Source organism: Beta vulgaris, chromosome 7 (genome assembly GCF_026745355.1).
Source record: "Beta vulgaris subsp. vulgaris cultivar EL10 chromosome 7, EL10.2, whole genome shotgun sequence".
In the NCBI taxonomy this organism is placed as follows: Eukaryota; Viridiplantae; Streptophyta; class Magnoliopsida; order Caryophyllales; family Amaranthaceae; genus Beta; species Beta vulgaris.
In genome coordinates, this window is record NC_079208.1 from 35,615,176 (window position 1) to 35,687,264 (window position 72,089).

At 36.0% G+C, this 72,089-nt stretch overlaps 2 protein-coding genes across 2 annotated transcripts; one reads left to right on the forward strand and one right to left on the reverse strand.

Annotated features, from left to right (window-relative positions):
- The first annotated feature begins 16,256 nt into the window (after positions 1-16,256).
- On the forward strand, positions 16,257-27,184 carry LOC104899214 (ethanolamine-phosphate cytidylyltransferase). The gene is made up of 10 exons (XM_010686365.4): positions 16,257-16,825; positions 17,543-17,778; positions 17,991-18,172; positions 19,955-20,026; positions 21,171-21,238; positions 23,223-23,343; positions 25,853-25,918; positions 25,987-26,109; positions 26,501-26,596; positions 26,701-27,184. Exons 1-9 carry the CDS (start codon positions 16,497-16,499, stop codon positions 26,570-26,572), a joined length of 1,269 nt encoding a protein of 422 aa, XP_010684667.1. The 5' UTR covers positions 16,257-16,496; the 3' UTR covers positions 26,573-26,596; positions 26,701-27,184.
- Positions 27,185-41,066: 13,882 nt separating this feature from the next.
- LOC104899215 (multiple organellar RNA editing factor 2, chloroplastic) lies at positions 41,067-49,653 on the reverse strand. Its single transcript, XM_010686366.3, has 4 exons — positions 49,126-49,653; positions 48,100-48,197; positions 47,949-48,014; positions 41,067-41,558 (listed from the first exon to the last, which is right to left on the reverse strand). The coding sequence occupies exons 1-4, from the start codon at positions 49,554-49,556 to the stop codon at positions 41,416-41,418; spliced, it is 738 nt and encodes a 245-aa protein (XP_010684668.1). The 5' UTR covers positions 49,557-49,653; the 3' UTR covers positions 41,067-41,415.
- Between the last annotated feature and the right edge of the window lie 22,436 nt (positions 49,654-72,089).

The following is a 72,089-nucleotide window of genomic DNA, read 5'->3' on the forward strand; positions in this document are numbered from 1 at the left end:
AGGGAAAAACATGTGTGTAAAGTAAAATATAGTAAAAAAACAGTCGCAAACAATCAATCATCTTTTGTACAAGGGACAACCACATTTAGCCATCCGGAAGTCTACCCACCCTTTTCTTCCATCCTCTACTCCCGACCAAATTTAATCATTACAAAAATAATGAAACCAAATCAGCCGAGGGTAAAGGTGAAAGACAAGAGAAAGAACAAACTGGAACACCAAAACAACTATGGCTCTTAGGTAAAAACTTAACCTCATTGTCAAGCACTCGACTCTTATTGACAACACAACTTCACAACACAAGAAAGACAACAAAAGTGACACTAGCATCAACAATACCAAAGCCAATCTTATTAATCAAGTGCATATCATGTTCAATTAGACAAAATAAATGTAGAGATGCATCGTGACACTTAGGGCAAAACATGTGTCTAAAGTAAATGTAGCCAAAAAGTGTCGCAAACAAGTCAATAATAAATGATTTTTGCGCATAGGGAATTTATTAAGCAAAAGAATATAAAACAACTAAACTAAATCCAATAATTCTATTTATGGTTTAGGGTTTAGGGTTTAGAGTTTAGGGTTGAACCCTAAACACTAACATTAAATAGTAACCCTAAACGAAAACCTTAAGCCCTAAACCCAAACCACAAACCCATAACACAAGCCCTAAACATAAACCCATAACACAAACCTAGAACACCAGCCCATAAACACAAACCCAGTTTTAAAACCCAAAAACACAAACCCAAATACAAATCCAAATACAACAAATTAAACCCTAACAACAAATATAACTCGAACACAAACCCCAAAAAAAACCCAGATGCAAAACCCGAATACCGACCTAGACACAAAACCCTAACACAAATCCAGAAATTTAGACACAAACATGAACAAACAGCAAAATAAACATAAATAATTACGATGAGTATAATTTTAGATCTCAAAATAAACATAAATAATCAAGACATAATTTCAGATCTAATAATTATTGTCTACCTTACTGGCTTAGTTTCATAATTAAATTATTAAAAAATAATATACAAGATAATTATATACAAGATATTTAAAACGAACACATAATTTCATATCGCAAAATAAACATAACTATAACGAACACATAATTTCATATCGCAAAATAAACATATATTAAAATCAAAAAATAAACAAATCATGCATATAATTTTTAGCATAAACTTAAAAATTCCAGATCTGACATATGACAGAAAAAATTTTAAAAATGAAGTTCCAGCAGGTCTGTAAAACTGGACCAACACATAACCCACAATCACAATCAAGTAAATCTTCACTTATCTCTAAAAAAAATGAAAATTAGAAGACTTACCGGGTAGTGATATTGCATTTTTAAAAATTAAATATTTGCTTTTTTCCCCCAAATCCGCAATTTATTATCTTTTTTGTTCAAATCCACGCCTATTTTCTTTAGATTGTCGCCTCTTTCGTCAGTTTTTTGCCTTTTTCCTCTAATGTTCACCACAAACCTCAACTTTCTTCAGATCTTCGTAAAAAATATCGTTTTCTAACACTACAATTCGTAAATGAGAGAAACCTAAAAAAAATTAGCGTTTTCTTCAGATTTTAAGTTTTTTGAGAGAGAAAGTGAGAATTTCACAGAGAGGGGCTGAAAATATCAGGGTTTTGACGTTTAGACCGGAAAAAATGAGAGAGAAATTGAGAGTTTAAGGGTTTTGATCGGAAAATTTGAAAGAGAAACTGAGAATCTTAGGGTTTCGATCGGAAAAATTGAGAGAAGGGTTGAGAATTTTAGGGGTTTTTTAGGGTTTTGATCGGAAAATGAGAGAGATGATAGGAGTGACTATTGAGGAGTGAGGTGAAGACTGGGAGAGAATGATAGAATAAGAGAAGAGTGATTAGGGTTCAGTTCAGAAAAAGGTGAAATGAGAGGAGTGATTAAAAAGGGGGTTTATATAGTAGGGAATTTTAGGGTTAGATTTTAGGGTTAATCTTAATAACTTAATCTCAACCGTTGGATTCTAGAGTGAATGGCTGAGATTTTAAAGTGAAGACTCTAGAGAATTCTGATATTTTAGATTTTAGAGAGTAAAGAAATGAAGGGCTCGGATATGATATTGGCTAATCAATGATCTTAATTCATGATCCTTGATTTATTTTTTTGACCAATAAACATTAAGAGTGACCAAGCACATAGATTTCTAAATATCAATGGTTGGATTTTTCTCTTTCTCAAATCAATGGTTAAGGTTATGTTATGTATTCTATAATTCTAGACTTCTAATATTAATTTGCTTAGTACTTAGTAAGCTACTTTGTTAGTCTTGGACGAACACTTAAGCAACTACAAGAGGGGGGATGAATTGTAGTTGGAGAGATTTTCAAACTTTTTGCGGAAATAGAAGAATGAATAAGTAAGAAAGAAATAATTGCATGAACTTAGAAAGAACTAGGAACGCGAGATTTTTACAAGGAAAACTTCCTAGGCCCAATAGGAAGAAAAACCTTGACCACGGGGGATTTTGACTCAATTCTCTTTAATAACTTTTAGGCCAAAAAGACTCTCTTTTGTACAACCTAAACTCGGACCAACTTTGTTCCTCTAGGAACTGGTTCCCTGTCAGCCTGTTCCCCCTGAACAGTTGACTTCTCCCTTGACTTCACTCAAAGCCTTTTCTCTTTCTCTCTTCTCTTTCTCTTTTTCTCTCAAATTGATTACAGACTTAGATTCACTCAACCCAATCTATAATACATCAATTTCTAAGAAGAAGAAAACCGAATGTACTTTCTCTAAGAATATTACATAAAATTCTGAAAGTATTACTAAAAGATCCGTTACAAATGCCTATCTGTAGAGACCTAATTTCTCAAGCACTTCTCCACGATTTTCTTTAAAAACCTCTCCATGATCACGCGTAGCTTCAGCTACTTCTCCATGATCTTTTCCGTTGCAGTATTACCGTTGATAGTTTGTTCATTTTGGCTTCCACGATCTCAGCCACTTCTCCATGTTCACACGCCTCACAAATAGCTAGGTTGTTGCGGTTCCTAAATTATAGGAACTACCACAACGTTCACTTTGTAAGCGCCTCCTTAGGTTAGTGTTTTGCGGCTCCTAGATTTTAGGTAACCATAGATGCTGCACAAGCACTTAACTAAAAACAATATTATGGAATCTTAATAATTTTCATTTGTTACATCCATAATATTAATCGGATAACACAAATAAATTATAAATAACTTTAAACTTGATTAAACACCTAATCAAATCTTCATAACGTATTTATCATTTTATTTGTGAAACATAAAGATAATTACACTAATTAAAACTAGAAAAATAAAATAAACGTAACAAAATAAACTGGAGAAATAGATCTAAGACATAAACAAATTACTTCTAACAAGAAAACTAAAAATCGAATTAATAAACTAAAAATATGTAAACTTTAATTATATGTCATTCTCAAAATAGGGAAATAACATACTTGAATTCCTAAACTATTAATAAAATTATATATTAATAAAACTTATAAGTTCAATTAGTATTTTTTATTTTAAACAAGTTGATTCATGTAAAGATGATTATGAATGAAGTTTAAATAGCGTAACTACCGTAATATCGATACAACAATACGTATAGCAACTGAAAGAGACGGAACATCAAATAGACTCAAGACTCATAAGTCCTATGTTACTATCTTAATATCTTTTAAGTTCCACAACTAAAACATCAACGATCTTAGTCAATCAATCTAATGATGCTTCGATTATTGTTAACCGTGTAATAACATCGATGATCGGTTCCTATCTTGTATAAAGAACCCCGTAACACGAAGGATGAAAGACGATCAATCTTTTGATGGTTTTCAATTTTGATTAATGTCAATTGTCAAAGACAATCAATCTTATTATCATTTGATTCATGTAAATCTTAACTTAACGAAAGTCGATCAATCTAATAATGATGCTTTTCGATTATTGTGGATCGTGTAATAACATCGAGCCGTATTTTGTAAGATAAATAACCGTAATGGCGCAACGTGGTTTTTCAAATATGGGCCGTTTTATAAGATTGACTCCTATTTTACTATCTTTTAATATCAACAACCGGAACATCAACTATCTTGATCCCCCACTGATATGATTGGTATTAACTATGATCTTCTTTCATAGTTTCATCCTCTACTGATATGATTATGTATCATCTTGATCACAATTATCATCTTCAAATTCGAGTAACGTTGATCATTTTTACTTGTTCCATGAACGATGAAAGTCGAATAATTTTATAATAACTACGTTTCATAGTTTTATTAATATCAACCTAATAACATATTAATGACAACATAATAACTTCTCGTTCTCCATCTTCGTACGATCATAATTTAGTCTTCAAATTTACATTTTAATATTATTAACTTATTATATCTAATATTCTAATCTCATATTTTTATGTCTTAATTTTTAATTCTTTAATTTAACTCATCTTTTAACTATTTTTGTTGCAATATAGTGACTCAGTGAGAGTAAGTCACTAATTAACTAAATGTTTAATTTTAATAGTTTATTGACTCTAATCAATAATCGGTATGGACTTATGCGGTATGTTTTATCCTTTATGGTTGTTACTTGAATACTTGTTAGACATGTTAGTTGTCACAAATGACAAATTCAAATTCCAAACTAGTAGTAGTACCAACTCTAAGTATTAATCATGTGATCATTCATTCATTTGATGATTGATATTTGAATATTTGATATTTGATGATTGATATTTGAATATTTGATATTTTGATCATTTTTCTTTAATTATTTAATTCAATGACTTTAAATCTTTAATGTGTATGTAATAATTCAATTATGCAAATGCAATCATGAATAACTCGATGGGCAATAGCCAATGATATAATTATATAAATTATAAGTCTTAGTTTAGTCTCTTTTAAATTTAGTAATATAACTATATAAGTATCAATGTATTATCACAAAATACACAATGACTCAATGTCTCAATCACAATATCAGTATATCACTATATCACATGTTAATTTCTTATAACTTTTGACTTCATAACTTTTTTTATATATATATATATATATAATATAATATATATATTATATATATATATTATATATATATATATATATATATATATATATATATATATATATATATATATATATATATATATATATACTTTAATACATGAAAACCCAAAACGACAATTGTGAACATTAGGCTCTCCAGTAGTCCAAGTCGCCCGAAAGTTGGGCAAAGCCAAACAACTCCATGTCTCCACCTAAGTTATTCTGAAAGCCAGTTTAAGCCGACCCAATCACACCCGATGTCACCTTATTCCGAGTAACGATTCATTCCGACCCAAGTCATTATGACCCAAGTCATTACGAAAGTCGATTTGTTCCGGCCAAAGACAATACGCTGCCGGTTTGAGGCTTCAACCGACTCAAGTCCTATAAAGAGCCGATTTATTCTGACCCAAGTCATTCCGAAAGCCGATTAATTCCGACCCAAGTCATCCGGATACCGATTTCTTCCAACCCAAGTCATTCCGAAAGCCGATTTCTTCCGACCCAAGTCATTCTAAAAGCCGATTTCTTCCGACCCAAGTTATTCTGATAACGATTGTAAGGCTTATAAGTGGAACCTCTGATCGTCTGTAGGCTTAAACTTTTGTAAGTCCGAAGCTGAAAACTCTTGAGGAAGTTTTGATGTTATCTTAGAATCAAATTTTGGCTCGTTAACAAAGCCCTTGTTGTCATTAGCTTTTTTGGATGTTCGAACCTGATTCAAGTGAGTCGATCATGATGGATAGGTTTTGAAGTATTTATGTCACTTTGCTGAGAGTTTCTTTAAGTTTATCAATCGCATTGCTTGACATTGTTGATGGTGTAGTAAATCAAAACAAAGAACTCTTTGAACTAGCTGAACTTAGGCTTCTAAGCTTGTCTAGCTCTGACTCTTTGTGAGTGGCCCGAGAGAAGATGTTAAGGGTGTTGGGCTTTAGCTAGATGTTCACCTTTGTTTACTATCTACTGACTTATCCTGCCAAAATAAATTGAGTTGATGCTTAGGCCCAAACGCTTTCACAAAAGATGGATTTGCTACCTTAATCAACGAATCGACATGACGTAATGCATAGACCCTAGACATAATTTTCTTTCAATACACTTTCCGTTGCTCAGTACTTCAGATCGTTGAAAGAGGAACTCCTACTGAAAACAGTACTTACTGCTGTACTTGTTAAAAGTGAATCAGCTTCGAGACGTCATTCCAGGACGGACTGGAAAGCCAGAAAGCAAAGAAACGAAGGAGTAGCACGTTTGGGATCTAGTTCCTGTCTTGCCTTCTAGTTCTCCAGGTCGAGTTGCCAATCCCAAGCCGGTTTCAACAAGGAGTTCCTCGAATCTCAACTTCTCACACATACTTAATTTCTTTAGTATATTATATTTGATGAGATCAACTAAGTAAAATCTCCTAACCTGATTTTAGTTGAATTGGTGTTTATCATAAGGATTTGACGAATTTATGCCTTCTTTCTTCTTATTATATATAAGGCGCGAAGATGTTTCTAGGAGTACCTGAGTGGGACAATACTAAAGTAGCACGAACCATAACTAAGACTTTTTGTTATTTAAAATATAGGAGGAAAGACAAGCTACGGGATCAAAGGAGATTTTCAAGTTGATTTTTTTTCTCATTTAGTAATTTGATATTTTTCTGGGAGCGAATAAAAAAGGAAAGGGTTGGCCCTTTTGACAATTTTTTTTACGGGAATTATTATCGTCTTATTTGGTAATGTTTTAATAAAAAAACATATGGAATACACATGTTATTAATGATGTAATATTTTATGTCTACAGTGAACAGATAAATACGGCTTTGTATCTTTGCCGCCCAAGATTCAACATTTCATTGCGTATTGCAGTGATATGTTGTATCACCGGGTGAATTATTCACCCGACACTATATATGCCGCAAGTCACGGAAGAAAATGATATACATAACTACAATAACATTCTCTCTCAATATTGCTTAAAATCTCTCTAAATTACAACACGTTATTAGCACCAATTCGCTCTACTATCAAAAGGTACGTAGTTCTTCTCAACTACTAATTTTTTTTTTTAAAAAAAATGGATCACCAATGTAATGGGATCAATACTATTTTAAACAATGTATCTATTTGTAGTTATATTTTATTATAGAATGTAATAGTGTACCTTGCACCACAAACCTGGCACGAGGAATTGGTAGTAGACCCCCAACGCTACAATACTCACGTTAATAGCCATGTCGGCGAACGCCGACAAACCACCGTCCCAAACCTCAATGATAACCCTCCTCCAGAACCACCAACTAAAAATTCGGCAAACTCCTAATAATAATAAAAGGAGTAGGGACGAGGCAGGTCCTTCCTTCAGCAGCAAGCGACGACAAAGTAATTAACTGGTAATATCGGCTCGACCGCTGCCAAGCAAGTCGCGCCACCTTCATGGAGGGCAAAGACCTTGCATTTTAAAGCCACCTATATGGTCGAAATATATGGAGGGGCTATTATGTTGAACTTGCCGCCTAAATGGACGGGTTCCGCCGCCTGGATGGACGGCTAATACTACAAAGAGGAGGAATTTTTGGCCGAAAATAGCGATAATGGTGGAACTACCTGCTATTTATTTTCTTTGCTATTTTTTCCATGGAAACCATGTCTTGTGTAAAAAAAATAAAGGGGGGGGGGGGAGCTTTTGAGACTACGTACAAGAAAATGATAGAAGAAGTAGCTAAACTTCTTTATTGCACCGAAAACAGCTTATAAGTAGCAGATTTTGATTTGTTTAAAATTGTAGAAGCTACTGGTTCCAATGCTAAATTGAAGAAACATCATTTTGATGACATTTCTCATGTCCTTTATTGTTTGTCAACAACTATTTTCAATGTTAACTTGAACCCTTATCCTCTAGCAACCAAGTGAAATGCATCAGGTGGTCTAGACTTACGCCAGAGGCATAATGACTGCTTTTTCTTTGTCTTCTACTACAATACACATACTGATGCAATATATTCAAGCTACTTTAAGTTTTTTATGAAAACAAGAAAAAAAAAACCATAAACCAAGAACAAATTAAAAAGGGGAGTAATAATGTGACTAGCTTTATATATCTCAAACCATTAGTTATAACGTATAATTGTAGTTCTTATGATAAATTATTACATATATTCTATTTTTTATTTTTTATTTTTTTGTCGGAATTTTACGTATTACTTTCTAGTATATATTTTACATGTTAAATACGTATAGTGTTTTTACATCACTATAAAAGCGACTTTAACTCTTTCCATTTTTTCATCTGCCTCCCTTACTCACTTCTACAACATAAAATTTTCTCTCTCATAAAATTTCACAACTTCATCTCCATCTTTTTCGACCACCATGTACAATGCCAGAGACCGCTGCCCGAAAAACAACACACCAGATCTTCTAGAATCTTTCAAACAGTTGAAGGTCATGTTTTATTGGGGAATGATACTTATAAAAGTTTTAGTAGGGATTATTATAATTTTATTTTTGCATATTTTGAAAGGCAATTATAATGCTTAATCATGTGCTAATGAATGTGATCCTTTTTTTTTTTGACATGATAGTCACATTCTAATTAAACGTTGTCATAATCTTTAGAAAAAATTTGCAGCCTTTTATTTATATTTATTGTTCACCTTTCATGTTATTATCATGTTTCGAACCCCTAACCTCTTGAATGCTTAAGGATTTTCGAACCGCTATGCCTTGCATTCCGGTGTGATTTTTTTCTATTAATGCTGTTAAAACATCACATGAACTCAGAAATGGCTAGAGATGCAAACCGAGATTTTGAGATCTTTGAAGCCTCAAGCCAAAGGTATCTAGAATGGAGGGTGGATGCAAAAGCTTATCGAAAGTCACTTAGCCTTGACCATACCATTGTCCTGCCCCTACCTTGTTGGAGCATGCAAAAGCACTGGTGTATCTTAAATACCATATACATAAAGAGCTTAAATCTGAATATATCCTTGTGGAAGATCCCAAAGATTTATGGGATAACCTAAAGGATCTATTTGAGCATTTATAAAGAATTATGGCTCTAAGGGCCCAGCATGAATGGTCTGTGCTCGAGTTCCAGGACTTTGCATCAGTATGCGAGTACAACTCTGCGGTACTTCGCATCACCTCACAGCTGAAGCTGTGTGGAGAACCTATATCTGAACGAGCCATGATTGAGAAAACCCTCTCCACTATGCACGCAAATAATGTTGTCCAACAAGAACAATACCGTGAAAGACGCTACGAAAAATTCTGTAACTTAATTGACATCCTTTTGGTCGCAAAACAGAACAACCCAAATCCTGCTCGCAATTCATAATCAAAGGCCGGCGGTACCAGCGCACCAGTAGTTGAAACAAATGTCACTAGAGGTGGCAAACACTGGAATAAGCGGGGAGGTAACTCAAATCATAATGGCCAGTTAAAAAAAATAGGGGTAATGGAGAAAGACATGGAAATGGAAGTGGCAGAGGAAGAGGACGCTAAAACTGGCGCCCCAATAGAGGACGTGGAGGAAGAAACTCCTAATAAAGGCCACAAGAGAAATTTTTTGGCACCGGACATTGGGCAAATGAATGTCGCACAGCCAAACCTCTTGTGGATCTATAGTGACCTCTAGGGGTCAAGGGAGACGTGGTGAAACAAATTTCATCACTGAAACTAGGGGTGATAATGAGCCTGACAAGCTCGCGAACAGCTCGGGCTCGGCTCGGTCAGAGCTCGGTCAAAGCTCGGCTCGTTGAAGCTCGGCTCGAGCTCGGGCTCGGCTCGAGACTTAAACGAGCCGAGCCGAGCTAGGCAAAGCTCGGCTCGTAAAGCTCGTGAGCAGCTCGTTTATTATTTTATATTAAAAAAATATTCTTATTAAAAAATATTTTATATTAAAAAAATTTAATACTAATTTATATTTAATTTAGATTACAAATTATATATTTTAATTTGTGATCCAACTTCACCTCTACTCCACTAGGCACTAAAGTCCCACATTGGTTAAGAAAACAAGATCAACCTTATTTCTTTATAAATAGCTACTATTCCTTACTTCAACTTAAAGTTTAATTTTGTATCTCCTTGGTTGGAAACAAAAACTATACATTTATTTTCTTCATAGAGGGAATGAAGTATAATTTTAAATAGATTGATTATTTAATCCTTAAAATATTTGATATTTTTTCTTTAGCAAAACATGGAGTCCCACATTGAAATTTTAACAATGCTAGGAGGGATTCCAAGTTATAAAAGCATATGTAAACAAAACAAGGGTATAATGAGTTTTTTTTTAACAAAACATGGAGTCCCACATTGAAATTTTAGCAATGCTAAGAGGGATTCCAAGTTATATAAGCATATGTAGAATGAGTTTGTTTATCTTAAACAAAACATAAATTTCACATTGAAATGGGGATAGTGAGTTTGTTTTTCATTAACAAACCATGAAGTCCCACATTGAAATCTTAGCAATGCTAAGAGGGAAATCAAGTTATAAAAGCATATGATGGGTGAGAACAAGCTCACCTACTTCGAGCCAAGCCGAGCTCATTAGTCGAGCCTAAACGAGCTCGCGAGCCGAGCCTAAGCGAGCTTGCGAGGCGAGCCTAAACGAGCTCGCGAGCCGAGCCTAAACGAGCTCGCGAGCCGAGCTCGAGCCCCAAATTCCATCACGAGCCGAGCTCGAGCCCCAAATTTCATCACGAGCCGAGCTCGAGCTCGGCTCGCTCCTCGCAGCTCACGAGCCGAGCCGAGCCTGGGAAATTATAAACGAGCTCGAGCCGAGCCCAGTGCTATTCGGGCTCGGCTCGCTCGATAAGCACCCCTAACTGAAACTACTTCACTCCCTGACCTCGATGTAGTTGATTACCTCATGGAAGATGTTTCTAATGTCTAGCCTTCATATTCTCCCTAGACCAACTTAAGATGTTATTTTATCACTTTATTTCATGTAATCTTGTCTTAATTTTCTTGAATGTCCCTTGTATTTCTTTTATGATTTCATGATATCATACCATGTAATGCACCTCTTTATATGAATAAATTTGTGTGTCATGTTTTGACAAAGTTGTGTTTTAATGAAGATAATGACAAACAAAGGCTGATTGATAGTGCCACTACATACACCATCCTGAGTAACAGTCATACTTTACTCAACTCAAGCAAAGAAAAGGCGACCTCAACACCATTGCAGGCATTGCAAAGATGGTTGAGGGCTCAGGAAAGGCATATATAGTGTTATCAAAGGGAACACACATCACTATAAACAACGCATTGTATTCGGGTAAAAGTCAAATAAATCTATTGAGTTTCAAAGATATGCGTACAAATGGTTACCACGTGGAAACCATTAACGAAAACATAAAGGAATACATGTACATCACTAAATCTGACGCTGGCAAGAAACTGGCCCTTGAAAGGATGCCAGCATACTCCTTAGGGCTATATTTTACTTATATCAGTCCAGTTGGAACAAATTTGGTGTCTCTTCATAAGGACGATCAAGCAATATTCACTTTGTGACATGATCGCTTAGGTCACCCAAGATCAATCGTGATGACAAAAATTGTCCGAAGCTCAAATGGGCATCCGTTGAAAAATAAACGGGCCCTGCAATAAAATGAACATAATTGCAAAGCTTGTTCATTTGCCAAATTGATCATAAGACCTTCTAAAAATAAACTTGATGGTGAGAATCTTGCATTCCTGGAAAGAATCCAAGGAGATATTTGTGGACGAATACACCCCTCATGTGGACCATTCAGATATTTCCTGGTGTTAATCGATGCACCAACACATTGGTCTCACGTTAGTCCTTTATCAACAAGGAATGTTGCTTTTGTAAAACTGCTTGCACAAATTACATGTCTAAGGGCTCAATTTCCACACCATCCTATCAAGAAAATCCGACTTGATAATGTCGGAGAATTCACATCCCACACTTTTAATGACTATTGTATGTCAATTGGGATAAATGTAGAGCATCCAGTAGCCCACGTTCAAACACACAAATGGTCTACCAGAAGCATTCATAAAGCGATTACAATTAGTCGCAAGGCCATTGATAATGAAATCAAAACTCCCATCCTCGACATGGGGACATGATATACTACATGCTACAACTTTACTACAACTAAGGCCGAGCTCTAAGCATGATCTTTCCCCACTACAGCTAGTGGTTGGAAAGGAACCAAGCCTTGCTCACCTACGAATTTTTGGGTGTGCAATCTACGTTCCCATTGCACCACCACAACATACTAAGATGGACCCACAGAGAAGTTTGGGAATCTATGTTGGATTTGAATCACCGTCTATCATAAGATATCTAGAACCATCAACTGATGACCTCTTCACTGCTCGGTTTGTCGATTGTCACTTTGATGAGACAATTTTCCCAACCTTAGGGGGAGATAAAGTAAGCCCATGTTGGAATGAAATTTCATGGAATGTCAAAAATTTATCATATCTTGATCAAAGATCAAATATGTGTGAGCAAGAAGTACATAAAATCAAACACTTGCAAAACATTGCTAATCAATTGCCATTTGCATTCACTGATTCAAGAGAAGTGATAAAATCACATATACCGGTTGTGAATGCTCCTGCACGCATTGAAATCCCAAGAGAAAAAACTAGAAAATTCATTTGCAAACGAATCTACAACACGCAAAAGGCGTGGACGACCACTCGGAGCCAAAGATTTGAGATCGAGGAAGTCTAGAAGAAAAGAAACAAATAATGAGAAAACTAATGATTCTCCTAAAGTGGAACAATTTTCAAATGACGAAAACGTCATTAACCCCAAAATGAACTCAAAGAATCAGATGCTACATCTGAGGGGAGCATGAAAATGCTAGTCGACAATCACGAAATTTCAATAAATTTTGTCCATTCTAGAAAGCAATGGAATAGGGTAAAAACCCCGATTGATGAAATATTTGCATATTCAATAGCCACAGAAATCACCACTGTATTGAGGACACGAACCAAGATCAATGGATGAATGTCGACGAAGGAGTGATTGGCGTAAATGGAAAGAGGTCATTCAAGTACAATTGAAATCTCTAAAAAAACGAGAAGTGTTTGGCCCTATAGCCCAAACCCCAAGGGAAGTAAAACCCGTTGAGTATAAATGGGTGTTTCGTGCGAAAGCGAAAGAGAAAAATGAAATCGTACGATACAAGGCCAGGCTTGTACCCAAGGTTTCTCCAGAGACCTGGAATTGACTATGAGGAAACATACTCTCCAGTGGTAGATGCCACGACACTAAGATTCCTTATAAGTCTATCTGCATGCAAAGGACTACAAATGCGCCTTATGGATGTCGTGACAGCATATCTCTATGGGTCATTGACACTGATATCACATGAGAGTCCCAGAAGGACTTGAACTACCTGAATCCTTGAGGTCAAAACCTCGGAAGCTACATTCCATAAAATTGAAAAAATCACTTTACGGTTTAAAACAATCTGGAAGGATGTGTGTAAACCGTCTTAGTGAATACCTCATGAATCGAGGCTACAAGAATGACCAAATTTCTCCATGTGTCTTCATCAAACAAACCGAAAATGGGTTTGTATAATTGCGGTATATGTTGATGACTTAAATATCATCGGGACACCCGATGAAATTGAAGAAACCGCTAAATGCATGATGAAGGAATTCGAGATTAAAGATCTTGGATAGACCAAATTTTGTCTTGGTTACAAATTGAACACCTAAAGGATGGAATCCTTGTTCACCAATCCAATTATGCCGAGAAAGTGCTAAAAAGGTTCTATATGGACAAATCACATCCTTGAGTTCACCTATGGTTGTTCGTCGCTTAAAAATTGATGAAGATCCTTTGCCCTCAGGAAGAAGCGAGGATATACTCGATCCCGAAGTATGATACTTAAGTGCCATTGGAGCCTTAATGTACTTAGCCATCAATACTAGACCATACATTGCATTCTCGGTCAATTTATTAGTTAGATACAACTTCGAATTTACAAAGGCACTAGAGTGGAGTGAAGCACTTACTCCGCTATATACGCGGGACAACGTATCACGAGACTGAAATCCTACCCTTGTAGGATATGCTGAGCAGGTTACCTGTCAGATCCAGTCAAGGAAAATCGCAAACGGTTATTTTTAGCTATGGAAATACAACAATCTCTTGGAAGTCAACAAAACAGACTCTAACATCTACTTCATCAAATCAAGCTGAATTAATCGCACTTTATGAAGCTGGTAGAGAATGTGTATGGTTGAGATCTTTGACCATCACATACGAAGGGAAAGTGGTATAAAAGAAACACAAGAAGGCCAACTATAATCCATGAAGATAATACGCTTGCATTGCACAAATTAAAGAAGGTATATCAAAGGTGACAGAACAAAGCATATCGATCCTAAATTCTTTTCCACTCACGATTGGAGAAGGAAGGAACAATAATGTACACAAGTTCAATCATGTGAAATTTAGCGACCTACTCACAAGGCATTACCAGCAAAGCAATTCCAAGAGCTTGTACACCAACTGGTTTGCGTCGCCTTCGAGATATACTTAAATTGAGGGGGAGCCTATATGTCTTACTCTTTTTCCTTCGTCCAAGGTTTTATCCCACAATTTTTTTTTTCTTGGCAATGTTCTAATGAGGCAGAAAAGCATATAGGGATATCAAGCCCAACAATACTCTTTTTCCTTTATGTTTGTTTTTATCCCATTAGGGTTTTTCAAACGGTTTTTTCACCAAGTACTCCTGAGATTTCACGAAATGCACCAGGTACCCTCTTTGTTTCGAGAATGCACCAGATGCCCTTGTGATTTGTACAAAATGCACCAAATAACCTTAATGACTAACGGTGTTAAGTGTTCGTTAGCTTTTAGGGCTAATTAACTTCTTTAACCCTAATTAAACCCTAATTATTCCTAATTAACTAACTAAACCATTAAAACTAACCCTACCCTAACACTAACCCCATTAACTTCAAACCCTTACCTAACCTTAACCCCTAACTTCAAACCCTAATCCCACCACCACCACCTCCCCTCCCCTCCCCTTGCCCCACCCCCGCAACAGTCCACCCCCCCATACCACCTTCCTCCCCTTTCCCCACCCCCGTTGATTTCCGTCAAATTCCCCCTACCCGTGTTGATTCTCGTCGAATTCCCCCCACCCCCGTTAATTTCCCGTTGAATTCTCCCCACCCCTGTTCCCCCACCCTCATCGATTTCTGTCGAATTCCCCTACCCCTGTTTCCCACCCCCGTCAATTTCCATCGAAACCCCCCACCCGTGTCGATTTCCATTGAATCCCCCCCCACTTCGCGTTCAACCAACCGACCCCACCGCTGCGGGGGGAATGGGGGTTATGTTGTGTCGTGTGTGTTTTTGACGGAGGAGGGGGGAATTTGACGAGGGTGGGAGGAGGTGGGGGCTGCTGCGGGGGTTGGGGAGGAGGGGTGGTGGGGGAGGGTTAATCTTAGGGTTAGGGTTTAGGGTTAGAGTTAAGGGTTAGGGTTTAGGTTGGAGTTAAGGGTTAAGGTTTAGGGTTAGGGGTTAATAATGGCAAAATAGTAAATAAAGCTAACGGAAACTTAACACCGTTAGTCATTAAGGGTATTTGGTGCATTTTGCAAATCACAAGGACATCTGGTGCATTTTTGAAACAACGAGGGTACTTGGTGCATTTCGTGAAACCTCCAGGGGTACCTGGTGAAAAAATCGTTTTTCAAATGTAAAGTTTTTAATGAGGCAGTTGTCACCCATAATTACATTTGAGGGTCCGTTTAAGGGGGAGTGTTGTAATATTTTATGTAAACAGTAAACAGATAAATATGACGCTGTATCTTTGCCGCCCAAGATTAGACGTTTCACTGCATATTGCAGTGATATGTTGTATCATCGGGTGAATTATTCACCCGACACTATATATACCGCAATTTGCGGGAGAAAATGAGATACATAACTATAATATCATTCTCTCAATCTTGCTCAAAATCGCTCTAAATTACAACAATTGAAATTTATTTTTATAAAACCATTGCTTTTTAAGAAAACTCGATTGGAGTGGTAATTTTTTTTTAAAAGTCCAAAAAGAAAAATAAAATAAAGCAAAGTTAAGGTTGATCACTAAAAGAATAAAGCAAAGTTGAGGTTGATCACTAAAAAAATAAAGCAAAGGTGTGGTCCTTTTTCCTATGATTGAAAGTGGTAACTGCTCCAAAGGCTCAACAAAATGCAGATATTACTAAAGAGAGAACGTAAACAAAAGAGAACAAAAGAGAGAACGTAAACAAAATCACAACTTTTCTCCAGAACACCCCAGAAAACTCCATTTTTAGAGATCTTCCCCATTTTCTATCAACCCTCAATAATATATGCAGCTGAAAAAATCAACGAGATAAACCGTATCGTAATTCGTAGTGAATGATGGTGTCTGATTTGGCTGCAGAAGAAAATGCAGAGAAGAAATTAAAGTTTATAGCAAAATGCGTGATAACAGGGGTTGCGTTAGGGTTATCAATTTGGGGAATTCATGCGGTGGGATTATCGGAAACCCTAGAATTGTGGGTGAGGAATAAGAAGAAGAAGCCAATTCGTGTTTATATGGATGGATGTTTCGATATGATGCATTACGGCCATTGTAATGCTCTTCGCCAAGCTCGTGCGCTTGGCGATCAGTTAGTTGTTGGTGTTGTTAGTGATAAAGAGATCACTGCTAATAAAGGACCTCCTGTTACTCCGCTTCATGAAAGGTCTTTTCGATTCGATTTCGTTCTTCGACTTCGTGTTGATTTGTTGTTTGTTTTGTGGTGATTTTTAGCTGATTTTTGTGTGTTGTGTTGAAGGTTGGATAGTGGTAATTGTTTTACTTGATCTTATGAACTGATAGACTGAAATGCCATATATTACTATGTGTATGAATGAAAAGGTAAAAGAGTTTGGATTTTCTTGTTTATTGTAAGTTTGATGATTATATGAGAACTTAATTGATAATTCCCGAATGGCAATGTAGAAAAGGAGTCAAATTGAAGTAGTAGAAGCAGTGAATCGAGGCTTTTTTCCCGTATTTTTTTGCTGTGTATGGGGTTTGAGTGATTATCCATTTGAATTATGGCAATGGAGATTTGTTGTTCAGCTAGTTGATGTTTCTTATGTAGATGCTGTAAGGAACACTTAGAGATTGGTATTTTGCTATCTTAGGTTGTGGGAATTTTAGGGCTTTCAGATATGATGTTCTTGGGGTTTGATGTTCTTAGGATGATACTAGACTATAGCAGTTACTGTTAGAAATTTTATAGTCTTCCTTACTGTTTATTTTGTTCTCTTTCAAGAAAGGAAGGCTTCTTTTTGTAGTTGTGACTTGTGAGGTATTCTATGGTTGATGGCATGAGGGATATAGCTAACTGTTGCATATTTATTTTCTTGAAGTATATTTTTTAAATTAACTGTTTAATTTGAACTTTTGACAGGATGACAATGGTCCAGGCTGTAAAATGGGTGGATGAGGTCATTCCTGATGCACCTTATGCAATTACTGAAGATTTTATGAAGAAACTATTTGATGAATATAATATCGACTACATTATTCATGGAGATGACCCCTGTCTTCTTCCTGACGGAAGTGATGCTTATGCTCTAGCCAAAAGAGCTGGTCGATTTAAGCAGATCAAACGGACAGAAGGAGTTTCCAGTACAGACATTGTTGGTAGTAGCACTTCTAAGATTTGAATTTGTTATCACATTTTGCTACTAAATAATATTTTGGTATTTGGTTTGATAGAATGTTCAACTACTGTACTTTTGGTTGTATGAAATTTTTAAATGTGTGTGTCAATAGCTTCGGACTTATCTATGTGCTCTTCATTTGATTCTATTGGTAGTGTATGCTTTGTTGACACATTTAGTGTCGCTGTGCAGGCCGTATGCTTCTTTGCGTCAGAGAAAGGTCTCTTAATGAAAATACCAATCATTCTTCCCTTCAGAGACAGTTCAGCCATGGTCATAGCCAAAAGTTTGATGATGGTGTATCAGCCGGCGGGACTCGTATCTCACACTTTCTCCCAACATCTCGCAGAATTGTTCAATTTTCAAATGGAAAGGTACACACAGTTCTCCATAAACTACCCTGAATTTTGGAGATGTGATTATTTTCCTGAATCTAATCTTCAGTTTTGCATTTGCGGACTATCACTTTTGTACAGTCGAGTCCTCATATTTTCTAAATGAGGTTGTTCCATAAGGGTTTGAGACAGCTATATTGCACAAGTAGGTTATACACTTACGGCCCGTTTGGTAGTTGTTAATAAATTGCGGTAATGGGAATGAATTTTAAGTGTAATTTCATTAGGGAAGCACCCTTAAAATCTCCATGGGGAGGCATTTTTTCTGCATGGGCAAGCAATCTTACTCCTAAACTTGTGTTTTTGTCTCCAAAAGGAAGCAATTTTCATTACCACTCATTACCACTTATTACTACCTACAAGGTGGTATTGGATGAGAATGAAAATTCAAGAATGAAAGTGAACACTTTAGGATAAATTAGCATTACCATGGGAATGGACAATGATATTCTTCACAAATTTACATACAAATTCATTCCTATTACCACCATTTATAACCAACTACCAAACTGGCCGTTAGTGCTTATGGTGTTTCTATGGACACGGTGATCATTTCATCATCATCAAGTGTAACGTAATACCTTGATTGTGAGGTGATGTCTCTCTAAGTCAATATAGCCTTGGAAAAGTTTCGTCACATTTTAACTGTATTTGAAGGATCTTTTTTGTCCTATCATTAGGAAAACCCCCCAATTCCATTTACTCCAGCATTACTATTAAATACAAGCCTGCAAGCAAAGTTCTAACTTACAGTCATCTACATTTTCAGTAAGAGCTTCTACAAGAAAATTAAGTATATAGGACAGCTTGGCATTTTAAGAAATAAATGTCCATTGCATGGTGAATAATTCATCTATAAAAATGAGGATTATAAGATAGATATATTCTTGAGTTGCACAATGACAGACAATTAGAAATGAATTATTTTAAGAGAAGTGGCCATAGCAGTGTGGAGGAGAGAATATGAGAAAGGCATGTAAAATGATTTGGGAAAGATGTGAATTTCTCTCGAATAGTTGATGTGCAGAGCACAAGGGATTGAAGAGGTTCATTGTGAAATGAGAAACAGACAGCCTGAAGTGTGGATAGACTGTGAGGTATATGAGCTTTTAGATTCTGATTTTTAATGAAAATTGGCAAATGCTGATGACAGAAGAAATTAGTATACTATCTGCATGTGATCCAGCTTTACATTGGGTAAGGATTGGTTTAGTTGGTTAAAGGAGCTTCGTGAATGCAGATGAGTATGCTTATGTCTTGTTCGATTAGACATCTCAGTTCTGGAGATAAGTTAACTCAAGGCTAATGAGTTCGATATGGCTCATCAGTTTTGATAAGTTAAAGTTTAGTTCAGGGCTTATGAAAATATGCTTAAATAATTTCATTTTAGTAGTTCATTTGGTTAAGACCAAGGCCTTTAGATGCAAATTACGATGCCTTAAGGAATGTAATAGAAGACAACAAGGGAGAGGGGAACAAAAGGAGAATTTTATACCCATATTGGAATTTACTTACATCCTGCATAAGCATCGTTACATTTACGTATGCAGATTTGCTTAGACTTATTAATCTTACTTCTGTAAGCAGACAGAAAGACTGAAGCTTTTTGCACTTCTTGCAAAGTAAAAATTTTATTTCTGTTGACAATGCATGAATTCAATAGAAAGCCTGAATTCGAGCATGGACGCTTTCGTTGAGTTTTCACACATGAATTGCGTGGTTGTTATGGTACGTCTCATTTAATTTTTCCTTACAATACAGGGTCCCAAACCAGATTCACGCATAGTTTATATTGATGGTGCTTTTGATCTTTTCCATGCAGGGCATGTAGAGGTATGCTTCTATTCTCTTCTTAAGTTAATTTTTGTAGCCAATTCTTTTGGTAGTCTTTTCCATTTTTCCACCTTCTGTTCACTTACTTGCAATTATCTTTCTATGAGGGAATTAATGTATTACTTTTGGAAGGGATGCATACTCGCATTTACGTCCTTCTGGGTCGTTCATTATAGATGTGCAGAATCTCTTTACTTGAGCTGTATACTGTTAGATGAAGTAGACAACTTTATGTTTTCCGAAATTTGGCCTTTTCTGTTACCTGCTATCAGTTATTACTACTTATGAAGTTGGCTCGCTTGTTGCACTATATCACAACATGCTTCTTAAATCCGTTTTAAATTCTTGCCCAATCCATGTATACACTTCCATCTTTGCTCATAAATGCTCATTTATCTAATGCCAAGCGTTCATTACAGTCTTATATGTTGGGTTCTGTGTGGTTGGCTCGCTTCTCAGTCTATATCACCCCATGCTTCTTAAAAGCTGTTTAAGGTGGTACATAGAGGAAATACAGCACAACTTTGAATTACCCATTTATCGAGCGTCAAAAATTTGTTGAGTCATATATGTGGGTTCTGTGTGGTGTGGTACAGATTGAAGTTTCAAATATTTGTAAGAGGTTCATTATAGACTTGATTTGATATTTAAAAGAAGACATTATTATAACCTTTTGAAAGTTATACTGTCTCTAGTCAATGTTGTGAATCGTCAGTTAATTTACATTTGCTTTACTTGAAATTTTTTGTTCAATTGTCTTCTGAAAATTTTTATTGTCTAGGTGTCCCATTCAATTTGTGGATAATAAATTTTACTTTGATAATTCTACTCCATTAAAACAAGAATAATAGTAATTATGAGAATTTAATATTTGTTATAATTAATCTTGTGTGAATTTGAAATTTCTTTATCCTTTATGAACTGAGTTGATTGAACTTGTAAAGTAGAAAAGTAGAATCCAACATCTGAACTTGTATAGTAATAAAGTAGAATTCAAGATCTGAACTGAAAAGATCTGAAATAAGCAAATTTAAGTTGAAAAGAGCACAACCTTTTTTTACAGTTTCTTTAGCTTATTGTTGTATACCTAATACCTATGGATTTCATTTGCTAACTTGAATAGTGATGATCCTTTGACTTGTAGATATTACGACTTGCTCGGGAACTAGGAGACTTTCTTCTCGTTGGAATTCATACGGACCAGACTGTCAGGTTATTATCCATGCCCTTCTCATGTCTTTCTGAACAAGCTTTCACCTTACTATTGATTTCATTGTTGAAAATACATTGAAATATGTCATTAGTTTGATGTTACGTTTTTAAACAGTATTAATCTCTTTGCCCTAGAACTTTAATCTCTTTTTCTTTCATTGCATGTCATATCATGTTGTTTGTAACTCTGTAACCATGAATTAATATATAAGACTCTTACAATTTCCTTGGTTGCTCTTGTTTAATTGAATGATATAAATCAATACCTCAGTTGAGGGAGAATTTAGTTCTGGGATAATTTAGAAGAACCAGGTGCCGTGAATTCTACGTGAACTCATTTCATGATATGTTCCTTAAAAGTTTCTCAAAGGGACTGAAATTCTAGGATAGATGTAGTGAAGTGATTATCCTCTTTTACCTTCCTTTGGGAGTTATGTTAGCCAATAAAGAAAAGTTAAAATTTTGGTTTTCTGGTTGATTGCGTATTTTTATTTGATTTACTTTCTTGAAATGCTTTATCAAGTTGTAACAACCTGAATTTGCCTGACTAAAATTGTCATACCAAGGCATAGTGTAACAACTCTGATGGACCTTCTAGACTATTATCATGCCACTTACCAAAATAAGTGTGTTGAATATGAAGCCTGAAGTTACTTCAATTTGCTCAGTAACAGTGACAAAACCAAACTTTATAAATCTAACTTCACATAAGTCTTTGTACATGTCCTCGAGCCAAGTCAGGTAACCCTCTGCAAATGAATGAGGGTTGTGACCCTATAGTGCTTGCAAGTGTTAAGCAGACACATCTTATCTACAACGTTAAAATTTAAGTATCAGACAAAGTCACTATTATGCTGTCCGTATTTCCGAACAATTATTTAAAAAATTATGAAATTAATATTTATAACATGATATAATACACTAAGGTCTATGTAAAGCATTTAAAATCTCAACCATTCTGTGTATCTATAACTTCGCTTAGAGAATCAAACTAGAACATGATCATTTTGATCAAATTAGTCTTCATACGATTTTTTTATTTTATAACTTTCTAATCATGAATCATAATAAGTATACTACTTATACTAAAACGTGCTCGTCAGTGGTCAGTAAGTTCAAGATTGTAATTTTTGATCAACAAAATACATTTTGTACCATTAACTCATAAAAGCATGATCTAGGTGAATTTTACCATTAAAAGGTAAATAAATTAACTTAATATATTCTAAACTTAACATATGGTAATAGGTGACAAAAATTAGCATAATTACTCTGGTTTTTCAGATCCCAAGACCTAGTAGGTTACAAGGGTATAAACTTCTAAATAATGACTTTTGCTCTTGATAAACTATTCTAAGTACAAATGTTATTCTAAACAACAATTTGAATTTACATGTCACATTTAAACATCATAAACATGATTAAAAGCAATAGACATTCTACGAAAAATAACTTGTACACAAATGGAAAATATTAAGCTTGATTTCACAATGTATATTCTCTTGAACAGTTATCGAACCTTACACGCAGTCCAAGATAATTAGTATACACTTAAGAAACATAGTATCAGATCTATTAGTGTGGATAGAAACAATTGCCTGTAAGGTCTAAACACATTTAGATACTTAAAACTTCACTTGAAAGAGAAAATGAAGTCCCTAGTTTTCACTTTGATAATCCTAGCTAAGACTTTGATATATGACATATAACACCTCCATAACCTTTACCACCATGAGTACCAATCCGACTGTTGTCATCCATGATAAGTAAACCAAGAAAAAGACATGCAAGAAAAATAAAGCATCAATACAGTTGAACCAGTCTCCGACATCACCAATAATATACATCCAACTTCAAGAAATGGAGGCTTGTTGCTATCATTTTCTAATACTTGATTTCCCTCCCTCATGAAAGTCTTGTAATTCTGAATTGATTTAGGTTGTTTGTTTTAATTTTTTTTTTTTTTTGTTTTTAATGTTTGCAGTGCTAAAAGAGGAAGTCACCGTCCTATCATGAATCTTCATGAAAGAAGCCTGAGTGTCTTGGCCTGCCGTTACGTAGATGAGGTGATCATAGGTGCTCCTTGGGAAGTTTCCAAAGACACGGTTAGTTCGCTTTTTTGTTTGATAGCTTGTGGCTTCTCTCTTTCCTTCTCATGATATTACCCCTTCGATTAAGCAAAGTTAAAAGAGAGAGAGAGAGAGAGAGCACAATAGGCAATAAAGGTTGGGTTTGTGGTTGATTTTTCTGTTTGCTTAGATGTGTACAAGAACATAAAATGTACTTTACATACCAAGGAAAACACTGGCAGTAGATAGAGGCAAGAAAGTGGGGGATGTATACCGTGGTATGACATAACTTTATGTTACACACCTCTTTTTTTTGTTTTTTTTCCCCTTTCCCCTCTCCTCCAGACTCCTCCATTTTGCACAACCCCATACTCGTACATACTGTTTCCGAATTGAAAGATGATACTTCATAGAACAATGCTCCGTCCTTCCTACTCCTTTTTTTACAATTGGGTATGAAGGGTATGCTTGGATCATAAACGTGGAGGCTGTATATTGTGGTATGGCATCAGTTTATGTTATAAATGTCTTTTCCTTGCACGTCTCGTACCTTTCTACTTGCTCCCCTCCCCCAGTGTCCTCCCTTGTGACAAACCCCTTTCAGATATTGTGACCCACTTGAATGATGCAACCTAGAGAACGTGTATACTCCCTTCAGTCATAATATACCAATTGAGTAAGATATTATTATTAAGGGTATACTTGTATTGAGGTAATGCCTTAAGGAAGTGATGAAGACAAAATAAAGAGAGTGAAGGTGGTGTAGGTAGTGCTAGATGAGATGATGTAGAAAACGCAAAGAGCAAGGGAGGAAAGGGGGAATTTACCCTCATTTTGGTAGTAATTACCCCTCCTAGAACAATTAGGATATGTTATCTCCAACTTATATTTACTTATATTCAGAAGAATTAAGAAAAGTTCAGAAAAAATAGGAAAAGTATAAAATGTCAAAGAAATTATGAAAATTTAGAAAAGTTCAGGATGATTCAGAATCGTTATACTTCATGGTAGTTAAGAGAACATTAATACAAGTTAGAGGAAAAATAAGTCGAAGAGCACATATACTTAATACCTTATCATCTAACACCACCTCCATCCACCTTAAATCTCTTTATTTTTTCTTATATTACCCCCTTGATACATTACCTACAATCAAATAATATCCTCAGGGTAAAGTATTTCGTATAGGATGTGGTGGGTATATTTGGAAAGTACAGAGACTAGTAAGTAGAAATTAAAGAAAATGGAAGTGGGAAGAGAGAAGAAAAATAAGAGACAGAAATTATATTGATAAAAAGTGAAAAGGGGTGGATGTGATAGACAAAGAAGATTTGCTTTTAAAATTAAGGGACGTCCATTTAAGGCAAGTGTGAAAGTTCTGGGATGGAGGGAGTGCATCCATGCTGGATTTGCTGGAAAAGAAGTGAATTTGGAAATCTGCTGCTGAAGTTGTTTTTATTTTGGCTTGCTGATTTGCTTTCAGCCACATTAAATAATACTTATGTAATTATTTGTAATTATGAGCTGATTACAAATTGAAACATAATGTAGAAGAGTACAATGAAATCATATTTGTAGGTGAGAAATGAAAATGGACGGGAATATAATATTAGCCTCATTAATCATAATTTCACTTTAAAATCATGTGTACGAACATGAGTAGGTGCTATTGCCTACTCTATTAATGAGCGTCTTGTTAGGGCTTAAAGTATTAGATTTAGAGCATGTGTTGTTTGATGTTTTTAAGGTCTAGAAACGGATTCAAGAAAGGAATTCTGCTAGGTGTTGTTTGGTTTGTTGGCTTTGATAACCCTTACCGTTCCGTGGAGGGAACCTATTCCACACATCTGTTACTGCTTCCCATACAGCGCTAACACATTGTTACTCTCCGCAATATCCAAATTTGAAAACGGTTTTACTGCACTCTTCCTTCTTTCTTTCTTTCTTTCTTTCTTTCTTTCTTTCTTTATTTCGTTCTTTCTTTCTTTCTTTCTTTGTTTCTTTCTCCTCTTCAACTCTCTTCAAAATCCTTCTCTGAGATGATCTGAATATTTGAATTAGATTGTTTTTCAACTTCATGCAAATTATTTGGATCCTATTATTTCTAATCTCCTGTGGTTAATAACAATGAAGAAGCTGTATGAAAGTCAATACTTACAACTCCCAAGTGATTTTTTTTATCTTTTGGGATTTGGGGGTTAAAATTCTTGAGATTTGGTAAGCAAAAAGTTATTCCATTTTTCTCAAAGCAGTAATATTATTATTGCTTTTATTCACAAAAGTGATGCATTATCAAGTAATTTTGCTATCTATCTAAAAAGTTGCATGAAAAATGAAGTTACTGGTGATTTCATTCCATTGTTTGGACTTTGGACCAAACATAAATGTAATTGTTATTGTTACCTTTCCTCCCTCTTATTCGATTCCTTTCCATTCCGTTTCTTACAATCGAACCAAAGTTCAATGAGGCTATTTTATCTTATTGTCTTTGGAATTGATTTGTGAAGGAGAGTTTCTATTTATAACCTTTGTTTGTCGGGTGCAGATTACAACTTTCAATATCTCATTGGTGGTTCATGGAACTGTAGCTGAGAGTGATGACTTCCAGCAGGTAAATATTTGGCCACTTTCCATGTATCATCTGATCTCGTTGGTTGTTACTCATATTGTATTTTGCAGGAAAATGACAACCCATATGCTGTCCCGATTAGTATGGGCATCTTCAAAGTTATAGACAGTCCGTTGGACATAACTACCACGACAATAATTAGGAGAATTGTTGCAAATCATGAAGCTTATCAGGTCTGCCCTTCTCTTACCTATGAGCTCTTTCTCCATTGCATTATCATCTCAAAGTTTATTTAAACTTTTCTTAACTTAAACTCCTATATCCATCCATCTAAATGTGCCAAGAGATTTTCTCCATCTTCTTCCATGAAGGGGGTTAGGGGCCGAAATTTAACCCACTCTTAGTGGCATATATATGTAACTTCAAACACGTTTAAGGGTGTTCTTTGGTGTTCCTGAGAAATTAGAGGGGGTTTATTGTGAGAACGCGAGACTGTTTAAGATTAGGTCAATCCTCCTCCCACTCGTGGGCGCAGGATTCATGTTACTGGTGGTGATGTTTCTGCTTTTACGTGTTGTGGTGCTGTCTGATCACTCTGATGTATGATTCCTGACATTTCTGCAGAAACGGAATGAGAAGAAAGCAACGAGTGAGAGGAAGTATTATGAGGAAAAGACTTACGTGTCTGGTGATTGAAAACTATAAACAGATTACGGTTAGGTAAAAAGCTGTGGTTTGTTTTATCTTCTTCATTACAAGTTGTAATGGTTAGTATGCAGCGTGTAATTAATCACATCTTGTTGGCTGACTGAAAACTTCTGTAGGCTGCCAAATCCATTCAGCTTCATTCTTGAGCATTTAGTAGTGTAGGTGCCCATAAAATCTACCAGCGAAAGGAGCAGTACTGAAATTATGTTGGAAACGGAAATAAGATGATGGAAATTGCAACATGAGGAGTTGCAACATAACGAAATGCATAAAAGCTCTTGGATTGGATTTAGTTGCATTTTGGAGGCTTTGCAGATACAAAAGAAGAGTAGGGAATAGATAATGGTTTAGTGCTTCTTTATGATAGGCAAGATTCATTTGACATAGTTGTAATATTTTTAATTATAATTCTTTAGTTTTTCCCCCCTTCAATTTGCAGCATTTTAGGAACCAATATTTTTTTTTTTTTATTCTCTTGTATTTCTTTGTCCTTTGATTTTTTCAATATAAGGGTTAATAGCTTTTTTGGTTATTCCTGATAAGATTGACCTGACGAAAACACAATTTATATATGAAATCAAGTAACTTAATTTGGTCTCAGATTGATATAAATATTCAACTTGATTATGAAATTAATATGATTGAAAATGAAATTGATACATTATGCTTATAAACTAGCTAATATAATCTAAGGTGGTCAAACTTGATATTGATTTGATTCTCTTTTTGAAGGACTCATTGATTGAATATGATCTGAATCGAATGAGTCATATAACAAGAATACAAATTGAAGCTTAACTCCTAAACATCTTAAATCTGATCTTTTTGGATGGTTATTCTACTTTGAAGTTTGAAGGAGTACTTTGGGTCATTTAGCTCATCCACTTTCCTCTGCTGCCTTCTCAAAGAGGCAGTGAGGAAAACCCAAATTATTAAATCTCGTTCTTCAGTGTGGTATTTTTATCCCCAATATTATTAACCCCGATATTCATCTTGTACATAATAAACGTTATTGAAAAACCCGTTAGAAATTATATTAAAACATGGCTCGACTTGATTTACTCCCTCTGTTTCATTTTAATCTACACACTTACACTTTTCATGCATGTCAATGCAAAATTTAAGGACATATATCTTTGGTTTTGTATTTGTAAAAATTATAAAACATATATATTAATCAAAATATATGTTATGATGAATTTAACAAGATCTCACATGATTATATTTTCATCCACGTATAAATCACAACTGATGGTCAAAGTGAAATTTGTGAATAGTGTAAAGTATCAAAGTGTAACAATTAAAATGAAACAGAGGAAGTACAATTTTTAGCAAGTCACAAATTTATAATAAATTGCTATAATTCCAAGTCAAAGATTATTGCAAAGCCTATTAGAAATTATATTAAAATATGCCATAACTTAACTCACCATTTTAAGCACGTCACAAATTTGTAATAAATTGCTACAATTCTATGTTATCATAAGCAGTGACCTTATCATTTTGGTACTTGAGAAATCAAAATGTTATCATCCATATGCCGCCCCGATACGAAGGCATTTTGGTATTCATCTATTAGTCCTTTACCCCCACAATGTGGATTAAGGCAGTGAGATCCACTGTCGCCATATCTATTTCTCTTTTGCATGGATATTCTCTCTCGAATGACTACGTTGGCAACGGATTTAAGACTATTACATGTTACAAAGATTGGAAAACGAGGTCCGACAGTATCCCACCTCTTTTTTGCAGATGATGCCCTATTCTTCTTTTGTGCATCTGAAGAAGCCTGCAATGCAGTTAATACAATAGTAACACGATTTTGTGATGTCTCAGGACAGATGATTAATCAGCATAAATCATTTGTAAAGTTCAGGCCTAATATTAGCTCGGATCAAAGACACGTCTATAGAAATGCTCTTCAGATGATGGACAAACCATCGCTCGGTACGTGTCTGGGATCATCAATTGACATTCAGGGTCCGAAGGTTCAGCACTTCACACCTCTACTAGACATAATCTCAAACAAGATAGCTATCTGGAACCACAGTCCACTTTCGCAGTCGACGAAGCTCATAATCATCCATTCTATTTTGGTGGCTTCCATTGTGAACCATCTGTCCATTTTCCGATTCCAGTAACTATAACAAACAAGTTGGATGCTATACTGGCGCGTTTCTTCTGGAAAAACAATCTACAGAAAGGTATTCATTGGAAAAGAAAGGAGGTGTTACATCAACTGCGTGGTCAGGGTGGTCTTGGAATCTGTAACATTGGCTGCTTTAATAAAGCGCTACTTATGAAAAAGGTGTGGCGCATTATCCAGCACCCCAATTGTTGCTCGCTAAGGTGTTCCAATCACATCACCAACAGAAATCATGGATCCGAACATCTCAGTACAATATGTCTTTGGGGCGTCATAACCTTATTAAGGCTAGCCAAACTTTGCAGGGATCCTGTGCATGGAAAGTGGGGAATGGTATCTCTATCAAAGCTGCCACAAAAGCTTGCGTTAATGGTAAAATTCCAATTTTTCGGGATGGGATTACACTCTGTGAAGGGGCCAACATAAAATTTTCACCCCTTGACAGATTCATAAAATTTTCACCCCAGATGATGCCAGACTCATTCAGGGGATTGAACTGCCATCTCGAACTATTGAAAACGATAGGATTTACTAGCCTTTGGCCCGGTCCGGGAATTATTCCATGAAGTCTGAGTATGGGTTACTGTTACAACACCAGCAAAGAGAAATCAGCAGCATGACAATTCCAGAGACCTCGAATTTCTTTTGTCAACTCTGGGGATTGAACATCATGCCAAAGTGGAAAATATTCGTATTGAAATTATGGCACAACTGTTTGGCCACGTCTTCTAATCTCCACCAGCGAGGGATTACGACTACTAACCAATGTCAAACTTGTTTGCATGATAAAGAGGATGACCAACACATCTTCAGGAACTGCCCCCCTCGCTACTGAGGCTTGGGAAGGAAATGATCTCCAAATCCATTCCCACTATCATCTGGAGTTATCGCTGGCACAATGGCTAGAATTTTGGTTTGGAAAATATCTTAAGGAAGATGGCTATGGAGGTTTACGTCTACCACAGTTTATTGGTACCGTGTGGGCTATCTGGAAGACAAGGAACGCGCAAATATTCCACCAGGTGAGGGCCACAACAGAGGTTTTAAGGACATATATAAGAGAAGGCGAACAACACCATTCACGTTTCATCGCGAATGACTCTCTGACGATAATCCCTCCTCCGGCGCCCAACTATGATTCTCCACCGTGATTTATATTCACCAATCATGAGCAATCGGAAAACGGCACTCCGGACATCATTATCCAGACAGATGGCTCTTGGGAGACAAACTCTGGGTTTGGAGGAGCCGCTTGGGTAGCACTACAGCATGGGCAACCCCTTCGTTGTCAAGGATCGTTTTTGTATGTGCTTCAGCTCTACAAACAGAAGCAGCGGCATGTCTCTCTGCTATCCGATGGGCTCGCACAACAAATTTTTAAAAAATTCTCGTTATCACGGACTCAGTGGCCCTGGTCCAATTCTTAAGATCTCAAACGAAGGCTGATATAACTATTCACCACACACTAAAGGATATTCGGGAAGAAGCGGGCACTTTCCAATGGTGCCGCATTTTGAAGGTCCATCGGGCTCAAGTCCAGCAGGCTCATACGATAGCATTAAATAGCCGGAATATATAATAGATTTACTACTGATTAATTCCCTATGTACGTTGATTAGATGTCAAAAAAAAAAAACTTATCGCTTGAGGCTCAAATACGCTTCTATAAGCATGTAATTATGGATTAGAATGTGTATTTTTTTTTTTTGGACTTTCCTAGTTCCATTGTACAATACAACCCTGTGCACAGGAAAGCGAAATCCCCTTTATGGCCCGTTTGGTAATTGGTTATTAATGGTGGTAATGGAAATAAATTCGTATGTAAATTTGCAAAGAAATTTTTTGTTCATTCTCATGGTAATGTTAATTTATCCTAAAGTGCATATATTTCTTCTTGAATTTTCATTCACATCCAATACCACTTTGTTAGCTCGCAATGAGTGGTAATGCAAATTAGGAGTGAAATTGCTTCCTCATGGAGAAAAAATACAAACTTGGATATTGAAATTGTCTCCCCATAGAGATTATAAGGATGCTTCTCTTATAACCTACACTTAAAGTTTCTTCCCATTACCGCAATTTACAAACGACTACTAAAAGGAAATAAAAAATAGTTGATATTGTTTAGACAATTAATTGTTGGAGTTCATTTTGAGAGCACGTTTTGGTACAAATCAAACACTTTGTAGAACTTCAAAATTCATGTCACGATTTCGACAAGTTTTAGTAAATGAATCTGAAATGAAGAGAGGTATAACTTTAATTTATTTTGATTTAAAATAGGCAACAGTGGCGGTAAAAAAATAAAATAATCTTAACCGACTAAAAGAGCTCTTTTCATGATAAGTTTAAAATACCCAATGCCAAGTATCCTAACAATAATAAAAGAGGGAGTGTTCCAAATCAAACAAAACTCTATGCTTCGTGAGAGAGCTTGTTTGGTTAGGCTCAAACACCTGATTCTTTTTACTGCTTGCTCCCAAACCAAAAGCCATCTACATGGCTTGCTTAATTTTTTTCCACCTAATAAACTACCCACTTATTTGTTCAAACTTATGTCTTCTTTTTTCCATTTGTGTTTGTCATGTATCCCATAAATCAACATCCTCCAAAATTTTTGTAGATTTTTGGGTTTCATCCATCCACAAACTGAGAAGTACAAAGTCCAAGTGCAAAATCGAAGGTGAATTCTTCTCCCTCTGTTTTCCCATTTTCATCTAATTTGCTTTACCATTGTCAATTTTGGTTCTTCTTCGATTTATTTTCACCAACATAACTAATAGTTAAAGATACTAAACAAAAAACTTTATAGTCAAATTCAAGTATGAGGGAAGCAGGATATACTAGTATTTACTGACTCTGCAAATCTGATCCATGCTTTAAATAATAAAGCTTCCCCCTACAGCTTATTAATATTTCTAATGATATCTATGAACTGTGTAGATCTCTTAATAGTTGTGAGGTACTTAAGGTAGATAGGAGTCTAATAAAAGATAGCCATAATCTGACAACTAGTGCCAGACATCGCATTTTAGTTTAGTTGGCTCCCTAAGTACTTGCTGCCAAAAAAAAAAAAAAACTTTATAGTGAAATTCAATTAACCGAATTACAAAGATTCTTAGAAAAGGAATACTGATATTGAATTAAAATTGGTTGTACTCAAATAATGGTCTGGTTCGACCAAAGCAAGTGTGGATGCAATTTTCATCACAAAAATAAAACATAAAGCATAGAATAATTAACAAAAATCAACAAAAAATTAAAATAAAAACCCACGCACTGAAGTTCAAGAGAGGAGAGAGAAATAGGGAAAAAACCACGCATTGAGAGAGAGATAAAATGAAGTTCAGGAGAGGAAAGAGAAAGGGGGAAAAAACCGACCCATAGAGGAAGGAGAGCAGGCGTGCTGAGCCTTTTATTGTGGGCTTTTTTTTAAAACAAATTCCAACTATCTCACAGTGGAAGTATAGGTGATCATTATGCCCTTAAAATTCTCTCCATACTCATAATTTGGGCCAAACTATTATCGACGGAGCAACTACTCCCTTTTAGTCTTTTTCAATTCCTTCACATCATCACTCTTTAAAACATATATGCACAATATGATACTTCTATTTTAAGTAGTTTTTAAAAAAAAAAATGTATGTCATAACTTGACAGTGGATTATAAGTGGGTATTTATTTAAAAACACATGAGACATGATACACCAAATTGTCTAATTTTAGTAGTTCAAATTATTAATTTTCAATTACATTTCTATTCACGCCATCTTTTGTTATATGTATTTCTTAAACAGGAAAGCATTACAAAGACTTACACTTAGAAGTCATATTTTGCCTTGCTATCAACAACGGTGTGTCCTCACAATACTATCTATTTTTGGTTCTCGTTCGAAATGTTAATATAGTTATAGTTCATCTTACTTTATATGTTCACTTATTCTTCTATTTAGATTATAGCTAGTCTTACTTTGCATGTTCATCTATTATTGTGTTTAATAGTATATGTAAGTTATCCCACACAATATAAAACGTTACAATTAACTTAAAACATGGAAGAGAAATCTCCTAAGAAATATAAGTCACATCCATATGCTCTATGGCCTCAGGAAAATAAAGAAAAACTTAGAAAAAAAAATGGAGAGATGCGTATCACATGAAAAAAAAAAACAAGTCGAAACTTCTATGCACTCACTTTCACGTAAAGAAAACACAATTTCCACACATGAATCATCACAATTGTCTAAATCACAAAATAATCCTTCACAAAAGAGAAGTTGGTATGCAATGCTAACAGAAGAAAAAAAGGACGAAATTCGGAAAAAGAAATGACAATTTGCAACCCTTAAAAAAACACAAAGAGCTCTAACTATCAACAACGACGAATTAACAATTTCCAATATTAGTTACATGACAAGAAATCAAGCTCCATCACTTCCTTTGCATAAAGGAAAAGCTACAACAACCCGTTATACATCTTTTGAAAAAGGTACTACAATATATTGTGAAGTATTAGATTGTTATATTACTATAGATGAATAATTTGATAGGTATATAGTAACCTTGATAATTTTTAAAACAATAGGTTCTTGCTCTAAAGATGAAGGTTCTTGCATAGATACAACTGCTTATTTTGATTCTCAAGACTTGATAGGTATCATTCTTCACATAATTTCATTTACAAACCAAAAAAAGAAGTATCTAAAATGAACATATATATGTAGGTGTACCCGTTAACAACCAAAATTCATCAACTCCTATTGCACACATCGTCGAAATACTACCTCAAGTAGAGCCATGCATTTACTGTGGAGCCAAGAGATTTTATCATGAGCCTAATTAAATACTTTTGTTGTGACGATGGTAACATAGCACTAGCTTCGAACAATGTTCCTGAAAAACTTTACATCTTATATACATCTAATTCAGAAGAAAGCAAATCATTTCACAAATATTCACATACTTATAGCAATTCATTTGCGTTCACCTCCTTTGGTGTTATATATGATAAAGAATTGTGTAAAAGAAACAAAGGAATATACACTTTTAGAGTTCAAGGACAAGTCTATCACTTTATCAATGAACTACTTCCAACTAATAATGAACCAGATTTTTTGCAGTTGTATTTTTATGATACAGATAATGAGATCGACAATAGACTAAAAGTGTCGGAAAAAATGAATGCCAAAATTGTGAACGAGCTTATCCAATGTTTAGATGTCAATCCTTACTCCAACTTCTTCAGAAGTCTAAAAGATATCCCAAATTTAGAAGACTAAAAAGTTATCATAAGATCTGATCCAACTTTAGACCAACGAATATTTAACGCTCCAACAACATCACAAGTAGCTGCAATATGGATTGAAAATGATGAATCAACTGAACTTAAAGAACGAGATATTGTCGTATATGGTCATAGTGGTGAAAGTCATAGAGTGAAATATTATTATATATGGTCGTTATGACCCACTATAATATCCATTATTATTATATATTGTATGACATGAAGGCATAGAAAAGATAAATAAAAAAAGAGGAGATTCCCATTATCACGACAATTTAGAAAATGATTACAATGAGATTATCTATTCTGAAATACTTTTTCAAAGGGAAGAAAGAGGTACGTCTAATCAACATCATTGTAATAAACTTATTTTCGCTTCTCCTAGAAATTTTTAATTATACCATATATCATTTCTTTTCCTGCAGTGCTTAATAAAGGAAAGGAAACAAGGAACAACGTATCATATAGGAAATACTACTATTACAAATTTCAAATTCGACCTTTTAAAAAGGAAATCATCCTACATTCTCGACATCTATTACAACAACTAGTTGTTGACATGTACATAAAATTAGAAACATCTCAACTAGATTATTTTAGAAACCGTTAAGAAGAAATTCGAGCAGAATTATACCAAGGCATTATTGATAATGTTTCTATAGGTAAGAATCGTGGTTCAAAAGCCGGAAAAAGAATAATTTTACCTGCTTCATTTACTGGTGGCCCTAGAGATATACGTCGCCGATATATTGATGCTATGACTTTAGTCCAAAGATTTGGTAAACCTGACATATTTCTCACTATGACTTGTAATCCTAAATGGTTTGAAATTCAACAAGAATTGCGTTTTGGAGAACAAGCACAAGATAGGCCCGATCTTGTAGCAAGAATTTTTAAAGCTAAACTTGAGAAGTTAAAATTCTGTTTATTCAATTAACATATTTTCGAAAAGGTAAGTGCTCACAGCTCACGTGTATGTAGTTGAATTCCAAAAAAGAGGATTACCACATGCTCATTTTCTCATAATTTTACAACCTACATATAAATTAACTTCCTCTGAATCATACAACAAAATTGTATGTGCTGAACTCCCAAACAAGGAACAAAACCCTCACTTACACTCACGTGTTGGTAAACATATGATACATGGCCCATGTGGCTTTTTAAACAAATCAAATGTTTGTATGACGAAAGAAGATTGCTGTAAAAACAAATATCATAAAGATTTTTGTGCTACAACAACTCATGGAGAAAATTCATACCCTAGGTATAAAAGACGAAATAATGGTCAACTTGTGAAAGTTCGAGGTGCTAAATTAGATAATAGATGGGTCATTCCTTATAACCCTTTTTTATTGGCAACAGTTGATTGTCATATATATTAATGTTGAAAATGCTCAACAATTAGTGTTGTGAAATACTTGTATAAATATGTATACAAAGTATATGATCGAGTAGCGTTTAATTTATTATCCTAACAAGATAAAACTGGGATAAATGAGATTGATGCATTTCAATCAGCAAGGTGGATTTCTGCTCCAGAGGCTATGTGGAGGATCTATAGATTCGTTTTATATGAAATTCATCCTCCCATCATTAATTTACAACTACATCTTGAAGATAGACAATTTATCACGTTCACCAAACACACTAATCTAAATAGCATTATAAATACCGAGTCTTCCTCAAAAACAATGCTAACAGAATATTTCGCTATGAACAAAATTGATTTAAATGCAAGTAAATTGCTATACAAAGACTTCCCTGAGTTCTATGTATGGGATTAAAAAAAAAAAAAGCAAAACATGAAATCTTAGAAAAGAACGAAATGTCGTAGGTCGAATTATAATTGCTAGTCCAATAGAAGGTGAAAGATACTATTTGCGCTTATTATTAAACCACATTGAGGGTGCCACTTCTTTTAAGGCTTCAAAAATCATTAATGGAAAAGAAGCATCCTCAATTCAGGAAGTTGCCTTACTAAATGGATTATTAGAGACATACACTTATATTGAGCAATGTCTTGAAGAAGCTTCTCTATTTCAGATGACATACTCATTAAGAATGCTTTTTGCTACATTACTAGCATATTGTAATCCAAGTAATCCAAAAGTCTTATGGAACAAGTTCGAACATAAATTAAGTGAGGATTTTAAATACTCTAATTTACCAAAAGAAACAATAAGAATAAAGGTTCTCCAAATTATTAATTCCATATTAGAATCAATGGCAAAAGACATAAACACAATTATCCTTTAATAGATGGAGCTATCAATTTACAAGAAAATCTGAAAAAAAAAAAAAGTAAAGAATTAGAAGATGAAACAAATATCATAGTGTCTGAAGAAGATATGCTTTCGGTGTCCAAACTAAATAAAGAACAAAAATATGCATATGACAACATAATGGCAAAAGTACTATCCAACCAACCTGGAGCCTTCTTTATCGATGGCCCGGGAGGAACAGGAAAAACTTATCTATATACTTCCCTATTAGCTACTTTCCGATCACAACATTTTATAGCTTTAGCATTAGCAACATCTGGAATTGCTGCATCAAATATGCCTGTGGCAAGAACTTGTCATTCGCGATTTAAATTGCCACTTGACAACGATAACACAACAACTTGTGATATAAGCAAACAAAGCAATATCCCAAAGCTTCTCAGAGCTGCGAAATTAATTATATGGGATGAGGCTTCTACGCCCAAAAGGCAAGCTATTGAAGTAGTTGATAAAATGCTAAAAGATATCATGGAAACTAATCTACCTTTTGGTGGTAAAGTCATTGTATTTGGTGGTGATTTTTGACAAGTTTTACCCGTCATTCCAAAAAAAAAGAAGAGAAGAATAAATTGATGCAAGTTTAGTAAGATCTAAAATTTGGCCCACATTACAAAAGATCAAATTATGTGAACATATGCGTACAAAATTTGATCCTGGATCAATTTTGTGAAGTCCTTTTAAGAATAGGAAATGGAACCGAACCACAAACAATAAATGACATGGTCAAACTTTCACATTCAATGATTGTTCCGTATATTGACTAGACAACTTCTCTAAATACGCTAATAAAGAGTGTTTTCCCAAATCTAAACATGGTTGCAATAGATCCAAATGTTATTACAAATCATGCCATTCTAACTCCTAAAAATCAATCCGTAGATGATATAAATAAAATTCTCATAGAGATATTTCCAGGAAATGCTATAATATATCATAGCTTCGATAAAACTATTGATCCAATAGCACAAGAACATCATGAAGACTTTTTAAATAGTTTGACATTAAATGGTCTACCTCCTCACACCCTTATATTAAAACCTAATTGTCCTGTAATCTTGCTAAGAAACATAGACCCCTCAAAAGGTCTTTGCAACGGCGCGCGTTTAATATGTCGTCGCTTAGATAAAAATGTAATTGATGCTGAAATTGTTGTTGGGTATCATCGTGGTAAAAAAGGGTTCATACCAAGCATTCCTTACAACCTTCCAAAAGTGATAAGTTTCTCATACCTTTTAGAATAACACAATTCCCAATACGCTTGTGTTTTGCTATGTCTATTAATAAAGCTCAAGGTCAAACTCTTAAAGTCGGGATATATTTACCCCAACCAGTTTTCTCACATGGACAACTATACGTAGCATTATCAAGAGCTAAGACTGCAAAAGTCGTTAAAATTGTAATTAAACCCCATTCAACTGAAACAACTGACTATTACACAAAAAATTTTATCTACAAGGAAATACTAACTGAAAGTGCAAAAAATTAACAAGTGTTCTATGTATATGTTACAACCAATAATATTTAAACAACAATATTTCTTAGTAAACTAGATTCTCTTTTTATGTACCTAGAGAAATATTAAACATCAATTTTATGTCTTATTCCCCTTTCTGTTTGATTTCCTACATAAGTTTATGCACTTGATGATTTCAAAAGGTTAGTTCCCTTCTCTAATTTATACATAAATAGTTGCAATAACTATTACACTCGTAATATTTTCTATTTCCATGCAGACTATTAAGATGCCGAAGCAATATCTACCTATAAAGAGGTAACTCATCATACAAAGAAGCATTGAGCAACAAAGGTGCAAGTAATAGAAAAGTCTTAACTCACGTTACTCAACAAACACATCAAAACATTTCCAAAGACTTGTTTTTGCAGATAAAGAGGTAAGAGCAACACAGTACAATTTATAAATATAATACTTGAATGTTTTATCCAACACACTTTTTTCTTTCATTTTCAAGGGTACAAAAGTTCAAGCTGTGATTTTTGGTGCTGATGTCGAGTTGTTTACGAACACTCTTAAACTTCTACATAAGTATCAAATCTCAAATGCAATTGTGAAACCCATTGAACATAAACACCGTATTGTGCCTCATGTTTATCAATGGATAATGAATGCAAAAACCCCTATTATTGAGCTTACCGACGACGAGGAATCCTCAAAAATAACACCTTCTTTCAATTTGGTTCCCTTTGGCGATCTTTCCAAATATGTTGATTCCCTTTCTCAAGTTGGTAAGTTATACTTTTACTTTTCTCCTTCCCAATTTCGAATGTATTATTCTTGTCTTAAATAATTGGTAAAATTTCAAATATTTTGGGTGTGATGCTGGACATACTTAAAACAAAAACCATCAACACCAACAGTGGACCATCAACAGTACAAGAGTTTGTCCTCATAAACCACGAGTAAGCTCCTTTCTTTATATCTTCAAAATATCCTTAAAATGCATGCATATTTCCCCACTTAATGCATACACTACTATATGTGACACTATTATAATATGAAAAAACCAATCATGTTAACCATGTGGGTGCCCTTTAAAGATAATGAAGGTGCAGCTATCGCAAATGAATTGTAGAAGTGGACATGCGATTGAAAATCGTATCGTATAATGGTATGACTAATATATTATCATCTTTACTCAATTAAGGATCTATATTTAATTAACAAATATTTCTTCCTCCTTTTGTACTTAACCAAAGATCTGTCTCTTTCAACAAAGTCCTCATCATCATTTCTTATAAACCCAGATGTTACTGAACCAACTGCTCTCCATACATGGTAAAATACAATTTCCTATTTTTTTTGAAAATACAAACTCACCAATCTTATGACAACATTAACGCAATTATCTATCACTTATCCTTCTTAGGATCTTGCAAAATGAAGAAATGTTGAAGGAAATAAAATCAGACAAAAAATTTCAGGGAAAAACAATGGAGATTTCACATATTAGCAGAATCCCCAAGTCTCCAGATCACTCCTTATATACCCAAAACTCCTCTAGAAAAATAATAATGACTAAAGAACTACATAATTTGTCCTCAGGCTGCAACATTCAAAATCCCAGCATTCCCCTCCATTAAAAGTGCAAATCAAAAACTCTGGTATATGAGCTGCAACAATTGCCGCAAAGGCATAGATGCTGAATATTTGACAAGTTATCCATGTGTTTACTGTGGAAAAACCAGTATTGTAGAACCCATATATTCTTAATTTACAAGAAAAAAAAATCCATAAAATACACTTACAAAAAAAATAATTCTATACATATTTCACATAAACATAACAGGTGTTGCTTTCAAATTGAACTCGAGGATACTTCTGGAACATTGACGGCCACAATTTACGGAAAATATGCTGGAAAAGTTTTCATGCTTAACCCAATCTCCTTGATAAAAAAAACAAGATGAGGTATGACCTCTTTAATTATTTCCATGTCAAAACATAGTTCCTGTTTGTTTCTACTTTTTAGTTACAGAAAATATAGTTCATAATAATATAAGAATGCATGATAAATTAGTTTCGCCTTTGAACTTTGTTATTCCCTAACATAATTCCACATTTCCACCACTTAACCAACTTACCATATTCTTCCACTTACAGGATGCAGATTTTGATATCTCCTCTTATGACATACTAGTGGACAAAAAACAATACATATTTCTCGTAAAACGCAACAGAAGTGAGCCCTCAATTCTAAAGTTCAATGTTGTGTCTGTCTCTAACATCAAGGAAGCAACTTGTTGAAACTTTAAAGACATAGCAATGTCGATGACCAGTACATCTCTGAATACTTGAAAATTCCAGAGCTTTTGTAACATCTTAACACTTGGCTTCATAGTTTTATGCGCGTATATAGTATGGACAAATAAATGCAGGTGAAGCTAGCTTTGAAGATGCAAACATTAGCAAAATAATGTTATCTTGCTAAGATATTTTGGCATGTATATAACATGTATATATTAAAACTTCTATATCTTCGTCTTCCCATAACTCTACTTCCCAATATTTTTTATTTTCAGACACTTCCGACATTCTGCTCACAAATAACACCGCCCAAGGTATATATATTGCCCAAGGTATAACATGTATATATTAATAGTCCACTTTTCTTAACAAATGGTGATGTTTACGGTTAAAATATTGCCCAAGGTATATCTTGTTTTTTAGGTGGGTGGGTGGGTAGATGAAGGGGCCAAAAGGGACAAAAGTAACGAGGTTCATTTTACTGTGTCTAAGATGAAGATTCATTAATAGAGTCTGTGGCTTCTTAACCTCTTAGTAAAATAAATATATAAAGAAAAAGTACAGTACATTGGTTATGCTATGTCAAGATAATAATTTAAATTGATAGAAAACCTATTTTATACTATGCTTTTAAGTAAATCATGACCAATGTCATTCTAGTATTTTTTTTTTCATTTTGACAAGGTCATACTAATATATTTTAGTTTTGCAGGGATTTCAATCAATTTATGAAAATTATATGAAAATAGAAAAGATATCTCTTGACTCCAGACATTTTCTTGTTCATGAATTGAATGTAAAGAAGTACAAGTGTACTCACAACACTTAAAATATAACTAGCTCAGAGTTTATCCAGTATACATGAAATGCATTTGTTTTGGTGCCTACTACCCAGGTGATTAGAATGCAGTTCATTATTTAATTTTAGTAGTAACATTTATGACCGTACTTTTTGGACATTGTAAGAAGGTACTTCATGTGTAGTAACATCTCTAGACCACCAATAATAATAATAATAATAATAATAATAATAATATTGTAACTAATAGCCTGGAAAATACTTTATACAGAAGTCCTTAACAATTGTAAGCTAAGCAGTAAAAGATAAGTCTGAATTCCACACCAAGTAGAGGTCCCAAGCGGAGAGCCATAAAGAACACTACTTATGAGCATAGGCACAATACTGCAATTAAAGAGACTATAATGAACCTAGCTCAGCACCGCAATTACAGATAGATTGCAAGCATACATAACCTTGTCAAACACATAACTTGAATACAACCCGGTTATTAGCCAGCACAAGTCTTCTTCAGTTCACAATTCAGTTAACTAGACAGCAAAATTTTATTTTCTTCACCTCATATTTTCCCTCCTCCTTTGATACCGAGTCCTATCATTATATCTAGGTCTGTCTTGATTCCTTTGAGGCACTGGTTCCACTCTCCTTTGCCTTTCTGGAGACCTCTGGACAATTTCACCATTGACAAAGAGCTCCGCTGCAGACAATAACACGAAAGCATATCAGTATTCTTCTTAATATACTATTGCCAGAAGGTCTATATCAGATGTCAGACAAAAAGCAATTTATGATTAGATTTCTAACAGTAATCCTATTCAACTATGACTGATGGAGCGCGGGTGAAGCAAGTGATTGGTACTTCTCTGATTTCATGTTTAATCCTATTACTGAAACACTGGGACCATGTCGCATTTCTTTCCACATGGCACGACTAAAACACATCTTAATGACATCACAAAGCACAAACCATACTGATTAGTCTCACAAGTTAAAAGTCAGAGAAAGTTTGGTCGGGCAGAAACAATTTCTCATAATAGTAATTTTTTCATATTCCTCTATTTGGTCTGTAAAGCGTGGAAAACAATTTTTCAAATGGTGAAAAATCATTCTCCCGAGTCTTCAACTTCCTCTCATCCATCCTCCCCTTTTATTTACATTATTTCTTCCCCCTCTAACTTTTCATGAGAAGAACTAAACAAAGGAAAACTACTCCACAATTGTCTTTTCCTTTGAATTTTTTTCCATAAATAACATTCTCCATTGAAAGTGTTCTCCATTCAAACAAATGGAGCCTAAAACTGAAAGTACATAGGAAGCAACAAGCATGATTCTCTTTATTACTCAACACAAGTAACTAAAAACTGCAGTTAAAAACATGTTCATTGCCATTCCTAAGTGGTGCGCATCAATATAACCCCATAAGGCAAAGACTATAACACAAAAGCTACCATATTGCTATGAAGGATCACCAAAAGGCAGCAAATGGCAGTGGCACCAATGTGAAAAAATCCAAATAGATCTCTTCTGATTTGCAGGCAACAAACTACACTGATTAAATCCAACAAAATATATAATAGTTTGTTAATCCTGTACATAAGATATTGAAACAACCTACAAAGTGCTCATTCCCAAGTGGTAGAATTAAAATAACCCCATACATTGTTTGCCTATGAACCACCAAGCTGGGATAGTCATAGAAGTTTTACAATCATATAGTGGAAGTCAAACCAGCTATGCAATAATTCACAGACGCCAACGTAAAATAGATAAAGAGAACCTGTAGGTCAATATGGATGCATCGTGAAGCATTATTAAAAATCAAAACACAGAACTGCCCAATTTCATTCCTTTCAAAGACCAATGAATATAACATGCAATGAACATCATGAAATCCATGCAGAACAAAGAATTTAAAGCTTCAGCAGAGATGAGTAGCATTTTGGTGACAAGTCCTAGTTCTGTTAGGACACTTTGTGTAGTTTCATAGTTCTGTTAGGAGACAATGTATTTTAATTGCTTTGTAACTTTATATTTTAGGTGTTTGAGTGATGAAGGAATCCTATTACATTTAGGAGTCTAATTCCTTTGTCATTGAGTCTTGGTAGGAGTCTTCTTGGTTTATCTTTTAATATAGGCATGTGTTTAGGCGTGAGCTAGGATGTTTATCTTGCTTCGTTTGTGCTTTATCTTTAAGCTTGTTAGTAGAGTTAGGACCTCCGTTACCCGGACTCGGCAAATTTTGCCATATACCGGTGTCGGTACGACACGACACCGACACCGGTACGAAATACGTGTCGGATCCGGCAAGGTTCACTCGGACACGGCGGCTCTAAACCCTAGATTCCCAAACCCTAGAGTTCGAAGAGGAGAAGAGAAGAAAAGAAGAAGAGGAGAAGAGGAAAAGGTAATAACTCACCTTGACTCGACGACTAGAGCTTCAAACTCGCCGTCGGAGCTTCGAACTCACCGATAAGTTTGTCTCTTGAGTCTTCACTCTTCTTCCTTCTCTTCTTCTCTCTCTTCGTGTTCTGTTCTGTCTCTTGAGTCTTCATCTTTTCTTTTTCTTTTTCTTTTTGTCACAAGTCCACACGTGACATCGTCCCTTTTCTTTTCTTTTTTCTTTTTTTATTTTCCTTCTCCCCTTTTCCTTCTGCTCTACTTTCTTTTCTTAAAACATTATTTTTTCTTCTTAGCCTATGGCTAAGTTGTTCTATTAAATTAATATATTATAAATAGACAATTATGAAATATAAATTAGCATATTAATTATAAAATTTTATATTATAAAATATTATTTTCCCGTACCTGTACCCGTGTCCATATTTCGAACAGAGTCCCCGTACCCTGATTTTTTGGAATTGTCGTACCTAATACTCGGATCCGTACCCATATCCGACACTCCTAGCTGAGTCCAGGTAACATAGGTTAGGACTCTTGTATGCTTTATATAGTTCGACTATTATCATGAATAAAGGTAGAGTTGTTGTTTTGAATTTAACCTATTCCTTGTGGAATTAACGTTTTACGAGAGAATTCAAAACTTTAGCAGTGAATGCAACCCTAGTTATTATCAAACCTTGGTTAGGATTTGATAGTTCCATATCCTTGTTACTTATTCATCAAACATAAAAACGTGTTATTAAGTGTTAAAGAACTCGACCATAACCCTTAAATAGTGATCAAGAATTGCTTTCTTGGTTCAAGATTCATTCAAGATTCATTCAAGATTCATTATTTTAATCAAGAACTCGAAGATAGCCTTCAAATTCATATCATTTGGTGTGGCTGCTGGATCATCACGGAATTTTATTGGATTTTGAGGGGTTTCACTCGTAAAAGATGATGGAAAACATGGAGACTATCACGGCCCTAGCAAAGAAACTTGCGGATTTTATGGAGATGCAAGCACAAGTACAAGCAAGCATGATGGAGATGGGGCGTGACATGCTTCAATTGAGGAGTATTAGGAGTGATACTTCTACTCATAGTGTGAACAACCGAAGGAGAGAAGATGACCTAAAACTCTCGAACCTTCCTTTCTTTAGTGGTGATGAAGATGCCAAGGCATATTTGGATTGGGAGAGGAGGGTAGATCGACTTTTCAACCACAAGCATCTTGATGAACGTGCTCGTTTTTCTTATGCTACCCTTAAGCTTGCAAGGTATGCATCACTTTGGTTTGATTCTCTTCAATCTAGACGTGACTCTCATGTCAATTGAAGACTAAGATGAAGAAGAGGTTTGTGCCACAAAACCACAAACAAGAGTTGTTCTTGAAATTGAACTCTCTCAAACAAGGTTCCATGGCTGTTGAGAAGTATATTAAGAAATTTGAGCGCCTCTACATAGCTTGTGATTGTAGAGATCAAGCGGAGCAAAGCATTGCAAAGTTTGTGCTTGGTTTGAGCAAGAACTTGCGTAATTATATGGAGTTGCAACCCCTCACTACGTTTGATGAGGTGTGTTCTTTAGCGTGCAAATTGGAAAGGCATCATAAATGATTGTCTTTTGGTGCGTTCAAGTCCCTTAGGAACGAGAGTGAACCAGTTAGTTCGTCTAAGGAATCCGTGGGTGCAAAGACTACTGTCCAAGACGTCATGGATGCATTGAAAGGACCACCCACTCTTGGAACGTCCAAGGAACCAGCCATGAAAAAACGTGTGTTTCAAGTGCCAAATGTTGGGACATGAGGCTCGAAATTGCCCTAATTGTACCATAGTGTCAAGGGAAGAGTACTACAACTTCTTGGTGCAAAACAAGGCAAATGAGGGAGAACAAGAACACAACATGGCATCACAAGACGACATTTTTGATATGGCTAGTGATGAGTTTTGGAGTAACCAAGCCAAGTATAGTCCGGAGAAGGCTCATGAAGTGTTGGTGTTAAGGAGGTCCTTGTTGGCTGAACTTGAAGATGAGCAAGAAGATGCTCAAAGGCAAAATCTTTTTCACTCAACTTGCTTATTAAAGGATCAAGCTTGTTCCTTTATCATTGACACTGGATCATGTAGAAATGCTTGTTCCTTAACTATGGTGGATAAGCTGCAATTGCCTACAAGAAAGCACCCTAATACTTACAAGCTAAATTGGTTGAATGATGAAGGTGGCGTGTGGGTGAGAAAGCAAGCCTGGGTAATTTCAAGGTTGGTGAGTATCATGATGAGATATGGTGTGATGTCATACCTATGACAGCATGTTCTTCACTACTTGGGAGGCCATGGCAAAGTGATCGATTTGTGCTTTATAATGGGAAGACAAATGAGTATTCGGTGCTCTTGGGTACTAGGTGTTTGGTACTCGAACCATTGCCACAAAACGACATGCTGCCAAGCAAGACAAAGGCAAGGGAAAACAAGACGGGGATCGTGTGTGTTTATGTTTGTGCCATAGTGAAGTGTTAGAAACCGCAAGCAACAAGAAGAAGCATCGACAACAATTGTTGCAATTACGCAAGGGTACCAAGCTGGATGTAGGGGACAAGGTTTGGTTATCACTTACAACTCAAAGACTTCACGAGAGTCACAAGCATGGAGAACCTGTTGATGAAGGTCCCTTTGATGTTGTTGAGAAAGTTAGTTATGAGACGTTCAAAGTATTGTTAGGAGATGGCATATGTGCAACGTTTCCTTCGTGTGACTTAATTCCATGTTTCAAAGACTAAACTTGAGGACAAGTTTTTTCCTACAAGGGGAGTATGATGCGTGGATGAGTAGCATTTTGGTGACAAGACCTAGTTCTGTTAGGACACTTTATGTAGTTTCCTAGTTCTATTAGGAGACTATTATTTTAATGGCTTTATAACTCTATAGTTTAGGTGTTTGAGTGATGAAGGAATCCTATTAGGAGTCTAATTCCTTTGTCATTGAGTCTTGGTAGGAGTCTTCTTGGTTTATCTTTTAATATAGACGTGTGTTTAAGTGTGAGCTAGGATGTTTATCTTGTTTGGTTTGTGCTTTATCTTTAAGCTTGTTAGTTGCATTAGAGTTAGGACTCTTGTATGCTTTATATAATTCGACTATTATCATGAATAAAGGTAGAGTTGTTGTTTGAGTTTAACCTATTCCTTGTGGAATTAACGTTTTAGGTGAGAATCCAAAGCTTTAGCACTGAATGCAACCCTAATTATTATCAAACATTGGTTAGGATTTGATAGTTCCATATCCTTGTTACTTAGTTACTTATTCATCAAACATAAAAACGTGTGACTAAGCGTTAAAGAACTCGACCATAATCCTTAAATAGTGATCAAGAATTGCTTTCTTAGTTCAAGATTCATTCAAGATGCATTCTTTTAATTAAGAACTCAAAGATAGCCTTCAAATTCACATCAAATTTATAGCTAAGTTAACTTATACATCATTCCTGCAGATTACAATGCTTATCATGGCAAGGTTGTGCACTTCAAAACTCATCTAGTATGCTATAGCTACACGAACTATCGATGTTAAAAACTTCACCATGAATTGTGTGAAAACGAAAGTGGGAATAATCAGAATTGTCTCGAACAATTTTGAGACCTTCAGCAAGGCATTAAGCATGGGCCCTATGCCCGCCCTATAGGGATATATAAAAAGGATCCAGAATCCCATTTTTTCAATAACTAAATAATTTTTTTCATTCAAAATAGTTGAAAAAATTATCAGCTTGTTTATACTTCAATGTTAGTTTCATTTTCAGGAAGGAGACACCTTAGATATAACAACATAGTAAGGATATGCCAAACATAAAACTAAAATAAGCTATGATATGTAAAATTATAGAGTACATCGATTAGGGGCAAAAATTTTGGAATAACAAATGTGAAACTTTTTTCCATCTAATAAACTCATAGAAATATATAGGTGGGGCCCCTTAAGATTAGGGGGCCTGAGCGGTCGCTCACTCTGCTCATGTGTCTGAGACTGAGACCCCTCTTGGCATACTATCATCAAAGTCAAAGAACTAACATAAATGCGGCTCTACAACGAAAGGTGTTCAGATGAAACTATGAAAGTACTCACGGTCCTTTTGGTAGTTGGTCATAATGGTGGTAATGGGAATGAATTTAATGCTAATTTATCCTAAAGTGTCCACTTTCTTTCTTGAATTTTCAATCCCATCCAATACCACCTTGTAGGTGGTAATGAGTGGTAATGAAAACTGCTTCCCCTCAAAGACAAAAACACAAGTTTTGGGGTGAGATTGCTTGACCATAGAGAAAAAATGCCTCCCCATGGAGATTTTAAGGGTCCTTCTATAATAAAATTACACTTAAAATTCATTTCCATTACCGCAATTCATTAACGACTACCAAACGAGCCGTCAGAGCTTCAGACAAACCTACACATGAAATTTACTATGAAAATGGACAATTACTAAATCTACACATGCTCCCTAAGAAAATTGTTGAGCTAACAAGGCATGTATTCATGGACAAAAGGGCACGACTCCATGTATGGACATGACGTCTATCTTGGTCCCAACGATCGCAATATTCAACCTCTAACATTTTCGCTTAATTTGAACCTCAACACAAATATTAAAAAAAAAGCATTCCAACTACATTGAAATGCTAAAACACATTAAGGCAAGCACATCAGCTATTTACCTCCATAATCTTTGTTCTCAGCATCAACATAAGAATCAGGAAGCACAAATAAGACCCCAGGCAGACCTACAACAAAAAGCATCAAACAATTAAAGGTAACACAATTACGATAGTTGACAATTAAACAAGAAATTATATCACAGCCACACACCTTCCATTTTATTGGCAGTTTCTTCATCAACTTCACAACCAAACCCAAAGTACCTCTCACAAGAAACATTGTAAATTTTCTTCGTTGCTTCTTCTTCACTGAATCATCACACAATCACACAACATTACTTAAACAAAAGATAACCACCAAATCCATGAACAAATTAAACACTTTTACTATTCTATCCACATACATAAAAACACAAAATAAAACAAAATCCCAAAACAAGCACATCCATAAACAAAAAGAAAAAATCCATTACAAAAATAACATTTTTTCTATATCCTAAAAATTGCATTAGTTTGACTTACACACTTGTTAATCCACAACTCTAACCATTAATATCTTTAATTATATACTCCATCCGTTTCAAATTATAAGGGATTTCAGCTAAAAGAATTTGTTTCAATATATAAAACATTCTACAATAGCAATGTGAATTTAATTGCATCTACATACTATCATGATAAGATTCTAGGTTATTTGATATTACCAATACAACATTTGATATAACTAAAAGAGTAAAACTAACAAAATCCTCACTATATAGTAAGTAGAAGTAGTTTATATGCCTTATACTCCCGCCATCGCAAAATATAGTTCCCATTTTCATTTTGGGTGTCCCAAAATATAGTTCCCATTTCTATATTTAGTTACACATTTTTCCATAATTTGTCTCGAAAAACCGTGTCCAATCATTTATTTGCTTCTTGAATTTTGTTTTTTCCTTTGTTTATTCAACCAAAATGTTACAATTAATGCTCTTTCACCAATTATTCCCCATTCTCTCTCCTAAAGTCATCTTTTTCCATACAACATTTATTTAAATAAACAAAAAATATTTACTATTCTCCTAGATTCTACTTACATAAATTACCGTAAAAAAAAAGAAATGGGAAATATATTTTGGGGCGGAGAGAGTAATATAAAACAGAGGGAGTATTATGAACTTTCACTAATACGCGCAAAATAAAATAAAAATAATAATAGGAACTGAAAGATAAGGTAGGAGTAAGTAAAAGATACCTTCCAAGAACCTTAGCGAGGGTTTGAATATAACAATCAATCATCTGCTGCTTGTTAGCGCCTTCACCACCAGGCTTATCCATAACAATCAACCAATGCTCGTAGTCGCACCCGGGAAACAAAGGCGCGATTTCCGAGGGAGGCCGGTCGCTAAAGTTAGACCCGGAAGAGTTGTTTAGGGGCGAGTAAGGTCCGGACCGGTTGACCCGGCAACGAATGGAACCAAACCGAGTCGAAGCGGCCGAGGCGACTCGGACCGAGTGAGAGATGAAGGAGGTGGGGCGAGCGGGGCGCGCGAAGGCGGAGACTGGAGGAGGGAAAGTGATGGAAGGGGTAGAGGAGAGGAGGCGTCTAAATGAGGAGAGAGAAAGTGACTGAGTATGGGTTGGTCGGAGAGAGAACAGAAGAGAACGAGTTGCGGTGGAAGCCATGGTTATGGACTTTGGAGGAGAGAGAGAGAGAGAGTGAAAAATAGGGAAGGAAATGCAATGAGGGTTTTGTTGGGGGGTTTTGTTGAGGATAATTTTACTGAGGATGTTTTTGACCGGGTAATGGGTAATATTTTGATTATTTGATACTGAATTTGTGTGATGGGAGATTTGTGGGTCTATTTGGGTTTGGCCCGTTTTGATGACTATTTTTGGATTTTGGACCGACGATGTCACTTTAGTGTTTTCCTAAGGAAACCTTTGAACTCGCCACTAATTTTTGGTATGTAGGCTATGTTATTTCTTTCTCCACCAATAGGAACTCCATAAACAAGTTATATTTTCAGAAGTGACATATTTTTGAATTTTTTCCTTGAATAATGCAAAAGTGGGTTTTAATTCCAGAAATATGTCCAAAAAAAAAAAATCCCTGCGTACCGTCCACGTAGGACGGCACGCGGGAATTTTTTTTCTACTTAAGTAAAACCGCTACTTGAAGTAGCGGTTAATATGAATTTTTTTATTTTTTATTTTTATAAACCGCTACTTCAAGTAGCGGTTTACTGAAATTCCCAAGGTTTACTGAAATTCCCAACTCCAGAGTTTGATATGTGCTTGCAACATTTTGCCCAGGTAAACTGCTACTCAGGGTAGCGGTTTATATATATAAACCACTACTTGAGATAGCGATTTATGTGTATAAACCTCAAGACAGTTGAGTACTCCAACAATCACATACATTGAATATAAAATTTTTCAATATTATATTTTTATATCATAAAAAATGGAAAATGCTACCAACACTTATTCCAGGATTACATAACGAACACTTTGTGTCGATGCATTGTCAAAATTATATGCTATGAAGCACAACTTGAATCAACACTGCTAAATTTTATGACATTTGTCAAGTTGTTGTTTTTGCTTGTAACTAGTTTAGCCAAATACTTCAATCGTCCAGCACACATCTCGTGAGTCTGGTCAATTAGAAAGGGAAGTCAGATGATCACCAATTTGGCTATAATCGAACTTCTGGTCAACTAATTTTGTAGAAATAAGATCACCAATTTGGCTATAATCGAACTTCTATAACTTCATATAAAAAAATTTGCTCCTTGAAGAGTCTGCCTAAGCGATTTCTTCGAAGCATCGTCTCAGCTTTGCTCATCTGATCAAATTGACGTAATTATGGGTCAACAATCATTGTAGTCACTACAGTGGAAAAGTAAAGTATAGTAGCTTAAAATAGTTATCATTTCCTCAGCGAAATTAAAATGGTTGTTCGAAGCTTTCGATGAATCTATGATGTACACAATTTTTTTCAAGACATGAAAAACCACATAAACCAATGTTAGGCAATATCTAGCATAGGAATAAAAGCCTATGGATGAATATATTTAGATATGGTAATTATTAAAGGGATTAGAATGTCAAATAAATTGCAACACTCACTTGCAAGATGAAAGCATGTTCAATCTTATCGACATGTTTAGGGATAAAGATTTGATTCACTATTGAACACCTATTCATTGCGGATAAAGTTATGTGATATGGATTCCGATTTGGGGCAAATCCGACTTAAGTACAACACCCTGCAACATTTTTATGCTTTGCCTCAAATCAATAACCGAAAAGTACTCTTGTAAAAGTCAAAGTAGTGTCACACAATAACAGTAATGTACCTGGAAAGATGTTGACTATACCATCTTCTTAGAGGTCGCCAAACATTGATAAAATGTCAAAAAATACAATTTCGTAGGCATTTCATTTGAATAAAAATTATGTAGTGCTGATATTCAACACTTGAGTAGTCAGCTTACATGATCAGTCAACCATCCATCTGGAAAAACACACAAAGTGTCACCAGTTGTCAATCTGTCAATCATGTGAAGATTTAAGCATATTTCCTTTTCCCGATCTACAAGCTGAGGCAGATAATCATGGAATAGTACCTTTGGCAAGGTGTCATACACAAAGTCCTTACAACTATGTTCTTTGCTAACTGAATGACTGCCTTTACTAAACACATCCTTTTCATTTTAGGCAAATTAAAAATGAAATGCCCCATGGAAATGTTAGTTCTTAATAACAATAATTGTTATACATATGGTAATGTTTGTAAAAGTTAAATGTGATGACCATAATGCATCTGTAAGACAATAAGCTCTTTTGAGTTGCAATTCTTTTGCCTCTTTACGTTCAAAGATGTCACCTGCATAGATTTCGATTTTGGTTCTTTATTTTCCTTGTTTCCCTACCTGTTATATATATTTAATATTGTAATGACCATACAATTATTTTTGGATTGCCAAATCAAGCATTATATATTTAAACAAGAGCAAAGTACTTAAAGTATATGAATCCAAATTACTGAAATTGATGTAACCATCGACGTTCATGCTGATTTCTAATGACCAGAGCATTTGATGGACAGATCCAGAACAAACACTTTGACAATAAATCAATTGAAGGTAATGTCCTCATCTCATATTTTCCATATTCTAACAAATATCTTAAGAAAAGATTTTCATATTATGCACCAATTAATTTTATTAAGTAACATAAGAAGGTAAGTGCGAAATTGAACTTAAAAGTTATTAAATAATTAATTTAGCATATTTTGAAAGGAAATAAACTTAGTTATTCAACTATTTATCTTCAAAATTTTAAATGAATATCTTAAAATTATATTAAGTGCAGTCTTTTGTACGTGTGGGTTAATTGGTGGTTATGAACTAAGGTTTTATCTAGGGTTTGCCTTCTATCATCACCCCGGATATTCAATTTTTTGCCTCTTTCCAATCTCATCACAAAAGCAGTTGTGTAATCGAAAATAAGTCCATACACTACGCATTGCTTAAAATTGTTGATATGCAATTGCACCAATGTTGGAAGACAAAAACAATGCCTTGTGTGTAAGTATTACACGACGGTTTCCCACTAGTAGAAAAAAAAACGAAAGGGCTGCGTTTTTGGCTAGCAGCCCTTTCTATAGCAGCCCTTCACTAAAAGTGAAGGGCTGCGGTTGAGGCCCAAAAACGCAGCCCTTCTTTATACAAAGGGTTGCGGTTTTGGCACAAAACCGCAGCCCTTTCGACCCATAAAAAAAAATATTTTTTGACATTTTTTTACTCTTAAATATATCAAGAAATTTACAACAGGGAAAATCAACAAGAATAGTCGAAATTTATAGATCTAAAAATGAAAAAAAATAACAGAAATGAAAAAAAGAACGAAAATGAAAAAAAGGAACGGAAATGAAAAAAAATGAACCAAAATGAAAAAAAAAACGAAAATGAAACAAAAATCAAACTCAAACCTAGATCTGAAAAAAAAACTCAAAAATTACAATCTACATCCAAAAACTCAAACCCCATTGTTTGTTTATGGCTAAACTCGAGTTGTTGGTGGTTGGACTGGTGTTTGACATTTGGTGGTGTCGTGCGTTGGTGGTTGGCGTCAAGGCCATGGTTGTAGTGGTTGAAGATGAGCGAAAAAAACGTGGTTGTTGACGATGACGAAGCCGATGGTTGTTGACGATAGCGAATTGAAGCCGGTGATCATTGACGAGGACGAATTGAAGCTGGTGGTGTTAGTATGAGGAACGAGGGTGAGAGAGAAGAAGAGGGGTTCTTTTGTTTGTTGTGGACGTGAGAGAGGAGGAGAAGGGAGGAGGGTGAACGTGAGAGAGGAGAGAGAATGAGGGAAATTAATTGCATTGTGAGAACGCTAGCCCGCTTAACATTTGAAGCCCGCGAATTCATTTCAAATTTTTTTAAAAAAAAGCCCATAAAGGGCTGCGTTTTTTTAAAAACGCAGCCCTATAAGCCTTAAAGGGCTGCGTTTTTAAAAAAACGCAGCCCTATAAGCCATAAAGGGATGCAATTTTTAAAAAACGCAGCCCTATATGGCTTATAGGCTGCGTTTTTTAAAAAACCGCATCTCTTCACTTTTAGAGAAAATGCAGCCCTTCCAGCGCAGCTCTTCCTTTTTTTCCCCTAGTATTCTTTATTTATTTTTTCGTAATTTATGTGTTCAATATTATCTCAACTAACATTTGGCGATTAATTAGGAACTTAATAAACATAGCTAATTAATTAACAATAAGCATCGTCAACGATTAGTATTGTAATTACATATTCAATATGAATTATATCGATACACACTTGCAATATATCTTTCACAAGTATAAATCTGAAACTTGTAATTTTCGCTTTTATTTTGCTTGTGTAGATCCTTAGGTGTGATTTTAGAAGCCATAAATGAAATACGCTCAAAAGTAACCAACATTGAGTTTTCGTTGGCTCAACTATATTGTAAGTAAGATGTTCTCATAATGAAGCTAAAAACAATGGTGGGAAGTCAACAAAGGCCAATGATAGTACACCGGAAGAATAAAAATCAACAATAACTCCAAGTGCTAGTTGCGCTACTAATAGTCGATCGAATACTTCTTTCCTAAGTCCTGATAGTAGATTGGGTGATTGTATACAAAAATAAAAAATTAAGCATAAACTAAATGTTGATTTGGAAGGACAAGAGAAGGAAAATGCAGAAGAACCCTCAGAAATTGAATCCTTTATTATCTGAAATATTCGTTTAAACGTGGCTCAATTTCCTCTACGGTTGGAAACACTTAGAGACGTAAAGGACGAGCCAAAGAAAGAAGTAAAATAAAAGCCAAATAGCCTAGTGATGTCATGAAGACTTCAAACTCCATCTCAACATCAAAGGGCAGCATTAACCAATCTAGTAGAGCAAACAATGAAGACAAAATTATGGAGAAGCGAACTCCTTGGTGGAAAAAACAGGAGCATCCAAATTCAAAAGAAAACGTAAGTTTTGAAGTTGATTGTTCGTCAAGAATCTTTTTTTTACAATGGTCATTACCTTGAACTATTTACTCCCAATTTATAGGCATCTTCAGCAAATCTAAAGGGGCAACAAAAAAGCAATTCAAATGCACAAAACGAACAGGTATACGATAACATTTTTTTGGAAATTTAATAGCCAAATTGGTTTTTTCCAATTTGTATATATTCTCTATAATGTCATGGAATGATTGGATACCATATGATTTTGAGGAATATTTTTCATTGTTGAATATCAATATATTGTTTAATGGGAAAATTCCTTATAGGTACCCCTTGAGGTTTGACGTGATTCTTAAATTGTCCCTCACATTTGGGGAATTACTTAGATACCCCTTGTACTTTGAGTTTATGCTCAAAATACCCTTACTGTCGATGGAACATTAACATCGTTACATTCCTCCCCCTAATTTTCTCTCGCTCCTCCCACCATCCTTCATTGATGAACCTATTGCATCCAAGCAGGAAACTCTATTGTTGGGCAGCTCTGCCCAGATTCAAGCCACCACTCACCAACAACAACCGCTGACGGTGGCTGCAAGTAGCATCCACTAGCAATCATTGTCAATGTAAGGACTAAGCCAAAAGCATAAGGTTGAAGCCCAGCCACCCCACCCAATAACCACAAAGGGTTGTCAGCACGCGTCCTTAGCAGCGACAACAACTAACATCAACTGCCGGCGTCGCTGACAGTGCATGACCTGAGCCACAAGCAGCAGGCCGAACCCCAACCACTGCAGTTTTCCCTGCCCTTCGTCGCCTATCTGCACCATCTTTTGTCGCCTAGATTTACAAAATTCTTCCCGCCATCGTGGCTTTAAACCGATTTCTGTGCAACGGTTGTTTGTAGATTAAGGGGATTTATTATATTTTAAAAAATCCAAAAATTATGGGTAGGATTTTTGAATTAATTCAACAAATTAAATCTGAGTTTTTTTTGGTTAATTTAACAAACTATCCGAAAATTCAAGAAAAATAACAATGGAGGATGGTGGATGAGAAAGAGAAAATATATGAGGTTTGGAATGTCACCAATGGAGGATAGTAGGGGGAGAGAGAAAAATCTTGGAGGATGGTGGGAGGAGAGAGAAAATTAGGGGGAGGGAGAGGGGAAAAGTTAACGGTGTTAGGGTTCCGTCAATTGTAAGGGTATTTTAATCACAAACTCAAAGCTCAGGGGTATATGAGGAATTCCCCAAATATGAGAGGCAATTTGAGAATTACGTCAAACTTCAAGGGTACCTGAGGAGTTTTCCCTTGTTTAATCAATATTTGAATATGTCCACCACTTTTAATGCCAGTTACAAACATTTCAGTTATACAAACTTATCTCGAAAACTATTTTTTGAAGCTGAGTACAAATATAATAGGAATTTAGTTTTGGCAATGTTCGGATAAAACTATGGTCATAGCCAAAAAAAAAATATCACTATCCATTTAGCTGTTATGACCAAAATTGGTTATGGAACTGTCCAACATACACAAGTATTGACAGTTATTTTCAACCTTTCCAAATTCATAAAACACCATCAATGCCGACCAATTTCACTACAAACTCGACCATGGCACTGGGAATTTGAGATTTATTTGATTGAATGCTGCATGCACAAAACTTCGCAAGTCAACCGTATGAATCCTAATTGTCTTCAGATAATGTCGAAACCTTAATTGTCTTCAAATTACCATCCTAGCCGTTAATGGAGATCTGGTGATATCGAAAAAGGCGTTAATGGAGCTAAATAAATATGTAACCATTTCTACAAAGTAATTTTTCTTATGCCTCTAGGTATAATTTCATACTACAATTTTTTGCACGCGATGCGTGCTTGAATTTATTTCGAAACAGAAACTCGATTTTCTTTGGCATAAGAGTCAAAATTTGAACATTAGACATATGAAGTATAATTGCTTTTAGTTGCAAAATTTGACTGGTTTAGTTTCTGTCATGTAAGTCTCTCACCATTGTTTTTTTTTTGTTTTTTTTTTCAAAGTTAATAAATTCTATGAACAAAATAGAAATTTTATTGAATTTATTTATGATTTCTAATATTATAATTTTTTAGTTGATTTTTGAATTAAGTACAATACTTCATAAATTGTAAAGAAAGTGGACACTTTGATTTCAAGTCAATTTGTTTCCTCATTTTAGTGATTTGCATAACGTAAATTATGCAATTTCATGATTTTCTTTTTGTAAAGTTTCCTCATTTTAGTGATTTGGTATTTTTGTTTGAAACCCCTTTTGATTTGTAAGTGAATTTGTAATTTTGAATGGAAAGGAGGTAACATAGTCTCTTCATTCAGGGACATCATAGCTCCCCCCTTCCCTTATATAATAGAGATATGTTGTACTTTAATTCTTGAATGATATTTTACATATTTTTTTTTATCTTGATAGTTTTTTTTTTTTTGAGGGGAAACATGTTAGTTGCTTATAATAAATCAATTTCCGCCAAAGCTAAAATACTTTGGGGAAAGGAATCAAACCATACAAATTCGGAATCAAACACAATGTCCCATCTAGCAACTAAGTGCGCTACTGTGTTTCCCGATCTCTTAACATGTTTAACAGAAAAAGAATTAAAACCCCTGCTAGCCCTATGAACAACATCATAGAAATGAAAAATGGGAGCCAAACCATGCACTTCATTATTAATACACCTCACCACCTGCTCCCCATCACTTTCCACCACTATATCACTGAAGCCCAGTCGGCCCGCAGCACGAACCCCAAACCGGACAGCAGCAGCCTCAGCCATGACGGCATCCCATCTCGCACTACACCTACAGACCGCCATACCCACCACCATACCCGACGAGTTGCGAGCCACCACCCCCAATCCTACTCCCCTATCCATTATGATGTGCGCATCAACATTCAGTCTAATACACCCACCCACTGGAGGAATCCACTTTGTAGCCGTTGAAGGGGGAGAAGAAGAGACCCCCCCAAAAACCCGACTCGCATATACCACATAATCTTGCACCATCTTAGCCATACCCCGAGCTATCTCTAATGGACTTGGAGGTGTTGTCTCAAAAACCGACAAGTTTCGGGCGTACCAGGCAGCCTAGCATAAAGAGGAGAAAATCATAAGTTCGGACTTACTAACCTGAGAACCCATCCATTCCAGCATCTCCGCAAAAGAGGTTAAGGGAGCTTGTATCAGCAGGTCTTTAAACTGGCTACTCTCCCAAATAATGCGAGCGTGTGTGCATACAAAAAGAGTGTGGATAATTGATTCATCATCACCACCACATACTGGGCATGTTGCATCATTGATGATATGTCGAGCCTTCAATCGCTCCTTCACCGCCGAACCACCCTTCCTAGCCCGCCATAGAAAGTGCCGTAGCTTGGGAGGCCCGTCAATGCGCCACAATTGCTTCCATTTTTCAACTTCCTCCACACCTTGTTGTAGCTCCCATGCACGCAGGTGGCCACGCCTAGCAATCCAATAGCCCGAACGGACTGAATAACAACCATTAATATTTGGCCACCAGTAAAGCTCATCTCTCCCCCACTGTTGCGAAAGAGGGATATCCCTTATTGCTCGCCCATCATTCGTCTCAAACAAATCGTTTATCATATCCACCTTCCACCTTCCTTCCTCAAAACAAATCAAATCAGACACCCTTAGGGATAGGTCCACTACGGTCCTTGGTGTGGGAACTAAATGAGAGCCATCTCCAGGGAGCCAAGCATCCTCCCACACCCGGATATTTGAGCCATTACCTACCCGCCATTTCAGCCCATCAAACAAAACACTTCTCGCACCCGAGATACTTCGCCAAGAATAACTAGGATCAAACCCCCTCTCCGATTCCATAAAGGATGAATTTTTGAAATATCGAGCCTTCAAGATGTTGTGCAATAGAGAACCCGAACTATGAATGAGTCGCCACCCTTACTTTGCAAGCAGTGCAAGATTGAAACTCTTCAGATCCCGGAACCCCAATCCTCCCATTGACTTTGGGAGACATAAAGACTCCCAATTGTGCCAGTGTAGCTTCCGCGCTGTATCATTTGATCCCCACCAAAACCGAGCAAAAAGAGCATGAATCTCATCAATCAAGCCATCAGGTATCTTAAAGATACTCATCATATAGGTAGGAATAGCTTGCGCTATAGCCTTAATCATAACTTCCTTTCCCGGCTTCGAAAGCAACTTCTCTTTCCATCCCTGCAGCTTCTTCCATATTCTTTCTTTTAAACAAGCAAACACAGCTTTCTTAGAGCGACCAATAATTGTCGGGAGACCCAAATACTTTTCATGTCTCACCACTTCTCGAACCCCGAGGATACCAATAATCTCCTGTCTCCTAGTAGCATCCACATTCCTGCTAAAAACTACTTCTGTTTTGCTAAGATTAACCTTCTGACCCGATGCCCTCTCATATTTACTGATTATATCAGCAACTCTAGAGCATTCTTGCAATGTAGCTTTAGCGAAAAGTATGCTGTCATCCGCGAAAAATAGGTGAGAGACCCTTGGTGCACCACGGCATATCCGAAACCATGAACAAGATTTTCCCGGGCCGCTTTATCAATCAACATCGAAAAAGCATCAGCACAAAGAAGAAAAAGATAAGGAGACATTGGGTCACCTTGCCGTAGGCCTCAAGATGGAGTCAGAGCACCCTCAATCCTTCCATTGATTTTAAAAGAAAACCGTGTACTTGACAAGCAACCCATTACACGCTGAATCCATGACGTACGAAACCCTAGACGCTCCATTACAGATGCCAAAAAATCCCACTCCACCCTATCATACGCCTTACTCATATCCAGCTTTGAAGCAATTGAACCCTCTGCTACCTCATTCCTTCTTTTCATAGCATGAAAAACCTCAAAAGCAACCAGAGTGTTGTCTGTAATCAATCTCTTTGGAACAAACGCGCTTTGCTGAGGTGAAATAATTTTGCCCAAAAACAATTTCAACTTATTTGCCAGAACTTTTGAACATATCTTATAAATAACATTACACAAACTTATAGGACGAAAATCACTCATGCAATGTGGATCAGTACACTTAGGAATCAGCACAATACAAGTTCGATTTATTGCAGACAAGTCAACACCACCCCGCCACCAAGATTTAACAAAAGCAATTATATCAGGACCAAGGACATGCCAAAATTTCTGATAAAATAAAGCGTGCATACCGTCAGGCCCCGGTGCTTTATTAGGGTGCATCTGAAAAAGAGCAAGTCGAACCTCCTCCCCCGTGGGCTCCATATCTAAGACCACATTCATCTCCTCCGTGACACATGCATTTAATCCTGCCATAGCCTCCTCGAACCCCGTAGGATTACCACACATAAACAGCTTATCAAAGTAGTCCCCCGCGATGGCTAAAATGTCATCTTCCTCCGTTTGCCATCTGTTATCAGAATCCATGAGGCCTCGAATTTTATTGCTCCTTCGCCTTTGACTTGCTTTGTGATGAAAGTACTTAGTGTTTTTATCGCCGTCACGCAACTCATTTGCTCGGGCACGCGCATACCAGTACGATTCCTCTAGTCTATGCAACACATCAAGCTCCCTAGAAAGGGAATTACACTTCTCCAGCATGTCAGCATCCGGTACCTCACCTTGAACTTCCTTCAATTTCTTCTCGGCTTTTTTAATTTTTTTCTTTACATCTCCGAAAGTTTTCGCAGCCCAAGAAGAAAGCTGTTCCGCCACTGTTTCAATTTTCCGAGAGATAGCTTCCCCAGCCCCATCTTTCCATGAGTTCGCCACCACCCTCTCACACTCCTCACTAGACAGCCACAATGATTCGAATCTGAACAACTTGCTTTTCCTCTCTCTCGGATCTCCGACACCCGCCTTGAGAAGGATTGGAGCGTGATCGGATTTATATATGGGTAAATGAATAACCCTCCACCAGGGAAACAAACCACACCATCCTTCACTACCCAGAAATCTATCCAATCTCTCGCGCATAAAAGTAAAAGTTTATCCAATCTTGATAGTTAATCACTATTATATAATAGAAAAATATAGGTCCAAATATATGTAAAAGTTTCATTATATATAGGAAACACTATAAAAAAAGTAAATAATTTTTTTCCTTATCTAACTTCTAAATTCTGATTTCACTACAAATACACCTCTATTTTTTTTATCATGACCCACCATTAATTTGAATGGTTCTTGAGAATAGTGATTTGCAAGTAAATTTTTGTAAATATTTTTGTATTTATTGACGTGTTAGGTTATTAGTTTTAGTTTGCATGTTAATTTTGAGTTTTGATAAAGTTTCTTGATTATATGAGTGATTTGCGAGATTTTTATAACGTGATTTTCTCAATTGTATGAGTTATTTGTAAAGTTTCTTCTTTTAAGTGATTTGTGATTGAGTGTTGTAAATTAATTTTTGGTAGTTTTCTTTGAGTGTCGATTTTGATTTTGACATTCCTTTTGTAATTTAAAAAGGGAAGAGGGACAAAATAGGTATTTCAAAAGAGAACACCATTGCTCCTCCCTTCCCTTATATAATAGAGATATTCTAAAGCCTAATTTTCGTATATTATAGATTTAATTTTGTTATTTAGACCTTGATAAATCGTATATAATAAGGTAAATCGTCATGTATTATATTGTACAAGTTCAGAAATCATATATACCTAATACATTACATAATTTCAATTTAATAAATATATTTTTGGAAGTTATCCATAAACTACCAATAATATAAATACAAATAATAAGGAAACTGGAAATTGTCCATTGTTTCATTACAGTAGCATTTTTTTTCCCACAAATCCACCATAAGAACATACATTCATAAGTTTTTGAGATGTAGCTCATAAGGAGTTGAGGGGAAGTTCATAATGAAGTTGAGAGGAAAAACACATAGTAGTTATTATTTTTTTGCAGTTTATTAGTTAAAGAAGAGGTGGTTTAAACCACCATTAAAATTACTTGTGTGTTTGTTCTTGTTGATATTTTTTTTTTTTTTTGGTAAAATGTAAGGATATATTATGAAATGAGCAATAACATGCCACCAAAATACAAATTTTTCACCAACACATAACACCTACAACACAAACCAAGCATCAACTATTCAACTGCCTATACAAAACTGCTAGCTTATCTAGCCTATACTTGCTTCCAGGTTTTCAAGCTAACTTGTTTCAGTAGTAGACCATTTGCTACCGACTTTGCTTCTGATACGCCTATACTTCACTCTGTATACTCTTCACCAAAGCCTCAGGTCTGGGCACAATATTATGCCAATATGCTGAATTTCTTGCTTTCCATACACGGTACACAGTAGCTGCCAGAGCACAATAGTAGCCCTTCTGTAATTTCTTGTTTCTACACTGCCTTCCCCATTTTTTCCAACCAATATATAGATACTCATCAGTAGTTACTTTCAAATTCAACCACACCATAATCCCAACACATACCCTGCTGCTAAAAGGACATCTGAAAAATAGGTGAGAGTAAGCATCATCTCCATTATGGCATAGTAAGCACTGAATATCTGAGCACACACCTACCGCAACAAGTTTTTCTCTTGTTTTAACCTTCCCCAATGCAACCATCCAGACAATAATAGAGTGTTTGGGAATGTTAAAATTTGCCCAAACCCATTATGCCATTGAACTGATTCAAACTGGCCTTTGAGCCATTTATATCCAGACTTGGATGAATATTTTTTGGTTCCATCCAACCACCTATTTTCAACATCATAACCTCCTTTAACCACATCCTTTACTCTGCATATATTTCTACAACCCCAACTGGCATCATAAGGTGGCCTATAAGCCCACCAATTTTGCTCTTTGATGTAAACAACATGCACCCATTTTATCCACAACAAATCTTCCTTTCGTGCAACTTGCCATACATATTTGCCCATAGCTGCAATATTCCAAGTCAAGCAATCTCTAATACCCAACCCTCCATTCTTTCTTGGCATGCAAACTTTACTCCAAGAAACAGGGGTGGTCTATGTAAATATTCCTTACCTTCCCATAAGAATACTCTACACAACTGAGTGATCCTCTCCATCACATTCTTAGGTAATGTGAAAATTTGGGCCCAAGATGTATGTAAACTGATCAATATAGAGTTAATAAGAGTAACTCTAGCTGCATATGATAGATGTCTTGAACTCCGGCATAGTATTCTTTTGAGCATCTTATCCACAATAACATCACAGTCAGTTTTGCATAACTTCCTAGCTATGATTGGCATGCCTAAGTATCTGAAGGGGAATTCACCTCTCTGGAAACCAGTGGCAGTCAATATTATTTCAGATATCTCCTCCTTGACATTGCCAAAATATAATGTAGTTTTCTCTTGACTAGCATGCAACCCATATACTTGAGAGAAGGCTTTCATAGTTCTTTTCATTAGGATAGCAGATTGCACCTCTCCGTTACAAAATAATATCAAATAATCTGCAAAAATCAAATGGCTCACTTGAAGAGAAGCACATTTGTGATGAAATGAAAAGCCCCCCTTCTTGCTCATTATACTCATCAATCTGGAAAAGTATTCCATGGCAAGGACAAATAGAAGTGGTGACATTGGGTCACCTTGTCTGATGCCCTTTTTTCCTTGGAATAATCCAAATAATCTGCCATTAATACTCAATGTGAAAGATGGAATAGTGACACACAACATCACCCAGTTAATGAACTTTACAGGGAACTCTAGACCAACCAACAACTCCCTAATAAATTCCCAATTCAAGGAATCATATGCTTTCCTTAAATCCACCTTCATTGTACACCTTGCAGGGCCACTCTTCCTCCTATAACTCTTCATGATGTCCTGATATAGAAAGATATTGTGCATAATAACTCTATTTTTTACAACGGTACTTTGAACCTGATTAACTAGACTAGGCAAAACCTCAGTTAATCAGCTACATATCATCTTAGAGATAATATTATACAACACATTACAGCAGGCTATTGTCCTAAATTGTGTGACATCCACAGGTTGTTTACACTTAGGAATCAAACTTAGGGTTGTAGCATTTACCTGCTTCAATAGCTTTCCACTCTCAAAGAAATCTAGAATGGCATGTGTTATGTCAGGGCCAATGCAACTCCAAGCTTCCTTAAAAAATCCACTGGTGTACCCATCTGGTCCAGGTGCCTTATTCTCCTCAATATCAAAAAGAGCATGCTTCACATCATCACTACAAAATGCTCTGCAAAGTCTTTGACTATGGATAATAGACACTGTTTCACCCTCTTTTATAACAGTTTTACTTACTTTCTTAGGTGTATGTTGTTGCTGACCAAGCAGCCTATCATAATACTACAAAGGCCTCTTTTACTTTCTTCTGATCCTCAACCCATAAACCATTTATGTCCTTCAACCTACATATATGATTATGGGCTCTTCTCTTCTTTAGACATGCATGGAAGTATGCAGTGTTTGCATCTCCTCCCTTAATCCAATCACCCTTCACTTTCTGCTGAAGAAAGCTTATTCTAGCTTTGTTTAGTCCTGCCTATTGAAGCCTGGCTTCCTTCTCTTGATTCAGTAATTCATAGTTCCCAATATCTCTATGAATTTTCTCCTGGCATTCAATCATAAGTTGGTGAGCAACATTAACTTGTTTTTCAATATCAGAAAAGTGTTCTTTATTAAGAAGCTTCAAGGCCTTCTTCATTTGTTTCAGCTTTGTCACAACTTTGAACATTGCACATCCCTGAACCTCCAGCTACCAAGCCTCCTGAACTACTTCCATAAATTATCAGAGTGAGTCCACATATTGAAGAACCTAAAAGGTTTAGGTTTACTCACAACATTTGACTCCAATCTGATTACACATGGATAGTGATCTGAGACTCCTTTAGTGAAAAAAGTTACATCAGAATGCTCATTAAGTGCATCCTACTCATCGTTAACTAAGACCCTATCAATGTTAGAAAATACCCTGTCATCCCCATCTTGCTTATTAGTCCAAGTATAAAATGGACCATGTGTAGCATGCTCCTGAAAACCACACTCCCTTACACATTGTCTAAATTTAGCAACCTCATTTAATGTAACAGCAGAACCCACTCTATCATTCAAATTAAGGACATTGTTGAAGTCCCCACACACCAACCAAGCTCCCTGCATACTTCTACTAATACTGCTGAGAGCCTTCCACAGTTCATCTCTCTCCTCAGCTTTATTAAAGCCATACACAATTGTCATCCAGAACACTTTCCCAGAGCTTATATGAGTGATTTTACTATGAATGAATTGGCTATGACACTCAATAACATCCACAGTAAATCTACTAGGGATCCATATAAGCGATATTCTACCATTAGAATGACACTGATAGTTAGTAACAACACTCCATGTACTACAGACTCTAGGATACACCTTTGCGAAGTTACTAGGTCTCACCCTAGTCTCCAGGAGACCAAACAACCCACACACATGATGATGAAGGAACCACCTTATATCTCCATGTTTTTGAGGGCTGTTTAATCCCCTCACATTCCAGAAGCCCACTCTATCCATTAGGGGTGGTTACCATATGTTCCCCCTACACCACATCCTCCTTCTCTCCCTCATTCCTTCTTGCAACATCCTGATCACTCATCACCTTCTCTTCCACAAGCATCCGATCAGTGCCTAGTTGAGGTAGAGTTGTGCCATGATCTGCAATCTTGGCATTCAGTTCTAGTTGCATTCCATTCTGCTCTCCAATTCCATCATCTATATATTGCACTAGGTGAGCTCCTTTCCACATTTTCATCCTCCTGAACATGTTCAGTAATAGTTTCAAGGGAGCCCCTGGACTTCTCAATATTCCCCTGCTTTGGTTGCACAGCCTTCTGAACCCATTGTTTCCTTGGTTGAATATTACATTTTGCAACTTCCAATCTTTTTTTTCCTGCATTCCTCCATATCATGCCCTATACCTCCACAGTCAGAGCATTTCACTGGCTTACATTCATAGTACATAGAATGGTGAGTTAATATACCTTTCTCATTCAGAAAGCTTACCTTCGTTGGGAATGATTAATAGAAATTTCTACAAGTATTCTAGCATATATCAACACTTCCTTCTGAGCAGTAGCCTTATCAGTCCTTATAGGTTTACCTATCAAACCAGCTGGTTTATGCAATAAATTTTGTCCCTAATACTGCAAAGGTGAACCAACAAAACGGATCCAGGTAGACACTACTACTGATACATCTTCAGCATTCATGTCCAAATTCGGAGACATGTCTTTCATAATGACAGGTTTCCTATCATACATGATAGGTCCCGCCTCCATGGATTTCACCTTCTCATCTACAGTACGAAATCATACCATAAACACCCCATTATCTCTCATAACTACCTTCTCTACACCAAATTTCCTCCAAACTCTCCGTATGAATCCATCCACAATTTGAAATGGAGGTTTAACCCCCAAAATGTAACATACCACAACAGATTTCCAATAGTCTATTTCAGGTTGTATGTCCTCAGATGTAATATGTATTACATTTTTAGTATTAGTAACATTAGCATTTTGATTTGGATTAACAGGTGAACTAGTTAAATCCAGACCCTCCTATCGAATGTGACCAAATAATGATTGCCTCTAATGACTAGGTCCAACAGTTCCAGCAGCAGTAGGACCAGCATTTCCAGTATTACTAGCAAGATTTTGCATAGGATGAGGTGAGGGATTCACCTGATTTGCAGCTGATTGTCTCATTGGAGTACGAATGGAAGCAATCCAATTCGTCATCTGAGTTCGCGCAGCTTCAAAGCTCTCCCTATCCATTCTAGATTCATTCAACTCAATCATATCATCCTCAGCTTCCTCTTGATCATCATCCGATGTCCAGCTTAGAGCTGCCACTTCGGAGATATCATTCACATTCTTGTGCTTTCTCGCATCCACGGTTTGAGGTTTCTTTGCTACTTGAGCAGGTTTTTTCGCCTTTTGTCCACCATTTCCTTTCTTCGCTCCTTTCCCCATGGGTCCAGCAAGGGCTGAAGAACATACTTGAAATCAATGGAACAGTGCGATTTTTCAATGGAACAGTGTTATTCTAGAGAGATGAGAGAGTTTCTCTCTCTAGAAACCTGATATTTGCTTCTTGTTGTTGATTTTTTAATGTGAAGTTCCTACCAAATTCGTGTCGAACTTTGCCCCCACGTCAACAACCATTGGTTTGTCAACTAAGTATGCAACATCCGTCTCCAAGCATAAGATTATGGCTTCTCATGCTTCAAGATGTAACTCGTAACAATCCTCAACCTGTATATGCTCCGGCTTTTGTGCACTCCTCGCCAAGGCCTTGTGCAATTTTTGTGAAATTAGCATATTTTTCATCTGCATCCAGGGGCGAATCCAGGATTTCAGATGAGGGGTAGCGTAATTTTACAATACTAACAGGTTAAATAAAAAGTCATCACTACTAAATTCAAAATGTTGCAAATCCAAATATAATCTTGAAGTTAATAATAAAAGAAAATTACCATTGTCCACGTCGAGTTCTCAAATTTTGGAACCATTTTATGATCGCATTAACTTTTGCATAACAAAACAAATCTTTCTCAAGATAAGTAACCAATTATCGTTTAACAATTCATCTCCCATGCTATTCTTAACTTGCTTTTGATAATAGTCATACCATCTAAGGATGTTAAATTATTGTAGATTGAATTAACTAAAAGCTTTCTCTTGTTTTCTCTTTATGTTTATGAAATATATAGAATTTTCATACATGAAGAATTCTCTAAAAATCCATTCCCATAATTACAATAAACTATATATATTCACTAACAATTCACTTACTGAAATATTTTAGTACTGCTTCACAATTAAATACCTAATATTTCTCAAGTTATCGTTTTGAGATGAGGGAATATACATTGAGACAAACTCAATAATATACATTCAGAAAAAAAGGAGAGAAGTTTAGAAGAGTTCAGAAAAAAAAAAGAAAAAGTTCAGACTAGTTTAGAAAAAATAAGAAAAATTCATAAATAAGAAAAAATTCTGAATAAATAATATAAGATAAGATAACCAAAAATAAGGTGAAGAGAAAAGATCCTTAATGTTAGAAAATTTTGGCCATAAAACTTTCACTTTTTAAAAGCGGATATAGGATCTAAAAAAAAGTAAATTTTATTCTTTTTTAAACTTGTGCTTCACACATTTTAAAGCTAATTATTAACAATCGGTGTAAACTAAAATATAGATAAGATGTGAATTATAAGACATGAATTATAGAGTACTTTATAATTCAAATAGACTTTGTAAATTAAAACACTAAAACAAGAGATGAATTATAAACTACTCTATAATTCAATTTGATTTTGTAAATTAACTGCTAATATCCCAAATATAAGTAAACTCCTTATGTAAACGAAATGCTTAAAATAAATCCGTAATCTTAAAGTAGCAAGGTAAATGGATTTGATTATCTTTTTAGTAGCTAAACAACTAGTAAAAACACTAGTTGAATAAAACTAGAGGAAGGGGAAATATAAAATCAAAGCATTAAAAACTGCAGTTATGAACTCTCAAACACGAGACTTTTCAACATTTGTTATAAATGCTTTCAACCTTTAAAACAACCAACTGTGCCAGACTATTTATATGTCATGTGTTGCACATGTAAAAGTAATAATCTATTTTTGGAAAAAAAAATCAGGAGTAGCACATGCTATCCCTTGTTACTTAGTGGCTCCGCCACTGTCAACATTCTCCAGGCCAATAAGAAATTGGGGTTTCACCCTATACTTTTCATATGCCATATGGTCTCTCATTGAATATTTATATAGATTATGATATGAGTATGACTAATAAAACTGAATCTTGTTAGCTTAGAAACACCAAACGACCGAGCAATAGTAGATTAGGTTATGAAACAAGTCAGATTGCTCTAAAATAATGACTCTCAAATTAAATTGGATACTAATAGTCAATATAGCTTGCAAAAAATTTCATATATACTACACTTATATAGACATGCCACCAATATTGTTAGCTTCATTTGTTTGTTTGGCCTTCGAGCTTTCGCTGCACACTGCAACATCATAGGAGAAGGTAACAGTATAACTACAATGTTGAACTTACCCAGAGTAGACCCTAAAACAATTGTGACCAATCCAAAACGCTAAAACTGAAATCAAGATGTTTGTTTAGCTTACCAGGCCACGTGCATCCTTCTGCAGCATCCTTGTTTGCAATTTCAGAGTTTTCGAACAATGCTACCCTGATTGAAGAAAGTGTGCCGTTAACAAGATTATACAACTTCCGAATGCTTTTTTTGGGGATATCTCGTGCTTTTGATAAACTATCTAAAAGCTGAAATGAAAGCGTCACTATGCTTCCTACTCTTTCCTCTCCTTGAGTAGGGTGATTGTTAGACAGTATCGCGAATCCAGAAGCTAATAGAGGAATTTCATCGATGCTTCCATTGTTTGACAGTGAAAGTAGGGAATCGTAAGTAATGGGTGAAAAGATCACGTATGAGGCTATTCCATTTTCATGTTTTTCTTGTAGAAAAAAAGTGTCAATTCTCCCCTTCTCATCCTACAATTCACCAAGAGTACAAATTATTACTTATGAATTACAATGAATAGGAAAATAAGATTTTAATAATCCAACCTTTAATCAGTCTTCTTAAAATTCCATATATGAGTTATTTTTGAATAATTCAACCTTTTGGTGGTATCTTCTCATAATGGTCCCACGTGACTTGTGACTTGAATTTCAGGTAAATTTTTTTCCTCCTCCTACTCATTTCTCACTCCTCCCCCTCACATTCATATCTAGTTTGACCCCCTGACCCTTCCACCGACTCCGCCCCAGCCACCAGGCGCGCCCACCCCTTCTATATCTTTGTTGTCACTTGTCTCTCTCCTCGAACTGTGTTGTATTTGTCATGTTGGTTGTACGGTCTCTCTTTTCAAGCGGTGGTTGTGTGTTATGGTGGTGGTCGTCATAGTTAACATTGGTGGTGTCGGAAAAGCTCGGGGAGAGGAATGGAAAGGAGAGGAGAAGAGAGGGATGAAAAGAGATGAAGGGAGAGTAAGGGGAAGGGGTGGCGAGATGGAAAGAGACGAAGGAATAGGAGATGGGGAGGGGCAACAGGGTGGAAAGAGACGAAGAGATAGAAGATGGGGGAGGGGCGACGGGGGCATGGGGCGGAAGGGAGAGGGGGAGGCATGGTGGGGTTGGCTACCTCCAAGGGACGGGGGGATTATAGGGGGTTTGCTCTGGAGGTAGGAACCATGTGGGGGCTGGGGTGGGGTGGGGTCTAGGATTTGCAGCGGGCTATGGTGGGGCTGCAGTGGGGTGGGGGTAGTGGTGGCTAGGTAGTAGTGGTTGTGGAGAAAAAGAGGTAAAGGAGGGAGAAAATGGTATGATCAATGAGAGTGTGATATGTGTCACACTTGACTTGTTATGCCGGTTCCAACAGGTCAAGGACCATTATGAGAAGATACCACCAAAATGTTAAGATTATTAAAATATAACTCATAATTGAGACTCTTTTAAGGTTGGATTATTAAAATCCAATTACAACGAAGTAATAATTGTTTCTTTATGAAGAAAAATGAGTAAACTTCGTAATGTAGTCAATTACTTACCACCATTTTGGTAATAGAAACAATATCTTCCGAGCCTTGACCGCTGTGAACATGGAAAACTTCCTCTGGAGAACGGTCGAGTCCAAGCTCATCCCACTGAAATAGGAGTAGAAAGTAATTTATATAGAATTTAGTTGGGACGCCAATATTATTTCTTTTGTTTGTTTGTATAAGTTGGATTATGAGTTTATAACTATACCATAGTGGGAAAATAGTTCTCCCAAGGATAGAAACACAAATTCATTTCTAATGGAAGGAATGTCCCATTATTCTCTTTTATTCCTTATTTTCCTCTTTTTCTTCTTGCATCATTAGATCCTACTTGTTTTCATTTTTCCTTTTTCTGCAGCTTTTGATGCGATGAACCAAACAAAGAAAAATCTAATTCACCTTTGCTTTTTTCCGTAATATCTTTTTCCATCCAACCCAACATAAAATCTAGTAATGCTTAATTTTAGTAGAACAAGAAAAAAAAGTCAATTAGTAAGTATATCATGCAACTTATATCATTCCAATTGTGAATTTTTGAGAATTAAACTGATAGTGAAACCGAACATGTTCTAAGTGTCAAATAATCATGACTAAGAACTAAACTAAAAAGATGCATAAAACTTAACTGATAAAACTTACCTTAGTTCGATTTTTGTCATTGCCCAAGAAGCTGAAAACATTCTCAGCAGAGAAAGGAAACCAGGAGGATGTAGTTAAATTCAATAGGGCTGGACTTTCATAGTCATTATTCAATGTTTTGATTAAAATGGTGTCTCCTTTTTTAATGGATAAAGGTTTGTAACCATTTTCTTGGGTAGCACTAATGGCGCCATAAAACTCTCTCCTCATCCTCTCTGCTAGCCTCAGCAATCCCTCTACGCGAAATGGACCAACTTCTGCTTCATCAAAAGTATCATACATACATGCATATCAATACATGCACAAGCCAATTCTTATCAAATAGGTGGCCTTAACAGCCCGTATGATAAACTATAGTTAGGGATGTGCAAATACCAGGGTCGGACCGAAATTTGTATCGGATTGGATTTTTGATTGGACCAGACTGGATCGAAGATTTCGGTCCGGCCCGTTCCACACAAAATCCTGATTTTGGGTTTCCGATCCAGTCCGGTCCAAACCCGAAAAATTCCAACCCGGACCGGTGGACCGGAATTTTCGATTTTTTAGTAAAAAAAACAACAATTTATATGTTAAAAAAGTTTAAAAGGTAAAGTGACCTACTACTACCTCCGTTTCATTTTAAAAGTAACAATTGGAGTGGCACTCCTAGTTGAAATTTCTCAAGGCGTAATTAGAAAAAGGAAGGACATGTGATTATATTTAAGTGAAGAGAGAAAGTGGGTCAAAAAAGAAAAAAAAAGGAGAGGAATGTGGCCATCACCACCACTGTCATTACCTAACACCACCGATCCTGCTGCCATCACCGCCAGCAAACAACCTTAGTACCACGACCATCACTTCTGTTGCCATCACCACCACCACAAACACTCTACTTCCACGACCATTACTCTGATGCCATTACCACCACCATCTTACTGTCCCAACTACCATGGCCACCACCCAACTACCACTACTGCCACATCCTACTAAAAACATCGTCAAAAGTACTGCCAAAAACCACCGTCAAAAGCACCATCACCATCTAAACCCTAATTCCATTTATTAAACCACCGTCAAAAGCACCACTCAAAACCCACTCCATAAACCACTGTCAAAAGCACCCGCCATCAAAACCCACTCCACCTCCACAACAACTTGATGACGAGATAAAGGAATCGGGTAGAGAGAGAAGCATGAGAGAAACAGATCGAGAAAAAAGAGAAATCGCGAGAGAACGAAGGTAGGTTGGAACAAAGGACAGAGGATGGACACCAACGGTTTTGGGTTGAAACGAAGGATAGAGGACGACTGCCGGTGATTTTGGGTTGGAACGAAGGTCAGAGGACGCACGCCGGCGGTGGAGCGAATGTGGTTTTGGGCTAGTGGGGGAGGAGATGGAGGGTGGAACGAAGGTGATGATGATGGTGGTGGGCGAAGCACAGAGGACAGAGGACGGATGCCGGCGATAGTGG

Bases quoted from the DNA above. Each gene is read 5' to 3' on its own strand.
- LOC104899215 (XM_010686366.3), bottom strand. From the start codon at position 49,556: ATGGCTTCCACCGCAACTCGTTCTCTTCTGTTCTCTCTCCGACCAACC. The intron at 48,198-49,125 runs GTATCTTTTACT...GTGATGATTCAG, and splicing joins CTCGCTAAGGTTCTTGGAAG to TGAAGAAGAAGCAACGAAGA. The intron at 48,015-48,099 runs GTGTGTGGCTGT...TTTTTGTTGTAG, and splicing joins AACTGCCAATAAAATGGAAG to GTCTGCCTGGGGTCTTATTT.
- LOC104899214 (XM_010686365.4), top strand. From the start codon at position 16,497: ATGATGGTGTCTGATTTGGCTGCAGAAGAAAATGCAGAGAAGAAATTA. The intron at 17,779-17,990 runs GTAGTAGCACTT...GTCGCTGTGCAG, and splicing joins TTCCAGTACAGACATTGTTG to GCCGTATGCTTCTTTGCGTC. The intron at 25,919-25,986 runs GTAAATATTTGG...TGTATTTTGCAG, and splicing joins AGAGTGATGACTTCCAGCAG to GAAAATGACAACCCATATGC.